This window comes from Pistacia vera, unplaced genomic scaffold (assembly GCF_008641045.1).
Source record: "Pistacia vera cultivar Batoury unplaced genomic scaffold, PisVer_v2 Contig31, whole genome shotgun sequence".
NCBI lineage: Eukaryota > Viridiplantae > Streptophyta > Magnoliopsida > Sapindales > Anacardiaceae > Pistacia > Pistacia vera.
In genome coordinates, this window is record NW_022196124.1 from 1305638 (window position 1) to 1377726 (window position 72089).

Here is a 72089-nt window from a genome sequence, read left to right on the forward strand (position 1 = left end):
CTCCAAGTGAAGGAAGTTGATTCTGAAACATTTGTAGGATGAAAGTGATTTTCAAGGTGGAGAAAAGTAATGTTCTTGAGATGATATTGTATCTAACAAAAATGAAGGAAGTGGATGAAATGTGGATCGTCTTAAGTTCTCTGACCAAGGACTGTTTCTGCTCAATTTTGTAACTCAACAGAATTTTTCAACATAAGTGAGCAAAGTGTTTCCACATTGTTATTATATCTTCCCAATGGAAGGTTAATCAGATAGGCTCCAAAGTGTGACTACTGTAATGTGAGTCAAGAAAACTATAATCTTGCACTAAAAATTTGGAACCAGTTTCTTTCCCAATTTGATTAGCTTTATGTTCTCTTTGCAATGTATTCCTTCTAAACTGTTGTGAGAAACCTTATATATTCATGCTCTTTTTTTATTTTTAGATATATATCAGATTTTTCATTGATTTGTAGTTTTATATGTGCAGATCGTGGTTACTATCAGTAGAGAACTGTCAGCCTCTAGTCGCTTGAAAGTTCGTTATAGAGATAGAATAACAATCCTAAGGGAAATCATGGAGATCGTCAGATAACTCAAGTGTAAGAATATTTCTTCAACTTTTTCCATTGATTGCAATATAAGTTTCACTAAAAATTGGTAAATTTAATGACAAACTTGGGTGCCAGCAACTGCTCCTGTATGTATTTCATTTAGTTTACAGAGTAAGGGGCTGTTTGTAAAATGCAAGAGCATGATGTGGCTGCTGGCTTGTTTGGAAGGAGAAGGAGTTAAATTTGGAAGTGCATAATTATCTTTATTCGGGTAGACAGAATAAACATTAAGCCACATTTATTCCATGAGATACTGGGTTTTACAAATTAGTTTTTTTTGTTACATAAAAATTGAGGATATGATTCCCTTATTTTCTCTTTACCAAACAAGCCATTGAGTTGACGAGGTCTTCTCTCTCTCATGCAAGCATTATTATTCCTGCCCTGACTTGCTTAACAATGTGCTTCCAAAACACACTATGTCCGAGGGAATTTTATTTATTTTTATTTTTTATTTTTTTTAGTTCTAATGCCATTTTATTTTCATTACATGATGGTCTCTTGAGATTTGCTTTACGATAATATTACTATAAAAAAGATGAACAAGAATTGGATACTCTCTCTCTCTCTCTACATGTATGTGTGTATATGCATACTTGCCCACACAAGAGAAACATTAGAGTTAAGATGAGATATGTAGCAAAGCTATACCCTAATTTGCGGATGGAAACATGTATCCTAAAATCAATTAATCACACAATTTAGTGTTGATACCTTTTTTATCACATAAGTAAAAGAGGAATTTGATTATTTCTCCCTTTTCAGTGTTAAGATGGAGGGTTAAGTATTGCTGGTATTTTGGTGTCGTGCATTCAGTTATATCAAAAGCCAATCAAGTGATATTGAAGTAACTTAATGGTTTTTCTTTCAGGTATGGATTTTATGATGAATGCTTGAGAAAATATGGAAATGCTAATGTCTGGAAGCATTTCACCGACCTTTTTGATTATTTGCCACTTACAGCTCTAATTGAGAGTCAGGTTTGAACTCATGGTGCAGTCTTGCTCAATTCATTTCCTTCTATTGTGGCTGAGCATACAATACCTTGCAGGTTTTCTGCTTGCATGTGGCCTTGTACAGTTTGTGGAGTTGTCTTAGAATCCTCTTAGACTAGGCTGTTAGATAATATCGTGCTCTGGACGTATACAGGAGGTACGCATACACTGCTCTTGTAAATTGTTGCAAAATTAGCGGAATATTTACCAACAGCATGTTCTTTATACTTGATTTGTACATTTGTAGTCTTTAGCTGGAACAGAATTACCTGCTGTTATGTGATTCTTGTCATGATATGCATTACCTTTTAAAATATTAAATTAAGCCCTTTACAGAATACATAATGTACAGGTTATGTATTTTGTTGTTGGAAAATATTACTAAAGTTATAGGTTAGTTTGTTGTTGGGAAATACTACTAAAGTTAATAGTTATTAAACCAGAAATCTTCTGTGTCTCTAGTGCTTTTCATCTGGGAGTACATATCGATGAGTTGATTTAAGTACAAATTACTTTATCATGCATTTATTAGTTAATAGTTTTGAGCATCTAAATTTTGCAATTTATGAGATACCACTTCGTGTTTAAGTTTAAGCTATGTTGCATAACCGTAATTCAATTACTGCAGATTGTGATTATCAAACAAAAAAAAAAAAAAAGTACAAAAAGGGATGGTTAAGTTGGAACTGTTGAATTTTGCAATTTAGAGAGTACCAAATCGTGTTTAAATTTGAAGCCATGTTGCATAACTGTAAATACCACAAATTGCATTATTAAAAAAAAAAAAAAAAAAAAAAAGAGTACGAAAAGGATGGTTAAAGTTGGAAATGTGATACTATTTAATAAAGTGACATTACAGAAGCAGCTTAGATGTATTGACATGATATTTTCATCGTCAGTGGATGCTAGAAAAGATTGGTTCATCCTCATCTCATCAAATGTTTCTTCCAGCATCATTATGTTTCTTACTTTTCTTCCAATGTTTATGCTGGGAGTAGGTTCCTCATGAGGGCCCAATGTGTGATCTCTTGTGGTCTGATCGGATGACCGGTGTGGATGGGGAATATCTCCTCGTGGTGCTGGATACACCTTTGGACAGGATATTGCTGACAGTTTAAACCATACTAATGGGCTCAGTCTTATTTTAGAGCTCACCAGCTTGTATGGAAGGATACAATTGGTGTCAGGTATGAGAACTCTGAATGAAATTATAATCATCTTTGAATTTGTTGTTACGGAGTGAGTTTTCTAATGGTTTGTTTCTACAAATCATTGTAGGAGAAGAATGTGGTGACAGTGTTCAGTGCACCAAATTACTGCTACCGGTGTGGAAATATGGCTGCAATTCTTGAAATTGGGAGAATATGGAGCGAACTTTCTTCAATTTGACCCAGCTCCTCGTCAGATTGAACGGATAATACACGCAGGACCCCAGACTATTTTTGTGATGGCATAAGTTACATTCCACTGGAAAGTACTGATATTTCCGTGTGTGTTTTTAGATGTCATGCAAATTGAGTTGTGTTTTTTAGTTGAGGGAGAGTCAAAAGAAACCATTGTTGTCGTCATTCTTTTGGATGGAGTTACTCTGTGAGTTTATAGGTTTGATATGTAGAAGGTTCTTTGTATTCTAAAATGGGAGGAAAATAGAAATAACAAGCTGGTGTTGCCCTGTGAATTTACACCCTTAGGTGAAAATTCACTGATTCCAATTTTGCTTTTTATATATGAGAGCTGATTTATGTAGCATTTCTTCTTGAATTATATTGTAATGTTGCTGTGAACAGTGTTTTAATAACCAACCCAGGTGAAACTTGGCAATGGCAAGTGGTCGGGTCCTGGGTTGAATGGTTTGATTGGTGGGTCAAATCGGTGTTCAAAGGTTTGAAATTTAACAAAAATACTCTCGAAAATTCCTTTAAGTCCTATAGGCTTGAAATCTTGTAAAAACCCTCAAACACCATAACTATGTCGACAACTCAAGGTAAATAGGGCCTGTTTTTTATGATGACAACACCCTTATCACCCCGAACACTCTCCTCAATCTTCTAACCCAAACTCATCTCACCTCTCTCTTTTGCTTCGCCAATCGTTGGCAACAACTGTGTGTCACGATTTATTTTTCAATTTTCGATCGATTCACTCACTGGTCACCTCCGTCACCAGCTTTTCACTCAACAACCCTTCCTTTTTAAACTCCCAACATCACAGTCTTTATGTTCGTCAATTGTGTCTTGATTTTTAGGTTTTTGATAAATAGTAAAATTGGTAACTGGTTTGATGAAAGCCTCGGTCCGGTACCGTCCAATTGGCTGTCGGGCTGGGTTTTAAACATCTGGAAATGTTGGAAATTTAAAGCTAAATCAACTAATTGACATAGCCTTGAGTAATTCACTCAAAGGAAAGTGACAGATGAAGCCACTCAATTGTCTCCTAGTGCTACTGATATCTTTATAATTAAGATAAGGCACATATTGACTTGGACTAGTAACTTGTGAAAGAAGTGGACACGGTGTTATCTTGTTTAACAGAAATAAAAAGAGGAAAGGGATGGCTTCCAATTGAAGAAAGCGAGTGGAATTGGAAAATGTTAATAGGTGGGGAGATGATGGGGTGGGGCTTCTCACTACTTGGAGAGCACGGTTCTGTACGTTACTGTAGTGTCACTATTCTACCCTCATAAGTTGGCATACAAGTATTGGAGATTTAATTGAATAAAGGACTTCAGAAAAGAGGCCAATCAATTCAAATAAATTGTATAAATACACGGTAATAATATAATTAAATATTACATCAATAATATTCTGTAAAAAAATAACATTCATATAGTCATAAAAAAATTTTGGTCCTAACTTAGATCATTATCAATAAGAATAAAAATATGTAATAAATTGTAATTTTTCTAAATCTCAAGTGTCTTAAGATTCTTCCTCCACGTAATAATAATTATCTATAATTATAAAAAATATATATTAGTTACACTAAAAGTTAAGATGAAATAAAATAATTATCTAAAATTGTTGAAATAATGATTTATTTTTAAAGTTGTTACTATGTTTTGAACTGTCAACATGGACACTATAATGTATTTATAGAATATACTAGGATTTGACATGCTCATTAATATTTATCTTTTTCATATCTATCTCCTTATCAGACATACTAAATTGACATACTCCATTAATTAATTTATTAAGTAATATATATTTATTTTATACATTACAATAAATATCAATTACAATAAAGATAATAAGTTAAAAAAATAATTTTTGTAATTACTAAGTTAAAATAGATAATGAAATACTGAAAAGAAAATTCTCTTGGATTTTATCATTTTTTTAAAGAAAACATTATGAACAGTGTTATAATTAACTTCGTTGAAAGATTCTGAGGCTGGCGCTGTTATGAACTCACTCAATAGTAGCGTTTGTGTATATATAGTAAGCTCAGCAAACACAATTCGTAAGGCCAAATTCTTTCTTCAAGCCATACACCTTGCTTCTGCTCTAACTCTTTCTCTGCATTGAATCAGAAATGGGTCCTCTTATAGGATTCATGTACCGTCTCCTGCACATAGAGATCATCCGTCTTCTCAAGAAGAAAGGCTTGACCCTTCTGACTGTTTCCCGGCATCAATGAAGTTGATATCTACAGCTCGATCCCTCTGAGTTGCTGGTAATTAGTGGATTCAGCTTCACTTAATTATACTTCAACTTAATTGTTTGTTTTGTTATGTTGTAGTGAATGTGTATTGCAGGACTTTCAGAGACCAAGTCCGATGAACAAGTGTGGAACTTTTTCTGTGAACCGTATTATAAGTATGCAAATAGCAAACGTGCCAACCGAAAAACCAGGACAGGATACTGGAAAATACAGGTAAAGGATGTGTCGTCAAGGATAAAAGTGACAAAATCATCGGAAGCAAAAAGACTTTGGTTTTCTACAAACGTGGTGGTGCTTCTAAGGAGGCCAAAAAATGATGGGTCATGCATGATTCTCTGTTAAGGACAACCCTCTTTATAAGGTATATGCTTTGTTCGCTTCTCTTCTATCTTCTTGCTTTTCTTTTTTACCATTAGTTCTACCTAACCCTGTTGCTTTTTTCAGAGGGATTTAGCTTTCGTTACATCGAAAAGAATCCAAAAAGCAAGGCGATTATCTCAATCCGATGATGGTGAATCATATCACAATTTGGCTTCTGATTCTGAAAATACAGAGAGTCTTTCTACAGAGGTGAGATTTAGAGTATGTTTTCATGGCCATTTTTCTGTATCAAGTTAATCTGTTTGTCCAAGAAAGCAGAAATTATGTGTACCAAATACTTGCAGTTCAATAGTGAGGTTACTTAAATACATAGTATATTGATTTCAGGTAGAACTTCAACTAATAGAGCAGCACAGTTCGGCTTCTGATCCTGGAAATCAAGTTTCAGCAGATACTTCTCCAATGGTGAGGATTTTAGTAGTTTTTAGTGTTGAGTTCTACCACTGATGCATGTAAAACATATTCACACATGCAGCTAATTCTTGTCGTGCTTTGAATGTTCCTGCTAGGAGGATGCTCAACAAATTGAAGAATTACTTGAAGAATTCAATGCACTCCTCGCCACCAGTCGCAATTAATCCAGAACAGGGATCCAATTCCTCCCATACTCAAACGGCTTTAGTAGTAGACAGACTTCCTGCTGACACAGAACTAGACATCGATACATTTGTCAATGAGATGTTTGTGGACTATCCTCCAGCAGCATGTGTTAATCACAATTAAAAGTTGCAGGGGAATACTGTTATTATTATTGACATTGTAAGAGTGCTTTACTATATTCCCAGTTCTGTAATAGTTTGAGAATAATGTTTGAACAAACAAGTTATCCACACCTGTTTAATACACCGGAAAAACTTATATGAGATAATGTAATCATTTTGCTTGATTGACGTGATGAGACCGTTTAAAGAATAAAGACACACATATCACTAATTTTTAAAATCACCTCTTACGATGGTGGTTATTGGTCAGTTATAATAGATAGATATTCATAAATCACAATAATGGGTGAATGATAAGAAATTTGACAAATATGTGATTGACATATATCACTATATTATTGAACGGTTTCACCATATTAACCAAGTGAGACGGTGAAATAGTCTCACATAAATATTTTTCTACATACTGGGCAATTAAAGTATATTATTGATGTATGAGTTAGAGCTATAAGTTCTTGAAGATAGTTATAGTATCTTATTAAAATAAATTACGTTTAAGGGATTAAAGGCAACACTATATTGGGATTCAATCAAGCATATAGTCAAGAGTCAATTTCTACTCAAAATGCCCAAACTAATTAGCAAGATCTTTTATTAGGATTGAATATGTTTAATTTAACCAAATTATGGTTTATATAGTTTCTCAAGTATATTATCACAAATAAAGATTCATTTTGTTATGTAACTATAAAACTCTTATAATTTTAATTATTTAAGAAAAAATCATTAGAATGATAAAAAAAATTTAAAATCTAACTTCAATTTTGAAACACAATTATCCAAGCAAAAATATTCTAGAAAATTATTTAAGAATTCAGTTTGGTTATTTGCAGTTCCTGTTTTTTGCGCGTTTGGTGGTTTTGGCTTGCGCTGCTGTGGTGCCTTTGGTGTTGGTGGCTGTTTCTTCCTTCGGCTCTGTTTCTTGGTTCTCCAATGCTAATTCTAGTTGTGAAGACTCTGATTTTGGCCTCGTTTTTGGTCTGCAGCTTCTGTGTCAGGCACTGTTTTGGTGGTGGCTGCTGGTCCTTTATGGCCTTTCAAAGGGCATTGTGTAGTCACCCTGGCTGGTGTTTTTTTTTTAATTGTTCTTGGGGTGTAGGTGGGTGTGTCAAAGGGTTGTATCTTAGGTGCTTTTTGCTCCTTTGTGCTGCGTTGTCCCTTGCTCATGCATAGGGTTGTGCTGTCACGGATCCTTCGGTTTAGGTGTATTTCTTTCATCCTTAATAAAATTATTAGTTACCCAAAAGAATTCTAGAAAATAAGAGTAGCACCAAGACAGCTTGTGATATAAGGGGACTCTATTGTAATAATGAAATCTGAAGAGAGAAGGAGAAGAAAATTCTAGAAAGAAAGTGAAGGGAGGAAAATTAGTTAAGAAAAGAGAAGGTGGGGTAGCACGAATATAGACTATTGTGTTATTTTTCCACGTTCACACTTGAAATTAATATAATTTTTATTTTTTTATTTTTCTCTTTTTGACTACCGTTATTTAACAGTCCCCGGCATAGATAATAAAATAACACTTTAGATTTTAGAAATTATAGAAAGAAAGGAATCTTTACGGGGCTTCAAAAATAATAAAAATATTTTATAGTTAAAGTTTTGGTATTTATATAAACAGTAAAAAGATAATTTGATAATATTTACTAGCTCATAACAGTTCTATAATGATTTATTAACGACGGGAGGATTTTTGTTATTTCCAAAATCTCAAAAAAAAATTTTTATTATTACATCACACGTGATGGGGTCTATGTCTTTTAACTCTTTATTATAATTTTTGAAAAAATTATCATAGTTTTTTTATGCTGTCATTAAACATTATGAAAGGGTTTATAAGTATAACACAATTCTTTTTTACATTAACAAGACTTGATTATTATGATAAAAGTGAAAAAAAATGATTTTAATAAATCAATTATGATTCTGATAATATTAGACTTGTTCAAAATTTTTAATATAAGCTGTTTAAACTAATCAATTTAATTCCACGTCCTTTAAACTTTAATAGTATGTCCAAAATAACTTCGGTTAGTAATTGGTTTATGCATGATATTACTTTATGTAATAAAATAAATTTTAATAATTTGAAATTTGTGTTGGAGAAGAAGTCTGTCTAGAAAAACAATACTTGCTTCAATGAACACTATAAAGTCATTTTCGATAAATATTATTTATCCTCACTAATTAAGTGATAGACTAGATCTATAAATACGTATTTAGAATACAATGAAATACTTCTTTATATTGATGCAAGGACGACTCAAATAAGAGAAATAGAAAAGTGGGTTTGCATTTTACAATGATTTGTTATAGTAGATTTAAATTTTCTATAATGAAGCACTTTCGTATTAGCGAGTTATTTTTTCTATTCATTCCATATTCAAATGCTTTATAGCAAATTCAACTTCATTGTAGCAAACGTATTTTNTATTATTACATCACACGTGATGGGGTCTATGTCTTTTAACTCTTTATTATAATTTCTGAAAAAATTATCATAGGTTTTTTATGCTGTCATTAAACATTATGAAAGGGTTTGTAAGTATAACACAATTCTTGTTTACATTAACAAGACTTGATTACTATGATAAAAGTGAAAAAAAATGATTTTAATAAATCAATTATGATTATGATAATATTAGACTTGTTCAAAATTTTTAATATAAGCTGTTTAAACTAATCAATTTAATTCCACGTCCTTTAAACTTTAATAGTATGTCCAAAATAACTTCGGTTAGTAATTGGTTTATGCATGATATTACTTTATGTAATAAAATAAATTTTAATAATTTGAAATTTGTGTTGGAGAAGAAGTCTGTCTAGAAAAACAATACTTGCTTCAATGAACACTATAAAGTCATTTTCGATAAATATTATTTATCCTCACTAATTAAGTGATAGACTAGATCTATAAATACGTATTTAGAATACAATGAAATACTTCTTTATATTGATGCAAGGACGACTCAAATAAGAGAAATAGAAAAGTGGGTTAGCATTTTACAACGATTTGTTATAGTAGATTTAAATTTTCTATAATGAAGCACTTTCGTATTAGCGAGTTATTTTTTCTATTCATTCCATATTCAAATGCTTTATAGCAAATTCAACTTCATTGTAGCAAACGTATTTTCATAATAATGTGTTTTTAACCTAGGATGAGTGGTATTTTACCTAAACACAAGAGAGAAATATTTTAAGGTTGAAAAATTAAGACCTAAATATGAGAAAACTAAATCATTGTATTATTGTTTGTTTTCGTATCTAATGAAATCCTGCCTCCCAACTCCCAACTAACCACATAAGTCGCTTGTGTATTTATTTATTTATTTTTTTAAAAATTGTTGTTTGCTTAGGTTATTGTTTTTATTTTTGTCTTTTATTATATTTTCTATTTTATTTACTTTTGCAATTAAAATTCATTATAAACAAAATTCTCAAGCGAGCACAATAAATGCTATCTCGAGCATACTGTCGTCTGTGAACAAAAATGTTTGGTTATGTTGCATTTGACAAAAACAAAACATAAAGATTAATATTAATATTACGTTGATAAACGAATTTCATAAATTTTCTCTTATATACCCAACATGATGCTCTCATCACATCCCTAGGCAACGTCAGCAAGCGAGAAAATTTATTAAAAATCAAATCATCAATGTAACGTTAAAGTTATAAGAAAAAGTTTGTGAGATTCGTTTGTTACTCTATCGTTATTGAGCTGCAGCAAACTTGTCAAAATTAAAATCCGTGTTTTTTAAACTGCATTAAAATAGAGGTAAAGAAAATAAGAATTTATTTGGAGAATAGAAGATAAAGAGAGATTTTTACAATTTCTTAAACGTGTGTAAAATAGCTACACAAAAACCCTTTGCATTTGGGTTTTAGCATTTCACCCACGCCACTGCATGTATTGTCTACCACATGCTTAATATATAAATATGATCATCAATGGATATTATCACCATTTAAATTAATAAATATTTACTTTTGGATGAGTGTGGAACAGGCAAATAGTCTTACTAGTCATATGCTTTCCTAAACAATAACTGGATGAGTGTGTTGTAGACTTGTAGTCAACGTCGTTCCAAGATTCTCTCGCTGTTATAACCACATTCAACAGTACCCATTTTGTTTTTTGTAAAGATAGTAAGCTCAGCTTGTCGTCAATCAGATTCCTCCCATCAAACCAGTGCCAGAGATTAGCTTGCTTTAATCTTTCACTCTTTCTCACTACTTCTGCTGAATCACCTCAGATACATGGCCCTTCTTGTAGGATTCATGTACCATCTGCTGCATATAGAGATCATCCGTCTCCTCAAGAAGAAGCGGCTTGACCCTCACTTTTCTGTACCCGAGATTAATGAGCTTAATATCTACAAGCTCGATCCCTCTGAATTACCAGGTTAGTGGGTTGTTCATGCCATCAGTTAGTCAGATATCACCCTCTGAACAACACAGAACAATTTTTTTTTGTTTTTGTTCTTATGTGAATTGAATTGTGATGCAGGGCTTTCAGAAATTAAGTCCGATGAACAAGTGTGGAGCTTTTTCTGTGAACCAGATTACAAGTACGCAAACAGTAAACGTGCCAACCGAAAAACTGGTAGTGGAAACTGGAAAATAACCGGTAAACCCCTTAAAGTCAAGGATAAAACTGGGAAAGTGATCGGTAGCAAAAAGAATTTGGTTTACCATAAACGTGTTGCTTCGAAGATGGTCAAGACTGACTGGCTCATGTACGAGTTCTCTGTTAAGGACAGCTCACGTTATAAGGTGTATTGGTTTCTTTTTCTCATTTCTCATTTTTGGAGTTTACTGAACTACTGTTTATGGGTTTTCTTAATTTATGCTTTAGTGATGAATTTATCTATTGAACATAAATCTTCTTCTGCTAGTTTTCATCTGTATATACTCTGTTTTTGTATTAATGGTTGAAGATTGAAAAGATGGATGAGCGAGATAGAAACTAGATTTCGGTTTTGATGAAATTTACTGCGGTTAGCTTGAAAATATTTTATACTAAGCATTCTAGACGATCCAACACATTTTATTTTTCTTTTTTTGGTTTTGCAGAAGGATTTTGTTTTCTGCGACATTAAAAAAAATCCGGATGCCAAGTCTAATATTTCAACTTCCGATGATGATCAACATCAACCAAGTCAGAGTTTGGCTTCTGATGCTGAAACCTATGCTACAGAAAAAGCTTCTACAGAGGTGAGATGGAGGATGTCTCGGCCACTTGTCAATATCAAGTTGTACATAATGCGGCAGAAAAGTATCCAAATCTAATACTTGTTTATCTATTGCCTCAGGTAGTAGAATCTCAGCAACCTTCGACTCACGGTTTGAGAAATAACTCTTTGGAAGTGAGAAAATTCATCTTATTTATGGGCAGTTTTCATTACCAATACATATCTTATAATCATACAATTAATGCTTGTTTCTCTATGATTCTTATTTCAGGTGGAATCCGAGGTACAATCAAATCGCAACTTGTTTCCTGATACAGGAAATAATTTTGTGCCAAATACTTCTTCTATGGTGAGGGATGATTCCTTGTGCAAGTGTTTAGTACCGATTTTTGTACACATTCTCTATAATTAATACTTATTCATCTATAATTATTACTTCAGGAAGAACCTCAACTACTATCAAATCAAAATTTGGGTTTTGGTCCGAGAAATAATTTTGCAGATAATTATACTTCTCCTGTGGTGAGTGTGCACATGCCTTTATGGTAGTTTTTAATTACTATTAATTTATGCATATGGTACCTGAGCAAAAATATTCTCACAATTAATGCATTGTTTATGATTTTCACTTCAGGAAGTAGAACCTGGACTAATATCAAATCCCAATTTGGTTTCTGATCAAAAAAATCCTTTTATACCAATTGCATCTTCAATGGTAAAGATGCGCGCATGACTTATTGTTGCTTTTACTTATGTATACTGTTCATGAAAAACTGTATTCACACAGTCAATACTTGTTTGTCTATGATTCTTACTTTAGGTACAAACTCAATCACTATCAGTTCCCAATTTAGAATCTGATTCAAAAAATCAATTTGTCCCAAATACTTCTTCAATGGTAACTATGTATAAACATATTTTAGGCTAGTTTTTAGTATAAAATATACATTTATGGTGCATGAGACTATTGTCACATTACAAATGATTGCTTGTCTATGACTTCAACTTCAGCTACAGTCAAGTTAGAATTTCAATTCTGATCCAGGAAATCATTCTCCACCATGTACTAATTCTTCAATAGTGAGGATGAACATGCATGCTGGTTTATTTAATTTTAGTGAGAAAAAAAGCATCTTATGGGTAGTTCTCATTACAAATAGATATCTTCTGTTCACACAATTAATTGTTGCTTCTCTATAATTCTTATTTCAGGTGGAATCTGAGTTACAATCAAATCACAGTTTGGTTTCTGATACAGGAAATTATTTTGCAACGAATACTTCTACCATGGTAAGGAAGATCACGTGCCTTATGTAGTTTTTAGTATTAACTTATACATATGGTGCATGATAAACTTATTTGTTGTCTCTGATTCTTACTACAGGAAGAACCTCAACTACTATCAAATCAAAATTTGGGCTTTGATACGAGAAATTATTTATTTGCAGATAATACTTCTTCAATGGTGAGGGTGCATGCATACCCTTATAGTACGATGAACAAGTGTGGAACTTTTTCTGAACCGTATTATAAGTATGCAAATAGCAAACGTGCCAACCGAAAAACCAGGACAGGATACTGGAAAATAACAGGTAAAGGAGTGTCGTCAAGGATAAAGTGACAAAATCATCGGAAGCAAAAAGACTTTGGTTTTCTACAAACGTGGTGGTGCTTCTAAGGAGGCAAAACTGACTGGGTCTGCATGATTTCTATGTTAAGGACAAACCCTCTTTTAAGGTATATGCTTTGTCGCTTTTCTCTTATCTTCTGCTTTTCTTTTTTACCATTAGTTCTACCTTAACCTTGTGCTTTTTTCAGAGGGATTAGCTTTTGTTACATCGAAAAGAATCCAAAAAGCAAGGCGATTATCTAAATCCCGATGATGGTGAATCATATCACAATTTGGCTTCTGATTCTGAAAATACAGAGAGTCTTTTACAGAGGTGAGATTTAGAGTATTGTTTCATGGCCATTTTTCTGTATCAAGTTAATCTTGTTTGTCCAAGAAAGCAGAAATTATGTTGTACCAAATACTTGCAGTTCAATGTGAGGTTACTTAAATACATATGTATATTGATTTCAGGTAGAACTTCAACTACTAGAGCAGCACAGTTCGGCTTCTGATCCTGGAAATCAAGTTTCAGCAGATACTTCTCCAATGGTGAGGATTTTTAGTAGTTTTTAGTGTTGAGTTCTACCACTGATGCATGTAAAACATATTCACACATGCAGCTAATTCTTGTCTGTCTTTGAATGTTCCTGTCAGGAGGATGCTCAAAAAATTGAAGAATTACTTGAAGAATTCAATGGACTCCTCGCACACAGTCGCCAATTAATCCAGAACAGGGATCAATTCCTCCCATACTCAAACGGCTTTAGTAGTGAGACAGACTCTTCTGCTGACACAGACACTCATGACATCGATACATTTGTCAATGAGATGTTTGTGGACTATCCTCCAGCAGCATGTGTTAATCACAATTAAAAGTTGCAGGGGAATACTGTTATTATTATTGACATTGTAAGAGTGCTTTACTATATCCCAGTTCTGTAATAGTTTGAGAATAATGTTTGAACAAACAAGTTATCCACACCTGTTAATACACCGGAAAAACTTATATGAGTAATGTAATCATTTGCTTGATTGACGTGATGAGACCGTTTAAAGAATAAAGACACACAATATCACTAATTTTTAAAATCACCTCTTACTCTACGGTGGTGTTTATGATAAATAGAATAGACAGTTATTCATAAATCATAATGATGGGTGAATGACAAGAAATTGTAAATATGTGAATAACATTATTGATAGGCTCACCATATTAACCAGTTAGATGGTGAAACAGTCTCACATAATATTTCTCTACAACAGGACAGTATATTATTGAGCTATAAGTTCTTGAAGATAGTTATAGTATTTATTAAAATAAATTATGTTAAGGGATTAAAGCAACACTATATGGGGTCAATCAGCATATAGTCAAGAGTCAATTTTTACTCAAAAACCCAAAATAATGAGAAGCATTTTATTAGGATTGAATATGTTTAATTTAACCAAATTATGGTTTATATAGTTTCTCAAGTATATTATCACAAATAAAGATTCATTTTGTTATGTAACTATAAAACTCTTATAATTTTAATTATTTAAGAAAAACATTAGAATGAAAAAAGAATTTTAAAATCTAACTTCAATTTTGAAACACAATTATTCAAGAAAAAATATTTAAGATTATTTAAGAATTCAGTTTGGTTATTTGCAGTTCCTTTTTTTGCGCGTTTGTGGTTTGGCTTGCGCTGCTTTGGTGCCTTGGTGTTGGTGGCTGCTTCTTCATTCGGTCTGTTTCTTGGTTCTCCATGCTAATTCTAGTTGTGAAGACTTGTTTGGCCTCGTTTTGGTCTGCAGCTTCTGTGTCAGGCAGTGTTTTGCTGGTCCTTTCATGGCCTTTAAAAGGGCATTTTGTATAGTCACCTGGCTGGGTTTTTTTTTTAATGTTCTTGGGGTGTAGGGGTGTGTCAAAGGGTTGTATCTTAGGTGTTTTGCTCCTTGTGTGCGTTGTCCCTTGCTAATGCATATAGGGTTGTGCTGTCTCGGATCTTCGGCTTAGGTATTTTCTTCATCCTTTATAAAATTATAGTTACCAAAAAAAATTCTAGAAATTTAGAAAATAAGAGTAGCACCAGGACAGCGTGTGATATAAGGGGACTCTTTGTAATAATGAAATCTGAAGAGAAGGAGAAGAAAATTCTAGAAAGAAAGTGAAGGGAGGAAAATTAGTTTGAAAAAAGAGAAGGTGGGGTAGCACGAATATGGACTATTGTGTTATTTTTACGTTCACACTTGAAATTAAATAATTTTTATTTTTTATTTTTTCTTTTTGACTACCGTTATTTAACAGCCCCGGTATAGTAATCAAATAATACTTAGATTTTAGAAATTATAGAAAGAAAGATCTTTACGGGGCTTCAAAAATAATAAAAATATTTTATAGTAAAGTTTTGGTATTTATAAAACAGTAAAAGATAATTTGATAATATTTACTAGCTCATAACAGTTCTATAATGATTATTAACGACGGGAGGATTTTTGTTATTTCCAAAATCCAAAAAAAATTTTTTTTATTACATCACACGTGATGGGGTCTTGTCTTTTAACTCTTTATTATATTTTGAAAAAATTATATAGTTTTTTATGCTGTCATTAAACATTATGAAAGGGTTTATAAGTATAACACAATTCTTTTTTACATTAACAAGACTTGATTATTGTGATAAAAGTGAAAAAAAAAAATGATTTTAATAAATCAATTATGATTCGATAATATTAGACTTGTTCAAAATTTTTAATATAAGCGTTTAAACTAATCAATTTAATTCCACATCTTTAAACTTTAATAGTAGTCCAAAATAACTTCGGGTAGTATTTAGTTTATGCAAATATTACTATGTAATAAAATAAATTTAATAATTTGAAATTTGTGTTGGCGAAGACGCCTGGAAAAACAATACTTGCTTCAATGAACATTATAAAGTCATTTTTGATAAATATTATTTATCCTCGCCTAATTAAGTGATAGATTAGATCTATAAAAAGTATTTAGGATATATAAAATACTTCTTTATATTGATTAAGGACGACTCAAAAAGAGAAATAGAAAGTGGGTTTGCATTTTACAATGATTTGTTATAGTAGATTTAAATTTTTATAACGAAGCACTTTCGCTATTAGCAAGTTATTTTTTATTATTGCATATTCAAATGCTTTATAGCACATTCAACTTCATTGTAGCAACGATCTTCATAACATGTGTTTTTAATAGAAGAGTGACTTTTACCTAATTAGTTTATCAGTTAAAAAAGTGAACTATAAGCAATATAAAAAGATGTTAAACCCTAGAGAAATTTGGGAAAAAACACATCTAACAGAGAGTTAGCAAACCAAACACAAGAGAGAAATATTTAAGGTTGAAAAATTAAGACCTAAATATGAGAAACTAAATCATTGTATTATTTTGTTTTCGTATCTAATGAAATCCTGCCTCCCAACTCCCAACTAACCACATAAGTCGCTTGTGTATTATTTATTTTTTTTTAAAAATTGTGTTTGCTTAGGTTATTGTTTTATTTTGTCTTTATTTTATATTTTCTATTTTATTTGCTTTTGCAATTAAAATTCATTATAAACAAAATTCTCAAGCGAGCACAATAAATGCTATCTGAGCATACTGTCTCTGTGAACAAAATGTTGGTTATGTTGCATTTGACAAAAACAAAACATAAAGATTAATTAATTACGTTGATAAACGTTCATAAATTTTTCTCTTATACCCAAATGATGCTCTATCACATCCCTAGGCAACGTCAGCAAGAGAGAAAATTTATTAAAAATCAAATATCAATGTAAGTTAAAGTTATAAGAAAAAGTTTGTGAGATTGTTTGTTACTTATCGTTATTGAGCTGCAGCAAATTTGTCAAAATTAAAATCGGTGTTTTTTAAACTGCATTAAAATAGAGGTAAAGAAATAAGAATTTATTGGAGAATAGAAGATAAAGAGAGATTTTTACAATTTCTAAACGTGTGAAAATAGCTACACAAAAAACCTTTGCATTTGGGTTTTAGCATTTCACCACGCCACTGCAGTATTGTCTACCACATGCTAAATATAAATATGACATCAATGGATATTATACCCATTTAAATAATAAATATTTACTTTCGGATGAGTGTGGAACAGGGAAATAGTCTTACTAGTCATATGTTTCCTAAACAATACTGGATGAGTGTGTGTAGACTTGTAGCAACGTCGTTAAGAATCTCTCGCTGTTAACCACATTCAACAGTACATTTGTTTTTTTTGTAAAGATAGTAAGCTCAGCTTGTCGTAATCAGATTCCTCCCATCAAACAGGCAGAGATTAGCTGTTTAATCCTTAACGAGAATATGGAGCAGAACTTTCTTCAATTTGACCCAGCTCCTCGTCAGATTGAACCGGATACTACACGCAGGACCCCAGACTATTTTTTGTGATGGCCATAAGTTACATTCCACTGGAAAGTACTGATATTTCCTGTTGTGTTTTTGTAGATGTCATGCAAATTTGAGTTGTGTTTTTTAGTTGAGGGAGAGTCAAAAGAAACCATTGTTGTCGTCATTCTTTTGGATGGAGTTACTCTGTGAGTTTATAGGTTTGATATGTAGAAGGTTCTTTTGTATTCTAAAATGGGAAGAAAATAGAAATAACAAGCTGGTGTTTTGCCTTGTGAATTTACATCCTTAGGTGAAACATTCACTGATTCCAATTTTGCTTTTTATATATGTGAGAGCTGATTTATGTAGCATTTCTTCTTGAATTATATTGCTTAATGTTGCTGTGACCAGTGTTTTAATAACCAACCCAGGTGAAACTTGGCAATGGCAAGTGGTCGGGTCCTGGGTTGACTGGTTTGATTGGTGGGTCAAATCGGTGTTCAAAGGTTTGAAATTTAACAAAAATACTCTCGAAAATTCCTTTAAGTCCCTATAGGCTTGAAATCTTGTAAAAACCCTCAAACACCATCAACTATGTCGACAACTCAAGGTAAATAGGGCCTGTTTTTTATGATGACAACACTCCTTATCACCACGAACACTCTCCTCAATCTTCTAACCCAAACTCATCTCACCTCTCTCTTTTGCTTCGCCAATCGTTGGCAACAACTTGTTGTCACGATTTATTTTTACAATTTTCGATCGATTCACTCACTGGATCACCTCCGTCACCAGCTTTTCACTCACCAACCCTTCCTTTTTAAAACTCCCAACATCACAGTCTTTAATTGTTCGTCAATTGTCGTCTTGATTTTTAAGGTTTTTTGATAAATAGTAAAATTGGTAACTTGGTTTGATGAAAGCCTCGGTCCGGTACCGTCCAATTGGCTGTCCGGGCTGGGTTTTAAACATCTGGAAATGTTGGAAATTTAAAGCTAAATCAACTAATTGACATAGCCTTGAGTAATTCACCCAAAGGAAAGTGACAGATGAAGTCACTGACTGGTCTCCTAGTGCTACTGATATCTTTATAATTAAGATAAGGCACATGTTTGACTTGGACCCAATAACTTGTGAAAGAAGTGGACACGTTGTTATCTTGTTTAACAGAAATAAAAAGAAGAAAGGGAATGGCTTCCAATTGAAGAAAGCGAGTGGAATTGGAAAATGTATAATAGGTGGGGACCTGATGGGGTGGGGCCTTACACTACTTGGGGCGCACGGTTGTGTACTGTAGTGTCACTATTCCACCCTCATTAGTTGGCATACAAGTATTGGAGATTTAATTGAATAAAGGACTTCAGAAAAGAGGCCAATCAATTCAAAATAAGTTGTATAAATACACGGTTAATAATTATTAATTAAATATTACATCAATAATATTCTGTATAAAAATAACATTCATATAGTCATAAAAAAATTTTGGTCCTAACTTAGATCAATTATCAATAAGAATAAATTTTATATTGTAATAAATTGTAATTTTTCTAAATCTCAAGTGTCTTAAGATTCTTACCTCCACGTAATAATAATTATCTATATATTATAAAAAATATATATTATGTTACACTAAAAGTTTAAGATGAAATAAAATATTTATCTAAAATTGTTTGAAATAATGATTTATTTTTAAAGTTGTTACTATGTCTTTTGAACTTGTCAACATGGACACTATAATGTATTTATAGAATATACTAGGATTTGACATGCTCCATTAATATTTATCTTTTTTTACCAATATCTATCTCCTTTATCAATGACTATACTTAAATTTGACATACTCCATTAATTAATTATTAATGTAATATATATTTTATTTTTATATCAATTACAATAAAGATTATCAATTACAATAAAGATAATTAAGTTAAAACAATAATTTTTGTAATTACTAAGTTAAAATAGATAATGAAATACTGAAAAGAAAATTCTCTTGGATTTTATCATTTTTATTAAAGAAAACTTTATGAACAGTGTTATAATTAACTTCGCTTGAAAGATTCTGAGGCTGACGCTGTTATGAACTCACTCAATAGTAGCGTTTGTGTATATATAGTAAGCTCAGCAGCACCAATTCGTAAAGCCAAATTCTTCTCTTCAAACCATACACCTTGCTCTTGCTCTTGCTCTAACTCTTTCTCTGCACTGAATCAGAAATGGGTCCTCTTATAGGATTCATGTACCGTCTCCTGCACATAGAGATCATCCGTCTTCTCAAGAAGAAAAGGCTTGACCCTTGTGACTGTTTCCCCGGCATCAATGAAGTTGATATCTACAAGCTCGATCCCTCTGAGTTGCCTGGTAATTAGTGGATTCAAGCTTTCACTTAATCATACTTCAACTTTAATTGTTTGTTTTGTTAATGTTGTAGTGAATTGTTATGCAGGACTTTCAGAGACCAAGTCCGATGAACAAGTGTGGAACTTTTTCTGTGAACCGTATTATAAGTATGCAAACAGCAAATGTGCCAACCGAAAAACGAGGACAGGATACTGGAAAATAACAGGTAAAGGATGTGTCGTCAAGGATAAAAGTGACAAAATCATCGGAAGCAAAAAGACTTTGGTTTTCTACAAACGTGGTGGTGCTTCTAAGGAGGCCAAAACTGACTGGGTCATGCATGAATTCTATGTTAAGGAGAACCCTCTTTATAAGGTATATGCTTTGTTCGCTTCTCTTCTATCTTCTTGCTTTTCTTTTTTTACCATTAGTTCTACCTTAACCTTGTTGCTTTTTTCAGAGGGATTTAGCTTTCTGTTACATCGAAAAGAATCCAAAAAGCAAGTCGATTATCTCAACTCCCGATGATGGTGAATCATATCACAATTTGGCTTCTGATTCTGAAAATACAGAGAGTCTTTCTACAGAGGTGAGATTTAGAGTATTTTTTCATGGCTATTTTTCAGTATCAAGTTAATCTTGTTTGTCCAAGAAAACAGAAGTCATTTTGTACCAAATACTTGCAGTTCAATAGTGATGTTACTTAAATACATATGTATATTGATTTCAGGTAGAACTTCAACTACTAGAGCAGCACAGTTCGGCTTCTGATCCTGGAAATCAAGTTTCAGCAGATACTTCTCCAATGGTGAGGATTTTTAATAGTTTTTAGTGTTGAGTTCTACCACTGATGCATGTAAAACATATTCACACATGCAGCTAATTCTTGTCTGTCTTTGAATGTTCCTGCTCAGGAGGATGCTCAACAAATTGAAGAATTACTTGAAGAATTCAATGCACTCCTCGCACCACAGTCGCCAATAATCCAGAACAGGGATCCATTCCTCCCCATACTCAAACGGCTTTAGTAGTAGACAGACTCTTCCTGCTGACACGACACTCATGACATCGATACATTTGTCAATGAGATGTTTGGGGACTATCCTCCAGCAGCTGTGTTAATCACAATTAAAAGTTGCAGGGGAATACTGTATTATTATTGACATTGTAAGAGGTGTTCTATATTCCAGTTCTGTAATAGTTTGAGAATAATGTTTGAACAAAACAAGTATCCACATGTTTAATCACCGGAAAAACTATATGAGATTAAGTCATCTTTGCTTGATGACGTGATGAGACCGTTTAAGAATAAAGACACACATATCACTATTTTAAAATACCTCTTACCTTACGGTGGGGTTTATGATAAATTAGAATAGACAGTATCTAAAATATAATGATGGGGAATGACAAAAATTTGATAAATAGTGAATAACATTATGAAAGTCTCACATATTAACCAGTTAGGGTGAAACAGTCTCACATAAAATTTTCTCTACATACAGGACAGTATATTATTGAGCTATAAGTTCTTGAAGATAGTTATAGTATTTATTAAAATAAATTATGTTTAAGGGATTAAAGCAACACTATTGGGATTCAATCAAGCATAAGTCAAGAGTCAATTTCTACTCAAAAGCCCAAACTAATGAGCAAGATCTTTTAAGGATGATATGTTTAATTTAACCAAATTATGGTTTATATAGGTCTCAAGTATATTATCACAATAAAGATTCATTTTGTTATGTAACTATAAAACTCTATAATTTTAATTATTTAAGAAAAAATCATTAGAATGAAAAAGAATTTTAAAATCTAACTCAATTTTGAAACACAATATTTCAAGAAAAAATATTTAAGAATTTAAGAATCAGTTTGGTTATGCAGTTCCTTTTTTTGCGCGTTTTGTGGTTTGGCTTGCGCTGCTTTGGTGCCTTTGGGGTTGGTGGTGCTTCTCATTCGGCTCTGTTTCTTGGTTCTCCAAGCTAATTCTGTAGTTGTGAAGACTCTGATTTTGGCCGTTTTTGGTCTGCAGCTTCTGTGTCAGGCAGTGTTTTTGCTGGGCCTTTCATGGCCTTTAAAAGGGCATTTGTATAGTCACCTGGCGTGGTTTTTTTTTAATTGTTCTGGGGTGTGGTGGGTGTGTCAAAGGGTTGTATCTTAGGTGCTTTTTGCTCCTTTGTGTGCGTTGTCCTTGCTAATGCATATAGGGTTGTGCTGTCTCGGATCCTTCGGCTTAGGTATATTTCTTCATCCTTTATAAAATTAAGTTACCAAAAAATTCTAGAAAATTCTAGAAAATAAGAGTAGCACCAGGACAGCGTGTGATATAAGGGGACTCTTTTTAATAATGAATCTGAAGAGAAGGAGAAGAAAATTCTAGAAAGAAAGTGAAGGGAGGAAAATTAGTTTGAAAAAAGAGAAGGTGGGGTAGCACGATATGGACTATTGTGTTATTTCTACGTTCACACTGAAATTAATATAATTTTTTATTTTTTATTTTCTCTTTTGATACCGTTATTTAACGTCGGATAGATAATCAAATAAACTTTAGATTTTAGAAATTATAGAAAGAAAGGAATCTTTACGGGGCTTCAAAAATAATAAAAATATTTTATAGTTAAAGTTTTGGTATTTATATAAACAGTAAAAAGATAATTTGATAATATTTACTAGCTCAAAAACGTTCTATAATGATTTATACGACGGGAGGATTTTTGTTATTTCCAAAATCTCAAAAAAAATTTTTATTATACAATCACACTGTGGGGTCTATGTCTTTTAACTCTTATTATAATTTTTGAAAAAAAAATCATAGTTTTTTAGCTGTCATTAAACATTATGAAAGGGTTTATAAGTATAACACAATTCTTTTTTACATTAACAAGACTTGATTATTGTGATAAAAGTGAAAAAAAAAAAATGATTTTAATAAATCAATTATGATTCTGATAATATTAGACTTGTTCAAATTAATATAAGCTGTTTAAACTAATCAATTTAATTCCACATCCTTTAAACTTTAATAGTATGTCCAAAATAACTTCGGTTAGTATTTAGTTATGCCTAATATTACTTTATGTAATAAAATAATTTAATAATTGAAATTTGTGTTGGCGAAGACGCCTGTCTGGAAAAACAATACTTGCTTCAATGACATTATAAATCATTTTTGATAAATATTATTTATCCCGCTAATTAAGTGAAGATTAGATCTATAAATACGTATTTAGGATACTATAAAAATAATTCTTTATATTGATGTAAGGACGACTCAAATAAGAGAAATAGAAAAGTGGGTTTGCATTTTACAATGATTTGTTATAGTGATTTAAATTTTCTATAACGAAGCACTTTCGCTTATAGCAAGTTATTTTTTCTATTCATTGCATATTCAAATGCTTTATAGCACATTCAACTCATTGTAGCAAACGTATCTTCATAACATGTGTTTTACATAGAGTGACATACCAATAAAGTATATCAGTTAAAAAAGTGAACTATAAGCAATAAAAGATGTTAAACCTAGAGAAATTGGAAAAACACATCTAAACAGAGAGTTAGAAACCTAAACACAAGAGAGAAATATTTTAAGTTGAAAATAGACCTAAATATGAGAAAACTAAATCATGTATTATGTTTGTTTTCGTATCTAATGAAATCCTGCCTCCAACTCCCCACAACCACATAAGTCGCTGTGTTGTATTTATTTTTTTTTTAAAAATTGTTGTTTGCTTAGGGGATTGTTTTTATTTTTGTCTTTATTTATTTTCTATTTATTGCTTTGCAATAAAAATCATTATAAACAAAATTCTCAAGCGAGCACAATAAATGCTATCTCGGCATAGTCGTCTGGAACAAAAATGTTTGGTTATGTGCATTGACAAAAACAAAACATAAAGATTAATATAATTACGTTGATAAACGAATTTCTAAATTCTCTTCATATACCCAACATGATGCTCTCATCACATCCCTAAGCAAGCGCAAGCGAAAAATTTATTAAAAATCAAATCATCAATGTAACGGTAAAGTATAAGAAAAAGTTTGTGAGATTCGTTGTTATCTATCGTTATTGAGCTGCAGCAAATTGTCAAAATTAAAATCGGTGTTTTTTAAACGCATAAAGAGGTAAAGAAAATAAGATTTATTTGGAGAATAGAAGATAAAGAGAGATTTTTACAATTTCTTAAACGTGTGTAAAATAGCTACACAAAAACCTTTGCATTTGGGTTTTAGCATTTCACCCACGCCACTGCATGTATTGTCTACCACATGCTAATATAATAGATGATCATCAGGATATTATCACCATTTAAATTAATAAATATTTACTTTCGGATGGATGTGGAACAGGGAAATAGTCTTATAATCATATGCTTTCCTAAACATAAATGGATGAGGTGTGTTGTAGACTTGTAGTAACGTCGTTCAAGATTCTCTGCGTGTTATAACCACATTCAACAGTATCCATTGTTGTTTTTGTAAAGATAGTAAGCTCAGCTTGTGTCAATCAGATCTCTCCCATCAAACCAGGCCAGAGATTAGCTTGCTTTATCCTTCACTCTTTCTCACTACTTCTGCTGACACCTCAGATACATGGCCTTCTTGTAGGATTCATGACCATCTGGGATATAGAGTCATCACCGTTCCTCAAGAAGAAGCGGCTTGACCTCACTTTTCTGTACCCGAGATTAATGAGCTTAAATCTACAAGCTCGATCCCTCTGAATTACCAGGTTAGTGGGTTGTTCATGCCATCAGTTAGTCAGATATCCCCCTCTGAACAACACAGACAATTTTTTTTGGTTTTTTCTTATGTGAATTGAATTGTGATGCAGGGCTTTCAGAAATTAAGTCCGATGAAAAGTGTGGCTTTTCTGTGAACCAGATTACAAGTACGCAAACAGCAAACGTGCCAACGAAAAACTGGTAGTGGAAACTGGAAAATAACCGGTAAACCCCTTAAAGTCAAGGATAAAACTGGGAAAGTGATCGGTAGCAAAAAGAATTTGGTTTACCATAAACGTGTTGCTTCGAAGATGGTCAAGACTGACGGCTCATGTACGAGTTCCTGTTAAGGACAGTCACGTTATAAGGTGTATTGGTTTCTTTTTTCATTTCCATTTTGGAGTTTACTGAACTACTGTTTATGGGTTTTCTTAATTTATGCTTTAGTGATGAATTTATTATTGAACATAAATCTTCGTCTGCTAGTTTTCATCTGTATATACTCTGTTTTTGTATTACTGGTTCAAGATTGAAAAGAGGATGAGCGAGATAGAAACTAGATTTCGGTTTTGATGAAATTTGCTGCGGTTAGCTGGAATATTGATACTAAGCATTCTAGACGACGTCCAACACATTTTATTTTTCTTTTTGGGTTGCAGAAGGATTTCGTTTTCTGCGACATTAAAAAAATCCGGATGCCAAGTATATTTTCAATCCGATGATGATCAACATCAACCAAGTCAGAGTTTGGCTTCGATGCTGAAACCTATGCTACAGAAAAAGCTTCTACAGAGGTGAGATGGAGGATGTTCGGCCACTTGTCAATATCAAGTTGTACATAATGCGGCAGAAAAGTATCCAAATAATACTTGTTATCTATTGCCTCAGGTAGTAATCTCAGCAACCTTCGATTCGGTTTGAGAATATTTTTGGAGTGAGAAAATTCATCTTATTTATGGGTAGTTTTCATTACCAATACATATCTTATAATCATACAATTAATGCTTGTTTCTCTATGATTCTTATTTCAGGTGGAATCGAGGTACACAAATCGCAACTTGGTTCCGATACAGGAAATAATTTTGTGCCAATACTTCTTCTATGGTGAGGGATGATTCCTTATGGAAGTGTTTAGTACCGATTTTATACACATTCTCCATAATTAATGCTTATTCATCTATAATTATACTTCAGGAAGAACCTCAACTACTAAAATCAAATTTGGGTTTTGATACGAGAAATAATTTTGCAGATAATTATACTTCTCCTATGGTGAGTGGGCACATGCCTTTATGGTAGTTTTTAATTACTATTAATTATGCATATGTACCTGAGCAAAAATATTCTCACAATTAATGCTTTGTTTATGATTTTCACTCCAGGAAGTAGAACCTGGACTAATATCAAATCCCAATTTGGTTCTGATCAAAAAATCCTTTTTACCAATTGCATCTCAATGGTAAAGATGCGCGCATGACTTATTGTTGCTTTACTATGTATACTGTTCATGAAAAACTGTATTCACACAATCAATACTTGTTTGTCTTATGATTCTATTAGGTACAAACTCAATCACTATCAGTTCCCAATTTAGAATCTGATTCAAAAAATCAATTTGTCCCAATACTTCTTCAATGTAACTATGTATAAACTATTTTAGGCTAGTTTTTAGTATAAATTATACATTTAGGTGCATGAGAATATGTCACATTAAAAATGATTGCTTCTATGACTTCAACTTCAGCTACAGTCAAGTTAGAATTTCAATTCTGATCCAGGAAATCATTCTCCACCAGTACTAATTCTTCAATAATAGTGAGAGAACATGCTGGGTTTATTATTTTAGTGAGAAAAAAAGCATCTTATGGGTGTTCTCATTAAATAGATATCTTCTGTTCACAATTATTTTTCGTTTCTTTAATTCTTATTCAGGGGAATCGAGTTACAATCAAATCACTGTTTGGTTTCTGATACAGGAAATTATTTTGCAACGAATACTTCTACCATGGTAAGGAAGATCACGTGTCTTATGTGTTTGTATTAACTTATACATATGGTGCATGATAAACTATTTGTTGTCTCTGATTCTACACAGGAAGAAACTACACTACTATCAAATCAAAATTTGGGCTTTGATACGAGAAATTATTTATTTGCAGATAATACTTCTTCAATGGTGAGGGTGCATGCATACCCTTATTAATGCTTCATGAACCTATTGTCACATATAAATCTAATGCTTGTTTGTTTATGATTTTCCCTTAACCTCAGCTGCTACCACATCAAATTGGATTCTTAATGGTGAGGATGAATATGCTGGTTGTTTTTAGTATTACTTATAATTGTGCATGAAAAATATATTCACAAAACTAATGCTTGTTTGTTTATAATTTTTACTTCAATAGGTGGGACATCAACTATTATCAAATCACAATATGGTTTTTGATCCAATGAATTATTCTGCACCATGTACTTCTTCATGGTGAGGATGAACATGCTGGTTGCTTAGATAATACAAGTTAGTTAATATATATATATATAAATATTATTAATATGGGGTAAATGAAAAATATATTCGACACACTTCAGTTTGTCTTGTTTTAATTTTTCCTTCAGCAGGTGGGACCTCAACTACTATCAAATGATCAAAATGTGGTTTTTGGTCCAATAAATCATTCTGCATCAATGACCTCTTCAATGGTGAGTATGCACGACTCATAGTATTTTTTTAATCAACTTTTATATGGATGTAGTACATGAATAACAGATTCGCAGTGGACTAATGCTTGTTTGTGGATGTTTCTCATCTACAGCAGGTAGAATCTCCACTACTATCAAATCAGAATTTGGTTTTTGATCCAATGAATAATTCTGCACCATGTACTTCTTCAATGGTGAGGATGAACATGCTGGTTGTTTTTTAGTAATAACAAGTTATATATATTGTAAATGAAAAATATATTCACACAGTTCAAGTTTGTCTGTTTTCAATTTTTTCTTCGGCAGGTGGGACCTCAACTACTATCAAATCAAAATTTGGTTTTTGATCCAATAAATCATTATGCACCAATTGCGTCTTCAATGGTTAGTATGCACATGACTCATAGCAGCTTTTAAATCAACTTATATATGGATGTAGTGCATGAATAACAGATTCACAGTGGACTAAGGCTTGTTTGTTGACGATGTTTTTCATTTACAGCAGGTAGAATCTCAACCACTATCAAATCAGAATTTGGTTTCTGATTATTCAAGAAATTATTTAGTGCCAAATACTTCTTCCATGGTATGAGGATGAACATGCTCCCTTATGATAGTTTTTAGTATTAACTTAATAAATATTTTCCATGACAAATGTATTTACACAACTAAAGTACTTGTTCATCTATATTCTTATTCCAGGTAGGACATGATCAGCTGCTGTCAAATAACAATTTCTTTTCTGATCCAAGAAATCATTTTGCGCCAAATACTTGTTTAATGGTGAGGATAAGCATGCGTACGTTATGGTAGATTTAGTATCAAGCTACACATATATATGATGCATATATAAAAAACTTATTTATACAACTAATGCTTGCTTTGTCTCCTCTTCCGTATTTCAGGTACATCCTCAAGTTGCAGAATTATTTGCGCAATTCACTGCACTATTAGGGCGTTATTTGCTGAATCAGAGCTTAGTGTCCGCACCGCAGTGGCAAATTAATCCACAACAAGGATCCTATTCCTCCCTGTACTCAAACGGCGACTTTGGTAATAACTGTACTTCGTCAAGCTCTGAGTTTCATAGAGGGCTTGAAGATGCCTGGATTGCACAAGGGAGTTTCCAGGATAAACATCCTGAAGAAGCGACTGGGCAGGACTTTTCCTACTGATAACACCAACGCTTTCATGGATGGGCAATCTGTGGACAATCCTCTGGATCTAAATTAAATTCTGCGGGAGAATATTATTATAATATTGTTGACATTTGAAGAATGGTGTATTCATCTTTTACTTTATATCAGTGTTGTGTAATCGTTTGAGAATAATGGCTCCTATCTTTTTGGGCCTTCTTGTTTAAAAATATTGAAAACTATAGTTATAATCTATATCTATTCCGGATACTTCTGGAGCACGTTTAATGGGAATGAATGCTTGTTTAAATTAAAGAACTAACAAAATATTTCTCATTAACCGATCAACCTGCCAAGTGTAAATATCAATATCAACTAAAATTAAAATCCTAGTATCAATGCGTACGTGCTCCTAGTTCAAGAAGAGGGAAATGGTAACTGAGCCATGAAGGAAGAGGAGAGAGTTAAGAGTCATTGAATTGGGTGGGTTGCATAAATATGAAAGAAGAAGAGTTATAATTATTTAAAATGGGGAAAGAAAGAGAACTAAAGTGATTCTTTGCTAAAAAAGAGAGAAATCCCTTAATACCAGGCAGCAGAATGTGAGACCGATCATATCCCGTTTTGTTTTCACATCAATTTTTATTTTATTTTTATTTTTCACTTTGTTCCGTTTCTGTTGCTTTTGCTGCCACTGCCTTTGTTTTTCTTTCTTGCACTCCAACTTCATTTCCCTCTCTTATGTCAAATATATTTGTACATCACTCTTCTCTTTTAACATTTTATCCACACTCTCCTTTTGGAGCAAGTGTCAAATTTTATCCCAAAAATTATGATTTAATTTTTTTAAATTTAATTAAATAAATGATTTTGGTTTGAATAAAGAAGAGGGAGAATGGAGATGGGTGACGAGAGAGGACAAAATTATGAAAGTTAATGCATCCGGCCGGGGCCAGCCTCGATTTCTCATCTTACATCTTTATATTTATAAACTATAGTCATCATCATCTCTTCACATACCCAAATATTTTCTCAAATAAATTCAAAATTAAATTAAAATCCCAGCTGTGTTGAAGAAGAGAAGGTGGTGTATCGTATCAAGTAGGTTTGAAATTGGAATTAACTGTAATTAGCTACTTGTTGGGCAAAAAAAAGTCCTTGGCCTTAATAGGCCTAAGGGGAAGACACATTCAACAAAGCTCGAAGTCATGACCCAATTCCAATTGGGTTCATGACATGGTTCGCATATTAGGCTCGCTCATTACACCTACCATGTTGCTCACTACTTGAGTCCAATCAATAAAGGCCCCGATTCGTTTGGACCTCATCATCAGCTTGTCTGGGTCCGAGCCCAGTGATCCAAGACCACCTATTGGACTTAGTGTCTACTTGGACCTCAAGGTTGCCTAGTTACTCCGGCACTATCCGGATTCTATCGAAGACATCCATTACTATCCTAATTCATCTGAAGGAAGCCTATATGTGTAAAAGCTTCGGCTCTAGCCTCTCTAGGGCAGCCCTTTAGTGGTACACAAACCTTCCAAATGACTCAATTAGCTCATTCGCCCAGCTCACCGACACCTTCGTTGAGCAATTCGCCAGCAGCAAGAAACTCGAGAAGCTATCAGCCGACCTATACAGAGTCGACTAGAGAGGGGGAAGCCGTTGAGAGAGTACGTCAGTAGATTCAATAAAGAAAAAGTCTCCATCCTATCCTATAATCCAGAGACAGCGGTAGATGTTTTCAGAAAGGGTCTCCTTCCTAATGGAGAACTATACAAAGACCTAACTAAACTTGGTTGTACCTCAATGGAAGATGCTAGCCATAGTAGTGATCCAGATCAGATAGGAGGAAGACGAGGCGAACCGAATGAGGAATGCTAGATATGATGACCGTCACCAAAAGCAGAGTGAAAGAAGGCCAGAATCTAGATCATATGAGCCCCGACATCAACCATTGTCCCTCAGTTCGAGTAGAATCAAAAGGCCATATGATCGTCAGCTAGCCAAGGCCACAAATAGGCCATCCAGATCAAACCAATTCAAGATTCCAGAGTACAACTTCAACATTGAACTAGCTCAGGTCGTGACTATCATGAAGGGGATGGGACCCACCGTGAAGCGGCCAGCCAAGCTCAATCCCAATGCAAAGAGGGACATAACCAAGTGGTGCGAATTTCACGATGACCATGGTCACAACACTGCCGATTGTATTGCCCTAAGACTGGAAGTAGCAGCACTATTGAAGAGGGGACATCTTCGGGACCTGTTGACAGATAAAGGGTAGAATACGATCAGCCAGAGAAACTCGAAAGAAACATCTACCCCTCCTCGAGAACCAACTCCGAAAGGGTTTTGCTCCATTATCTCTAGAGGGTCGAAAATTAGCGGGGTTAGTTATTCCTCGGCCAAACAGCAAGCTCGAGCCAGCCATCACCTAGAAGTCCCGTCTATCCACCCATCTCCTCGGGTACATACCAACCAGATCATTTAGTTTGAAGATGACGAGCCAGCCACCTTAGCCGCGCCTCATCACGATGCTCTAGTCATCTCCCTCCAAATCGCCAACATCTTGATCAAGAGAATATTCGTAAATGGGGGATCCTCAGCAAACATCCTCTTTCTTGAAGTAGCAAAAGTCATGAGACTAGATGAGTCAAATATCAACAAACGCCCAACCATTCTGGTTGGGTTCAGCTTTGAGCAGAAGTACACCATCGGAGAAATTTCCCTGCCTATCTATACCAATGGAGTCAACAAGCAAACTGCTTTCTTGGTGCTTGACTGCCCCTCACCCTACAATGTCATCTTAGGTCGACCCTGGATCCATGACATGTGAGCTGTTCCATCAATCTTCCATTAGACTATCAGGTTTCCAACAAAGAGAGGAGTAAGAGAAATCAAGGGTGACCCTAAGGCTTTGAGAGACTACTACAAGAACGCCTTCAAAGGCAAGAATCATGCTTCATAACAACTACAGAACCATCCAACTCTTCCGATCGAGCCAGATCAACCATTAATAGAAGAGTTGGATGAAGGGCAGATACACTTACACCAACCTGACTGAAAGACCCAGATAGGCGCTCGCCTCAAGCCCGAGATAAAATTGTAACTTATAGACTTCTTCAAGTAGAATCAGGATTGCTTCGCCTAGTCCCACACATACATGATAGGCGTCAGCCCCGAGGCGATCGTCCACCACCTTCACGTAAATCCAAACCACCTTTTAGTGAAGCAGAAATGAAGGAAATTCGCTCCAGAACGCAATTGGGTCATCAATGAGGAAGTTGACAAGCTACTGAGTAACAGATTGATTAGAGAAGTCCATTATCCAGATTGGCCAGCAAATGTGGTGGTCTTGAAGGAAAAGAGCAAAAAATAGAGGGTTTGCATAGACTTTACAGATCTGAACAGGGCATGCCCCAAGGATTCCTTCCCATTCCCATACATTGACATGATGGTGTTAGAGTAGATGCCCTAGAGCTAATCAATTATTGTAGAATTAACTCTTTGTAATAATGTTTATTAATCAATAAAAGACATTTTATTCTATATCGCGTAAATCATTATTATTGTAATATGTATTGATATATGTCCTTAGAATGGTAGAACCGTGATGAGGGTATCAAGTGTTTCAAATCTTGATAGTGAGAACCCTATGAGCACATACGGTAGCCATTCTAGAAACGTCCGTAGCCCCAGTGTTATTCTAAAGTAAGGGCACAAATAATATGGTAAGGCTATAATAGTGTTGAACGACCCTGTCGAAAGGCAGTGACTGATCTCACTTGTCAAGATTGTTTGGTGACAACCTGGTGCAACACATGGGTGCTTGCTGTAGGCGGATATACCGCAGCAAGTTCACTAGAATGACCCACCAGAGGATTCCATATGGATGGTAACCCCAGTGCCTATGGAACAAATCCTCTAACGAATGGTGGTGCATGTGATCCTTAGACTTGAGATTACCGGAGCGCTTGTGCACCGATTGATGTAGTTTGACAATAGTCTAACGCAATTCTTTTCAGAGCTGTCAATACAGTGGTGATTGACTGCATCAAGGAGTGTATCAAGACTATGATGGATTGACAGAGGATTCATCACTCTTGGGTACGGGAGAAAGTTATCTCATTGCGCAATTCAGTATATGGCAATGACACTAAAACTGTGGCCACAGTAGGATTGAGTTGTTGCTCTATCCAGTTTATAATACGGGTCAATGGTCCAGAAATTGAATACATAATATCGAGAGTAACTGAAGGTTGACACTATTTCTATGCCTTCGTTTCGTCGAGATAACGGATAATGAAAGGATGAATTGTACAGTAACCATACGTTGACAGGTAGCTACTTTGCTGAATCTGAATCTATCAGGTGGCCATTATGCCTTGATAGGGGCCAATCTTGGTCTGTGTATTAGTGAGATGATTAATTGGTGTTAATCTCGACACTATACACTGCTGATATGATGAGGAGCCTATGGGTCTCACACATAGGAGATAATTTAAGATCCAAGAAGAAAAAAGGTGTTTTCGTCTTTTAAGGCGAAATTGTATTTTGGTAATTTCACAGTACAATTAAATTTGCTGAGGTCGTAGCCTTTATTTAATTTGTTAGAAAAATTAAATAAGTGAAATTATGTTTAAATATGTGTTCGCACATATTTAAATATATTATCATTATTGTTAAATGTTAATATATATATTAATTGATTTTAATTGAGATAATGATAGAAAATAAAATATTAAATTGGGAGTGTTTGGTAAAATGGGGTGTTTGGGTTGGAGCCCAAGCCTATTCCATATGGGAATATGGCAACTTGATTTACTATAAAAAGGAAAAGTGTGTGTTAATTGAATAAGAATTGATTTCTCTTAAAAAATAAAACACATAGCAGCCCCTCTCTTTCTCTCCCACGGCAGCAACACCTTTTGGCCTAAAAATCAATTCAATTGATTTGCTTTCTTCTTAATCTTGAAGCCAAAGAGGATCTAGCAAATCCCTCTTTGGTTCTTTTGAGATTGTCTTCGTGTGGACTACGTGGGTTCGATCCTACACTTGGATCGGTAGCAAAACATTTGTTGACAAATTTGGAGGAGCCTCCAACGTGCGTTTGTTTTCTTTAAACTCAGATTTATTTTTCTGCAGATTTTTTTTTAATATGAATTGTAAAATTATACCCTTGATCTTGGCTTATGTAAACGATCTCTATATTATTTTTGTTTTGTTTTCACTGCGTATATGGGACCGTTTACTAACAGATGGTCGACGTGACTGCCGACCATGAACTCCTAAGTTTTATGGATGCCTTCTTGAGGTACAACCAGATTTTGATGCACCCGAACGACCAGGAAAAAATAGCTTTAATCATAGAGAGGGGAGTCTATTGCTACAAAGTAATGCCTTTTGGACTTAAGAACATGGGGACCATCTACCAGCAGCTAGTCAACAAAATGTTTGCTGAACACTTTAGGGACACCATGGAATTATACATTGATGACATGCTCGTCAAGTCTTTTATGGCCGAACAACACCTCGACCGCCTCAGTCAAGCATTCGCTATTTTCAGGAAATACAACATGAAGCTCAACCCAACCAAGTGTTCGTTCAGTGTCTCATCAGGTAAATTCTTGGGATACATGGTCACTCAGCGCGGGATAGAAGCCAATCTTGACCAGATTCAGGTATTCCTGAACATACCATCACCGACTTGCATCAAAGACATCCAACGCCTTGCAGGACGAGTGGCTGCCTTGAGCCATTTTGTCTCCAAATCTGTTGACAAGTGCAACTTTTTCTTCCTCGTGCTCAGGAAATCCAAGAAGTTTAAGTGGACCCCTGCCTGCGAAGAAGCCCTACAGCAACTGAAGAGGTACTTGACTTCTCCCCCACTTCTTTCCAAGCCTTTGGTTAGGGAAAAGCTCTACACCTATCTGGCAGTCTCGGAAACAGTTGTCTCACCAATGTTTGTCCGAGAAGACAATGCGAAGCAGCTACCAGTTTACTATATAAGTAAATCACCCATTGACTTCGAGACGCGATACAACCAGCTGGAAAAGTTAGCACTCACCCTTGTCCATGCATCAAGGAAGCTTAGACCATATTTTCAATGCCACTCTATAGTCGTCCTCACTTCCTTCTCGCTTAAAAAGATACTTCACAAGCCAGAGTTGTTAGATTGACTCACTCGATGGATAGTAGAGCTTAATGAGTTCGATGTATCCTTCCAACCATGCATCGCCATCAAATCCCAAGCGCTGATAGACTTTGTCATTGATTTCACCCCTAACATTGCCACCCAAGCGGAAAAGGAGCTATTGTACATGAATAGTGGGACCTCCTCAAGGTGGACTCTCTTAGTGGATGACTCAAGCAATGTGAATGGAAGTAGGACATCACCAGTAGTCCATATGGTCTGGGTTCAAATGCACGAACAACGAAGTTGAATACGAAGCCTTGATTGTCGGACTCTCTCTTGCCAAGGAGATTAGAGTAAGGAAGTTGGATGTAAAATCCGATTCCCAACTCGTAGTAAACCAGCTGCAAGGGACTTACCAGGCATGAGATTCGAAGATGACAACTTACTTGAACTTGGTAAAAGAACTCCAGTCTGCCTTCTAGGAATTCTCTATCACCCAAGTCCCAAAAGCAGAGAATACCAATGCTGATGCACCTGCCAACCTAGGCTCAGCCTTTCAAGGCTCCTCCTAGTCATCCATCTTGCTACTGTTCCTTCAATGGCCAACTGACTGGAAAAAACATCCAACGAACGAGTCGCCCAACCAAAAGAGCCTAAAGAGATAATGGATGTTGAACCAGCCGACTCCTAGATGACCCCCATAATCAGATACTTGGAACATGATAAGCTTCCAATTGACAAGAATAAAACACACCACCCGAGAGCCAAAGTTGCAAGATTCGCCATCTACGAGGGCTAACTCCTTAAGAAGTCATTCTCCGGCCTCTACCTCAAATGTATAAGCCCTAAGGAGGCCAAATATGTCCTCTTCAAACTCTATGAAGGCGAATGCGGGAACCATGCAAGAGGACGCAACCTTGCCCACTAGAGTGATCACCGTTGGCTACTATTAGCCAACTATGTGCACTGACTCAACATCTTATGTGAACAAATGTGGTAGCTGCCAATGGTTTGCCCATGTCTCACACCTCCCACCTGAGCGAATCAACTCTACCTTGAACTGGGACCCATTGTCGGTGATTATTTCTTTTGGTATTCTGAATATGCAAATGACATGTTTCCAGATGAAGGCTTTAGAGACTTCTGCACATGTAGGGGATCAAGCTTAACTTCTCTAGCTCTCACAACTCCCAGTCGAATGGCCATATTGAATTATCAAATAAAACAATCATGCAGACTTTAAAGAAATGCCTCCAAAAAGCTAAGCGTGCATGGGTAGACGAACTTCCAAGGGTGCTCTGGTCTTATTGAACAACAACCTGCTCATCCACTAGCGAGACCCCATTCTCCTTCACATATGGCTTTGATGCAGTCATCCCAACTGAAGTATCGGTCCCCTTAACTAGACTCCAATGGTTAGAGAAGAAGCCAATAGCCAGAACCTTTGTCACAACTTGGACACAGTCAATGAACTACGTGAGCGAGCAAATATCTGCAATACTATCTACCACCAGCAGGCCGTTCGACATTACAACCGTAGTGTTAGAGTAAGAACTTTCAAAGAAGGTGATTATCGTAAGGTCTTTCAAAACACTAAGAAGATCAACTCTTTCAAGCTTGGTCCTACCTAGGAAGGACCGTACAAGATCACCAAGGAAGTAGGAAATGGCACTTACAAACTTCAAACCTTCGAGGGCAAGGACATCAGCAATAGTTGGAATGCAATCCACCTCAAACGCTACTATTTTTAGTAAGATTTACCTCGGTGTTAATTCTTCATTTTTGTTTTTGTTTTAAAAAGGATGGATGGGCTTGTCCACCTCATTTATCTTTGATCAGCCTCGCGACCAAGATCCAATAAAAGAACTATTCAGTGACATAGTTGCATTCACCTTCAATTTACATCGATTCGGCCACGCTGCCACCTAATTCACCATCAATCAGCCTTGTGGCCTAGATTCAATGAAAAACATGACTCACATTCGCTTGGCCTCATGGCCTTAACAAATAAATTAAGATCAGCAAAATTATACCATCGGTCAGTTCAAACCGACACAGTTATTCATTGGCTTACACCTTCAGTGGGATCATACCGACTCACTAGCCTACACCTTAAGTCGGCTCGATACTCACTAGCTTACACCTTCAGTTGGCTCAGACTGACTCATCAGTTTACACCTTTAGTCTGCTTAGACTGACTTATTGGCTTAAATCGTCAGCCGGTTGATATCGACACATCAATTCATTGACTTACACATTCGGTCGGCCCAGACCAACTTAATAATTCATGCATATATACACATTAGGTTAGCTCAGACTGACTCAACAATTCGATGGCTTGCAACTCCAGTCGGCTCATAACGACCCTAAAAAATCACCTTTAAACGGCACTAGCGACTTAGGCACTTGGCTTTGTCTGCATCACAAATACAATCAATTGGCTACCTAGGAAAGATGGTTTAGCCCCTACATATCTACAATCAATCAATCCAACCATCCACGAAGAAAGCAATAAACAAGAAACACAAGCAGAATCATAAAAGCCCAAAAAACGGCTAAGTGTCTGATACAAAAAAAGGCACATACACCATGAAAAGGCAACTCAAGCCCCAGAAATACGTAAAGAAAAATAAACATAAGTCTAAGAGGCATCATGCCCCACACCATCAGTAAGTCGTCTCACCCATCTCCGACTCGGTCACCCTATCTCCAGCCCTAGTAGTCGTCCCCACAGCCTAGACACCGACGTCATCTGTAATCGACTACTCTAGCTGACTAGCAAGGTCGAGTATCTGATCATCGACTTACTCTTTTGTATAATCTACCAGACCCGCGACCTCCTCCTCCTCCTCCATATCCCTCTGGATGTCTTCATCCGGGTTCTAGTGGACAGTGTTTCCGACCTTGTAATCCAGCATCAGCTCTCCTTTAGCCTTGATGATGGCATCGTCTACAATGGTGAGACACTGCTCCTTCAACGACTCAACCTCCATGTTCTTCTCAGCCAGCTCCTTCTTTAATTGCTCCAATTCGGCCTTGACCTCCTTTACTCGCTGTTGGCTTTCTCGCTCGGCCTTCTAGGTCATCGCCTCTCTATGCCGCAGATTGGTGTTGGACTTATAGGTGTCTTGTATTTTCTTCTCTTGCGACATGATGGACTTCCAAGGTGCAGGCTACTTGTGAAAGCCTGCATAAAATCATTCAGTTAGTGTCAAATCACAACAAGTTCAGTAAGTTAAGAGCCCGGTTCATACTTGGAAAGCACGAAAAACCCCCCAATCAGTGGCTGCAATCACGCCCATTTGATTCAGTTAGCTCTCATCCACTGGAAACAGAAACGAATCGGCCAACTTGCTCATGGAAGCGGCGTCCAAATAAGTTGACGCAGAGGCTGGAATACTAAAAGTAAGCATCTCGTTCTCCTTATCCAAGACCATCGCCTTGGATGATCGAGTCTCGGTTGCAGTCAGCTGTCTAGGTGGAGTCACAACCACATCCTCCACCCTTATCTCCTCCCTCTTTCTCTTTTCGTGATGCCTCTTGATGGACTCATTCGTGCTCGAAATGGTTAACTTCTTCATAAGCCTCTCTGCAATCGTAAATTTCTCAACAGTTAGTGGGTTCAGGCGTGACTTACCAGACAAAATATGATTACAATAGCGAATGAGCAGCACATTCCAAGTTTGCTTCAGTAAAGGGAAGGGGATACCTCACTGAATCACACCAACTCTAGCCCACAAGTGACTCATCCTCAAATTTTCCTCCTCCAACACTACTCGCCAATCCCTTTACCCTTTGGGAATGGCAAGAACCTTTCTAGTTTGCACGTCCAAGCTGTCCATTCTTTGCCCAGCTTGATTGAAATCAAGATTTGCAAAGGAAAAACAAAATAAGAATTTAGTAATCAAAGCATGAATAAAAACTAAGTTCCTCACCAATCGCTCGCTAGGTATACTGGATCTCGCCTTGGCCTCTCTCTCCAAAGACCGCTTCACCCCTCATGAAGAAGAAGCGTTCCTTCTAGTTTTTGTCACTCAACCGGAGGTCGGTCACAAGATGAGCCTGGTTGTGCTTGAGTGTGATCGTGTATCGGCCTTTGTCCTTGTCACTCTTCTTTAGGAAATATGAGTATAACAACTCGTGCAACCCAAACATCACCTCACACGCAAAGGTCCTCCACAGCTATCAACAATCTCCACTCATTCGGTATAACCTGAGTCGGCACAATCATAAAATGGTTTAGGACCTCCCAGACGAGATAGGTTATCGGAAGCCTCAGCCTGTCACAGAACCACTTCTCGTAGGCACTCACCCAACCTTTTGCCTCCCAGTCGACCCTCTCGTATGACCTGGGCACCTTACTCTTGACTGACTACGAAATATGGTACATCGTCTTGATTCGCCACACATCACTCTTCTTTAGCAAGGGCGGATAGTCCTTATTCAGCATCCTACTATCGAGCCGACTCGACTCGTCCTCAGAGCCACTACTGGTGGAGGGCAAATTTCCAGAACTGTTGGCTTCATCTGAGTCTTTCCCACTCATCCCTTGCCCATCTGAATCATTGTCACTTAGCGTAGCATTACTCGGCAGCATCACTCGGCCTAGGAGCAGTCACATTCACCCCCTTTGGTATGCCGACCGGAACATCTCCACCCTCTAGTAACACTACCACCATTGGGGCTTTCTCGTATTCATTATGAACCTCTATCTCCACCCTACTTGAGTCGCCCGATTCTGACTGTGACATTCAACCCCTTATCCACTCGACCCGGGCGACCTATTGCCTCTCCAATGACACTTCAACTTTAGTTTTGAAAGTCCCACTCGCTCGGAGCGACTGATTGATTGACAGAGGCCCTAAAACCAATCTTTGACTCTTTGCCTCTATGAAGCTTCTCGTTCGGCCAGGACGATCGAGCGCCTACAACCTCAAGATTCCCCCGCCTAGATCCCTCTCCACTCGATTTAGGAGACTAAGGGCCTTATGTGACTTAACCCTTACTCAAAAAACCAACTTCCCCTCACTCGACTCGGTCAAGTAGACCGAGACAAGTTGAGTGGAAATCCCACATAAACCAACTTCATCTTTTGTCCTCCTTAAACCCAGAAAACCCAGAACCTTCCAAACGCCAAACCAAAGAATCAAATAGCCATCGAATCTACCCCGTTCAAAACAAATGAACATGACACCTTTGATTTTTCAAACCCTTCTAACAAATAGAAAAATCTCTACCAAACTCCACTCAAATCTCTCCAAAAATACCGTAAAAACAAAGAAAAGATGAAAGGAAACGGAAAGCAACATAAAGAACTAGTATTTACTGTGAAAATGGTCGAAATCCCCGAAAGTCTCTCCATCGCCACTGAAAAAAGTTGAAAAGAGGAAGAAAATGTGAAGAAAGAGAATGGAAGGCAAGACGAAATGAAGATGAACAGTCGCCCCATCGATTTTATGGACAAAAGCTGGCAAATGATACACATGGCGGTCTTCGATTGGTTATGGGACAAAACAACTTTTTGTTTTCCTGCCTAAACAGAGAAGTGATCCCCGCCGCACACATGTTGTTAACTCACATGCATCCAGAGACGTCTAGTACAATCGTTCGGCCCACCCGACCAAGTAGGCATTCCTTACATACAAACTATTCATCTCTCATGGTCAAGCAAACACTTCTATAACACTTCACACCTAATCAGTCGATCCAACCGACCAAACAGAATGACCATCAGATGTATTATTTAACCTCGGCTCTTTAGCCTCGTGACAAATTCCGCTAAGAAGGGATAGAGCTCCTAACTACTCGGTCAGCTCGACCGAGTGAACCAACCACTTGCTCAAAAGTGCGCATGCACCTACTCATTTGGATTCAACCAATCAGCGAAAGGAACCAACACCAGAATGACCCTAACGTATTCCACTTGTTTCGATACATCGAGTGAGGACATCTTCATGGAATGGTTCGCACATTCTATCACTCGGTTCGATGCACCGAGTAAGAACACCTTCACGGGATGGTTTGCACATCATCTCTCTCGGTTCAATGCACCAAGTGAGGACACCTTTACGGGATGGCCTGCACATCCTCTTACTAGGTTTGATGTACCGAGTGAGGACACCTTCACGGGATGGCTCGCACATCCTCTCACTCGGTTCGATGCACCGAGTGAGGACACCTTCACGGGATGGCTGGCACATCCTCTCACTCAGTTTGACACACCGAGTAAGGACACCTTTAAGAGATTTCTTCATACTCTCCCTTGGTTCGAAGCACCGAGCAGGACCTATGCTTATTGCGTCTCTTCACTCGACTCAGTACGCTGAGCGAAAATAAATTCAACCTACACCTCATACTCAGCACCTGTTCTGACACATCGAGTGAGTCATTTACGATGGACTCCATTTGGTATTCGGCCCCATGAACCAAAGAACTAGCGTCTATATTAATATTCACCAGGCCTGACGGGAAGGTCGACTACGAACACCTTCACGCGGTAGTAACTACTCTCTAAGCCAAGTACTCCTTAACTTAAAGAGTAGAGGGCAAACTCTTAGGGCCAAAAAATGTCCTTGGCCTCAATAGGTCTAAGGAGAAGACATCTTCAACAAAGCTTGGAGTCATGGCCCAATTCCAATTCGGCCCATGACAAGGTTCACATATTAGGCCTGCTCATTACACCTACCATGTTGCTCACTGCTTGAGCCCAATCAATAAAGGCCCCGATTCATTTGGACCTCATCATCAGCTTGTCTGGGTCTGGGCCCAGTGATCCAAGACCACCTCCCAGACTTAGGGTCTACTTGAACCCCAAGGTTGCTTACTTACTCTAACACTATCCGGATTCTACCGAAGAGATCCATTACTATCCTAATTCATCTAAGATCCGTATCTTAGACCCGTTGGGACTCCATCCCCTACTAAGGTAAAGGAGTCAAAGGCTCTCCCTTTCACTAAACCTTAACTTCCAAGGACTTATAGTCCTACTAGGACTCGAAGATCCTACAATTGCTATTTAAATAAGAGGCCAATCCTCTCACTGGCACGGAAGACTATGCCTCTTAGCCCCATAGTTTCACTCTTGAGAGCCTTGTATCACTGCCGTAGTCTTAATCTCTGGCTGGTCTCCTAGTAACCTTCTATTTCCTTTACCCTCTCTAAATTAGCCTCACCTAACCTTGCTGACTTGAGCATCGGAGTGCCTACGACAAACACCACCCAGGTGCTTTCTGTAAGCTTCACGCTTGTTTTCTTGTGTGCGCAGATGCAACGGATTGCTGGTGGCCTCAATCTCATGGGATCAAACCCTATTTCCGTAATAGTAGATTTTTTGCATCTACACTACCTCAATCTTATAGTCAAGAAGACTGTGTTATTATACACAACTTAATTCTCCAAATTAATTACAATATATATTAAATAATTATCAAGATTGTTGATGTGTGATTTTGACACCAACAACTCGTACGTGCAAAGTGCTAAGCTATTCTTAGAAATTACACGTGATATGATTGTGAGATTTGTGAATGGTGTTGAGATGATATATATTTGAATAAACATAAATAAAAAATTAATAAGAGAGATTTTTATAGTGGTTCGGATGCTTAAAGAGAATCCTGCATCCACTGTTATTTTATTATTCTCTGACTATTTTTTCTAGTATTGCCTACACGGCATATAAAAATGGAGAAATACTTTGTTTATAGAGAAAAATAATGAAACTCAAATTTGTGCCCAACTCTCATGTGCCCAACCCTTTTTTTTCTTCATGAAGAGAGCTGCCTATTTATACCTTTGAGGTCAATGTAATGAGTGCTTTTGCAAGTTGTCTTGACATGTGGGAACCATTCCTTAATCCTTATCCTTTATTTTGATAAAGTTGGGAGATGATTGATATAAAATATCTCTTTAAGGCGGTTTGGGTTTTGAAAGCTAATATCACTTTGTCTTTGAGTACTTGTTAAGCTCTAATTGGTGGTGCTGACATTAGTGTGTATTTTTGGCACAACAAAACCCCCCCAGTTTTTGGATTGTGTAATTGCACCTCAAAAACTCTTGTCTTAGATCTGAATGGCTATTGCACTATAGGCTGCAGTCTCAATTGAAGAGCTCAAACTATGCCAGGAGTGATCGGATGCTGAGAGTTAGGACTGCGATATGAGAGCTTGGAGTGATTCAAAATTGATCATGATCTGATCACTGACATAAAATGTCGAATAGATGAATTCCTGAAGAGAGCAGACGTCAGAAGCCCAAACGCACGACCTATAGCCCTAAACGGACAAGCCAACTTAAAATAGTTACAAGTTTTGATTCGGGAGGAGTTTTGGAGCTTGTAAGATATCCATGGAAAGCTTGTTTCGATCTCTATATTGTGATTAGGCCATTTTCCGGGCCAAAATCCATCGTTTTGTCATGTTTTGGGTATGTTTTGAGTTTTCTACACATTTTTTCTTATGCTGGCAGTTGGTCACAATCTGAGAACTGAGAACTGATCGCGATCTAAGCACTAAGAACATGACCTGAGGCTGTTCGCAATCTCAAAGCTGAGAGTTGATTGCGATTTGAGAGCCAGGAGCTGATCGCGATCTGATAAGGGCTCGACCTGAGAGCTTGAGGCGTGTGATTTGAACGATCTACAACGTGTGATCTCAAGCAAATGAGTGAGCTTATGAGCTTGATTAGAAAGCATAAGGAGCTCAATCATAGAGCATAAGAAGCTTGATTAGAGAGTATAAGGAGCTTGATATGAAGCATAAGGAGCTTTGATATGAGAACTCGAAAGCTCTTTACGATCTGAGAGCTTGAGAGCTCTTTGTGATTTGAGACCACAAGGAGTTCGATCAGAAAGCACGAAGCTTGATCTGAGAATTAAGATTAGCAATCTGAGCACTCAGAAGCATGATCTGAGATGATCTAAACATGTGATCTCAACAATCTTGAACGTGCAATCTGGATGAACTGAACGCGTGATCTCAATGATCTTGAACGCACGATTTGGCTGATTTGAACACGTGCTCTTAATGATCTTGAACGCACGATCTGGATGATCTGAACGTGTGATCTTAACGATCTTGAATGCACGATCTAGATGATCTGAACGCACGATCTAGATGATCTAAACGCATGATCTGGGTGATCTAAACCGTGATCTCAACAACCTTCAATGCGCAATCTGAAGTTGAAGATCAAAGCAATTTGGCCAAGCGATCTAAGAGCTCTGATGTGCGCAATCTAAACGATCTAAGTGCGCAATGTGAAGCTGAAGATCACAACGATCTAAGCGATCTGAGAGCTCTAATGCACGCGATCTAAAGCTGAAGATCAGAGCGATCTGGCCACGCGATTTGAGAGCTCCAATGCATGCAATCTGAGCGATCTAAGAGCTCTAATGCGCGTGATCTAAGAGATCTAAGCACACAATCTGAAGCTGAAGATCAGAACGATCTAAGCATGCGATCTAAGCGATCTGGCCACACGATCTGAGGGCATTGATGCGTGTGATCAGAGCGATTTGAGTCACATGATCTAAGAGCTCTGATAGGCGTGATCTGAAACTAAAAATCAGGGCGATCTGAGTGATTTGGCCATGCAATTTGAGAGCTCTGATGCCTACAATATGAGTGATCTAGCCACGCGATCTGAGAGCTCTAATGTACATGATCTAAATAATCTGAGTGCGTGGTCTGAAGTTGAAGATCAAAGAGACATGTGTGATCTGGCCACACGATCTAAGAGCTCTGATGAGTGCAATCTAAGCTATCTAAGCCACACGATCTGAGAGCTTTGATGCGTGTGATCTAAGAGATCTAAGTGCATGATCTGAAGCTGAAGATCAAAGCGATTTGAGCAATCTGGCCAGTGATCTAAGAGCTCTGATACATGCGATTTAAGCGTTCTGAGTCACGGGATCTAAAAGATATGAGCATGTGATATGAGAGCTCTGATTCACGCGATCTAAGAGATCTGAGCATGCGATCTGAGAGCTCTGATGTGCGCAATATGAGAGCTTTGTTGCGCACGATATGAGAGCTTTGATTTGTAATAGGCTTCAGTATTTTGATGATAACTTGAGCTATAGACCTCGAATTTGGATGATTCTTGGACCATCGGAAAGCTAACTCGAAAGGCTACCTTGTGTTTATCACATCGCCTAATTTAGACTTTATCATGCTCAAATTTTCACATCTGGTATCGCGATTAGTTGAGAATTGCTGGATAAACATGGAAAGTTGATCTAAAATGAGGCACTCTTTCTAGCGCCAAACTGTTGATGCGTGATTTTGACACCAACGACTCGCACGTGCAAAGTGCTAAGCTGTTTTTAGAAATTACACGTGATATGATAATGAGATTTGTTTATGATGCCGAGATGATATATGTTTGAAGAAACATAAATAAAAAATTGACAAGAGGGATTTTTATAGTGGTTCGGATGTTTAAATCGAATCCTATATCCACTGTTGACTATTTTCTGATATTGCTTGTAAGACGTACAAAAATGAAGAAATACATTATTTACAGAGAAAAATAATGAAGCTCAAATTTTTGCCCAGCTCTCATATGCCCAACCAACCCCCCCTTTTTATGAAGAGAGCTGTCCATTTATACCTTTGAGGTCAATGTAATAAGTGCTTTTGTAAATTGTCATGACACGTGAGGACCACTTCTTAATCCTTATCCTTTATTTTGATAAATTTGGGACAAGATTGATATAAAATTTCTCTTTAAGGCGGTTTGGGTTTTGACAGCTAATACCACTTTGTCTTTGAGTGCTTGTTGTTAGTATATATTAGTGTATACCCTAGAAACCATTCGTGTTATTGGTTTCAGAGCATTTTGTCTTGTATCAATATATCATAAATAATAGAAGAAAGAGTTCTTCAATTCATATATATAAATTGCTTCTTTTATTCAGTCATGCATTTAAAATAAATAATGTATATGAATTGTCTAGATGATTCATTTAATCGGTAAATGAATTATCAAAAGGGTTCCCAACGGAAGCAATATAATTTGGGCAACTATATTGCATAGTAGGCATACTGAATGCTTCCAACAGATATCATAAGTTGATATAAGTACGGATAATGATGATAGTCATGTCACTAGAGCATTGGTATGGATTAGCGGTTGGTGAATTGTTTTTTGAACGTGACCGAATAACGACAAATCATTTGGAAAAGCATATAGTCAACGATTTATCGTTTGGTTATATCAGTGCAAGATGTAGTCCTTTGACCTGAGATATTATGGTCAGATCTGATATGGATGCGTATGGTTCATACGGTGTATAATTACGAGACTAGTCATGTTTTGTATGATAAAGCCTATTTGGTTATACGTTGTTCATATGCGGAAGCGAACGATGGTCAAGAAGGGATCCATTGACTCGAAAATATAGGATCACAAGTACCACTGACTCCATCCCGATTCAAGTTCCTGGACGAACGTCGATAAATGTCAGAAATCAGAATCTTTGGTCAGAGTCTATTATTAGTCATACGAAAGCAAGTTCGTGATGACGAGTTCCAGACATATTGATCGATGATTCGGTAGAAGATCGAGTTTAGGATTTTGACGTTCCACGAATCCATACTCGATCAGGATATATCAATGGAGGGACTTCACTTGCATGGTACATATGATCTAAAATGGGTTCGATGAAGTATTTCTTCATCGTGGTTTAGGGACTATGGCATATTGCTAGATGTTTACCATAATTGTTGGGCCTCCGGATAGGTTTTCGGATTTATCCAAAACCGGCTCATGGCTAATCCACGATGGACCTACATGGTCACACCAATAGCCTTGAGAAGTTAGAGGAGAATAAGAGAGAGAAATGATTATCCGAAGAGGGCTAGCACCTTCCGAGGGTAATGACAGGATTTCTATGGTAATAGTTACATAGAAAATTATTTGTGACATTTTAAGGGTTAAAATGGTCAAGCAATAATTAATTGTATTTAATTATTATATCTTAAAGCGTTAAGATAAATGAGATGAACTAAAATAACATTTTAATAGTTAAAGGGCAAAAGGGTAAACTTGTGGGTTGTTAATGTAAACTAGTTTAGTTTACATGGGCCCTTGAATAATATTGATTGTTCAAAGGGTAAAATAATAAATACTTAGGCTCCTTTTAAAATAAGGTTTTATTAGGGCATAGAAGTGAAAAACAACTAATTACAAAATAGCCCATGTATAGATAAATGCAAATGGCTGCATTTAAAAAAAAAAGGATTCATTTTTTTCACTCAAAAAGAAAATCAATCTCTCTCTTAGGGTTTGGCCACTCTCTCACTCTCTCAAGGTGGTGTTAAAGTGTGGAGGATTCATCCCTTGAATCTTGGCTTCATCAACCTTAAGCAAAGGAGAAGGAATAATGTTTTCAAGCTTTATTTGAATTTTTTTTTTTTTGAATCCCATTAATCGAACCCTTTCATGCTTTCAATCTACATTTTCCACCACCTCTTCATGTTATTCTTTTCACTTGTTAAGCTCTAATTGGAGTTGACATCAGTGTGTATTTTCGGCACAAAAAAAATAAACATTAAATTCATATTTGCTGAATTAGACAAAGTAATAGCAGGTAGTCAATGCCATTAAACATACACAAAAAATATGCTTTAAAACTTTGTTTAGTATGAGCATATACATATATATGGTTCATGAACATACTGTCACATATAAATCTAATGCTTGTTTGTATATGATTTTTACTTCGACCTCAGCTACTACCACATCAAAATTTGTATTCTTTAATGGAAAGGATGAATATGCTGGTTTTTTTTCACTTTCAGTATTAACTTGTAGTTGTGCATGAAAAATATATTCAAGCTACTAATGCTTGTTTGTTTACAATTTTTACTTCAACAGGTGGGACCTCAATTACTATCAAATCACAATATGGTTTTTGATCTATTGAATCATTCTGCACTATGTACTTCTTCATTAATGGTGAGGATGAACATGCTGACTATTCTTAGTAATTCAAGTATATATATATATATATATAGCAATTCATGTTTGTCTGTTTTCAATTTTTATTTTGGCAGGTGGGACCTCAACTACTATTCAAATCAAAGTATGGTTTTTGATCCGATAAATCATACTGCATCAATTACCTCTTCAATGGTGAGTATTCACGACTCATAGTATTTTTTAAATCAACTTATGTATGGATGTAGTACATGAATAACAGATTTGTAGTGGACTAATGCTTGTTTGTTGATATTTCTCATTCATAGCAGGTAGAATCTCAACTACTATCAAATTAGAATTTGGTTTCTAATTATTCAAGAAATCATTTGTGCCAAACACTTCTTCCATGGTATGAGGATGAACATGCTCCCTTATGATAGTTTTTAGCATTAACTTTGTTGAAGATCAAGAAGGTAGCGTGAAGAGAAAACATATTTGGGGAAAAACATTCTTGGTTATTATTCATTGAACCAAGTTTATATACATTTGACCAAATTACTCTAGTTAACAACTAACTAGATTTATTATTACAACCACTAACCAACTAACAAAACTAACCAGCTTAATAATTACAAAATTGTACGTCAATTATCTTTACATTGCTAATACCCCCCTCCCCCCTTTTCAAGTTGGAGGGTGATAAAGATTAAGCAGACCCAACTTGTGTAACAAGTGATAGTGAAGAGGCTTCTCAAGAGCTTTAGTGAGTAAATCAGCAAGTTGCTCTAATGAAGGAATATAAGCGGTGCGAATGAGACCAATTTTAAGCCACTTTCGGACAATATGGCAGTCAATGTCAACGTCCTTAGTCCTCTCATGGAACATGGGATTGAAATTAGTGTGATTGGCTGCTTGGTTATCACAATGAAGAGTAACAGGTAACAACTTGGAGAAACCAAGATCTTTGAGAAGTTGCACTAACCTAATAACCTCATAGATTGTTAAAGCCATAGTTCGGTATTCTGCCTCAGAAGAGGACTCTTAGATTTCCTGGAAATAAAAAAAGAACCAAGGAAAATATAGTAACCAGTAACTAACTTCCTTGTCATGAGACAAAAAGCCCAATCAGAATCACTGTAAGCTAATAAAGACACAAAATTGGCAGTAGAGAAATATAAACCCAAACCTTGAGTAGACTTTACATACTTCACCACTCTAAGGGTAGTAGCCATATGAGATTGCTTAGGCGTATGCATAAACTAACTCAAGAGATTGACTGAGTAACTCAGGTTAGGTTGAGTCATGCATAGATATAATAGTTTGCCCACCAATCTTTGATAAACACTAGGTTCAGGAATAAGAGAATCATGGCCAGTAGGGAAAAGCTCATCATAAGCAGCAGAAGTTAACTTCAAATTGGAGTCCACAGGTACAATAGAAGGCTTGGAACCAAAGAGGCCTAATTCTGAAATGAGCTCCAAAGCATACTTCCTTTGACAAACGCTGAACCCTTTAGATGATCTAGCCATCTCAAACCCCAAAAAATATTCCAACAACCCTTGGTCTTTTAGCCAAAAATGAGAGTGTATCAGCTGCTTTGTGTGATGAATCATGGCAAGATTATTTCCAATGATGACAATATCATCCACATAAACCAATAACATGACAATATGAGACTGATCTTTTCTAATAAACAGAGTAATTAGACTTAGATTGTTGGAAACCTCCATCCAAAAGAGCTATGGTAAGTTTATGATTCTAGGCTCTAGAAGCCTGTTTCAAACCATATAGAGACTTATGAAGTTTGCAAACAATATCTTGCTCCCCCTTGCTACCCCTACTTATTAAACCCCTGAGGTAAGGTCATATAGATCTCTTTCTACAAATCACCATGTAAGAATGCATTATCTACATCCATTTGATAAAGGGGCAAACTGTGCATAGAGGCTAAAGTCAAAATGGTTCTAACAGTGACCATTTTGATGACAGGGGAGAATGTCTCGGTATAGTCAATTCTTGCTTGCCGGGTATATCCTTTGGCAACTTAACGTGCCTTGTATCTGTCCAAAGAACCATCAGCTTTGTATTTGAGTTTATAAACCCATTTACAACCTATGGGAATATTTCCAAGAGGCAATGACACTAAGGACCAAGTGTGATTTAGCTCTAAAGCTTGTATTTCCTTTTGGATGCTAGCCACCCAATGTTGGTCCTTAGAGGCTTGAGAAAAGCTAGTTGGTTCAAATGCGAGGTTAGACAGAAAAGCTTTATAGGAAGGTGAGACAGTATCATATGAAACAAAATTGGAAATGGGATATTGAATAAGGTTAGCTAAAGAAGAATGAGAAATTAAGGGACATGTAAAGTCTGAAGTCGAAACAAGGGGTTTAGTAGGTTTATTGGATCTCTTTAGAGAAAGAGTATAAACAATCGGATCAAGAAAAGAGGGTGCAAAAACAGGCTGAGTAGAAGAAGAAATATTGGGAGATATTGGTGGTATTGTAGAGACAGAAGAGTTTGGAGTCTGGACAACTTGTAAAACATCATCTGAAGTGGGAATAGAAGGTGGCTGATTTGAATCTAATTCAAGGAAATTAGAGTTAACAGGAAAAGGAACTTGTAAAGGTTTATGCCAAGTGAAAGGGAATATGTTTTCATAAAAAATAACATCCCTTGTGATTGTCACAAAATGAGAAGAAAGGTTATAAAGTATAACTCTTTTTAGGTTAAAGAATAACCCCAAAAAACAGAAGGGACAGATCTAGGGGACAACTTATCCTTAGAAGGTAAAAAGGTTGCACATGCCAAGGAGCGAAATACCTTTAAATGATCCAATGAAGAAGGTTTTGCAAAAAAAATTTCAAAAGGTGATAAACCTTTGAGAACTGATGTGGGAAATCTATTAATAAGATAAACAACAATTTGCACACAATAACCCCAAAAATGAGTAGGAATATGAGACTGAAATTTTAAGGCCCTAGCAATTTCTAAGATGTGCATATGTTTCCTCTCAATAATGCCATTTTGTTGAGGAGAATAAGTACAAGAACTTTGGTGAATGATACCCTTGCTACATAGCATATCATGACAATTCTTATTAAAAAACTCTAGACCATTATCGGTCCTAATGCACTTTGGAGTTAATTGATATTGTGTGTTGACCATTTGAAGAAACTATTTGATGGTGTGAAAAGTATCAGATTTAAACTGCATGAGGAATAACCAAGTGACCCTAGAATGATCATATACTATGGTAAGGAAGTACCTAGCATTACCATGAGTTGGTGTCTTATATGGACCCCAAACATCCACGTGCAACAAATGAAAAATATGTTGAGATTGTGAAATATTATGAGGAAAAAGGAGTCTAGTCTATTTTGCTAAAGGACAAACAGTACAATGAGGAGGATGAGACATATTCAATTTATGTGCATAAGTTGCAACACAGAATATGGGACATGACCTAATCTTTGATGCCACAATTCAAGACTAGTATATGTAGATGCTATCATAATAGAAACATGAACTTTTTTCAATTTTAAAACATAATTTACATTGTTTTGATAGTATGAAAAATTGCAAACAACCTTATTTAACATTCCAAAATGTGACAATGCTGATGAAATTTTCAAAGTTGAAATTGGATCAAAAAAGTATAGGCCTTGACTATGCTTACCAATCCCCTTCAACTTGCTATTGCAAAGATCCTGAATTAAGCAAAAATGAGGATAAGAAACAATAGAACAATGATTAGAGGCAGTAAATTTAGAAACAGAAAGCAAATTGTGTTTGAAATCTGGGACATGTAAGACCTTAGATAGATGAATACCATTGCCTAGATCAATAAATCCAACATGCCTAATGTAAGTTTTAGTACCATTTGGTAAGCTTACAAGGTATTTAGAAGACTGTTCTATGGCAATAAGGGATGTTAGGACATAATAATTTGATGTCATATGATCAGTTGCCCTTATGTTTATAATCCAGCTATCACTGTCAAAGTAAGAGAACAAAGTAGTAAATGTACCTGCAAGATTAGTAGTTGGTGGAGTCGCATTTTCCTTTCCTAATAATTGGAGGATCTGGTTGTTTTACTCAGTAGTTAACATTAGACCAACCAACGCAGCAAAATTTCCAACATCTGAAGCTTCATTCTTAGTAAGAACTTGATTAGCAGAAACTCTAGTTTTGCAATTGGACTTGCCGTTTGTGAGCTGATAATCGGCTAGATAGCTATTCAAATTATAGCAACTCTCTCATTTGTGGCCAAGTAAGTGACAGTAATCACATTCAATATAAGGCTTCTTGCCTTTATAGTTTTGCCCCTGATTCTGACCTTTTCCAGTGTTGTGAGCATAAAGTGTCGTAGTTGCGTCAGAATTGATGTTCATCCCAGTCAAGATTCTCTAACTCTCATCTTGATGAACCATAGAATATGCTTGTTTCATTGTTGGAAGAGGATTCATGAGCAAAATCTGGCTTCGAATCATGGAATATGATTTATTCAGTCCCATTAAAAATTGCATCAACTTTTGCTGGTTAAGATGTTCAAGATTTGCCTTCGCAGAAGCACTATCTAGAGCTGACAAGCTGATCAAAGAACCAAGTTCATCCCAAAACGATTTTAGCTTATTATAGTAGATTGCTACTGTGTTTGCACCTTGTGTAAGGTTAACAATTTCACGATGGATACCAAACACTTTGGTTCCATTAACTTTGTGAAATTGCTCTTTCAAGTCTTGCCACACCTGAGCAGCGCTAGTTGAGTAAACAATGCCACTGAATATCTCATTTGAGATAGAATTAAAAATCCACGCAAGAACCAACGAATTGCATCTTTCCCATTGTGGAATTAACTGACAATGAATTGATGATTTTGTGCATGTTCCATCAACAAACCCTAGCTTATTTTTTTTGCACATAAGGATATTGTCATTGCTTGGCTCTAGATGCCATAATTCTGAGTAACTATGAGTTGCTCAGAGACCAAAATAGAACCTGGTGTGTCAGACAAGTGAACAAAGAGCAGGGAATTGGAATCAATTGAAGGAACGATTGATTCTTTAGTTGAATTAGTCATGGCGACTGAACTAAAAATTCTAAATTTCGAGCTGAGAATGAAGAAATTGAAGAATTTTGAGCTTCTTTGAGCTTGACCAAAATGAAATTGAAGATTGTAACTGAGCAGAAAATTGATCAAGGAACGAAAATTTGCTGCTCTGATACCATGTTGAAGATCATGAAGGCACCATGAAGAGAAAAAATATTTGGGGAAAAACAATCTTGTTTATTATTTCATTGAACCGAGTTTATATACATTTGACCAAATTACTCTAATTAACAACTAACTATAGTTATAGTTACAACCACTAACCAACTAACAAAACTAACCAGCTTAATATTTACAAAATTACAAATGTACCCCAATTATCTTTATACTTCTAATGAACTTAATAAATATTTTCCATGACAAATGTGTTTACACAACTAAAATGCTTGTTCGTCTATATTCTTATTCCAGGTAAGCACATGATCAGCTACTATCAAATCACGATTTCTTTTCTGATCCAAGAAATCATTTTGCACCAAATACTACTTGTTTAATGGTGAGGATAAGCTTGCGTTATGGTAGATTTAGTAACAAGCTACACATATATATGGTGCATAAATAAAAAGCTTATTTACACAACTAATGCTTGCTTTGTCTCCTCTTTCGTATTTCAGGTACATCCTCAACAAGTTGCAGAATTATTTGCGCAATTCACTGCACTATTTGGGCGTTATTTGCTGAATCACAACTCAGTGTCCGCACCACCGTGGCCAACTAATCCACAACAAGGATCGTATTCCTCCTTGTACTCAAACGGCGCCTTTGGTAATAACTGTACTTCGTCGAGCTCTCAGTTTCATGGAGGGCTTGAAGATGCCTGGATTGCACAAAGGAATTTCCAGGATAAACATCCTGAAGATGCAACTGGGCAAGACTCTTCCTACTGATACAGACGCTGAAAACACCAAGGCTTTCATGGATGAGCAATCTGTGGACATTCCACTTGATCACAAATAAATTCTACGGGAGAATATTATTGTATTATTATTATTGACATTTGAAGAATGGTTAACTCAGTGTTGTGTAATCGTTTGAGAATAATGGCTCCTATGTTTTGGGCCTTCTTGCTTAAAAATAGCTGCGATTGTTTTAATTTATTTATTTATTTTTTTCTATCCTATCATATTATTCTATACAATCTAGTGAAGTTATTACTTTTTTATTCAATTTAAAATCCAATCTTATTATATTTAACTCAAAACATTTAATAATTATTTTTCTTAATAAAAGTTTATAAATTAACAAAAACACTTTCATCCAGCTAAGTCACTATCACCCGCTAGCAATCATCATTGTCGTCGGCCACCGCCGAATGCTGATGTCGTAATGACACATGATTGGCTAAATCTAGCTAGTCGTTCATCGATGTAGCTGGAAAAAGCCAGATCAGCATACGATCAGTCAGATCCAGTCGTTAATGCACCATTTCGATGACTTCTGGCCATTGTGTGACGGTGGTGGCCGATTGTCAGCAATAGTTGGGTGGGTGGGGGTGTTTTTTGTTAATTTATAAAGTTTTATTTTGGAAGGTGTTCAGTTAAATTAACAAATATAAGGGTTAAAAATAATCTAAATATTTTCAAAAAATATTTTCCAAAACACATTCTTATAATCCTATCATATTTCATTAAATGCTATTCTAAAAAGTAAAACACACACTCTTGAATTTCTATATTTAATAAATTAATAGAATGGGTACATGAGTTCCAAATAGTTGGAGCATGCTTAATGGAAATGAATGCTGGTTTAAATTAAAGAAGTGTAAAGATGAATATCAACTAAATTTAAATCCTACAACTTTATTACGTGTCTTAAAGAATCATTTGAAGCCTCAACGTATATTTACTGTAAGAATTCTATTATACAACTTATTAATCAACCTTAAACCCGAATAATAATCTCAAACTTATTAATCAACCTATACACCTTGCCAAGAAATTTTTATGAGCATCTTAATGTAAAAACATGATAATCGCATAACTTTAGCTCTCAATTCCACTTTGAAACATTAAATACATCAGTTTTAAGATCAGTATCAACTTGGAAACAAATATACAAAGGAAAAAAGACCAGTAAAAACAGAGCAAAACTATAAAAAGCAGAAACTACTTCTCCGAGAAGGGGAGCTGGATAAATTAATGAATGGTTTGAAATTTTATACTACTTGCCACGGAAGTAGGCAGAAGGAAGTGGGAATGACAAATGGTGGGGTCACTTTACTCATTTAGTAAGCTGTTACTTTTCCCGATTTATTAAAATACATCAGTTTTAAGATCAGTATCAACTTGGAAAACAAATATACAAAGGAGAGGATCAGTAAAAACAGAGCGAAACTACAAAAAGCAGAAACTACTTCTCTGAGAAGGGGAGCCAGATACATTAATGAATGGTTTGAAATTTTAGACTACTTGCCATGGAAGTAGACAGAAGGAAGTGGGAATGACAGATGGTGGGAGTCACTTTACTCTTTTAGTTAGCTGTTACTTTTCATGATTTATCTTTATTAAATAACAATGTTAATTACCTTGCCAACCATCACAAAAGGACAGAGAATAATTCATTTTCACACGTGTTATGTATATCAAAAAGTGACGCCTTTTCCCTTTGCAGAGCAAATTCTTTCCTACAATTCCCACAAACCTAATTCTTACTGTGTTTCTAGAGTTTTCACATATATATCTGCAAGTGTAAAGCCCTAGATTTACTAGGTAAGTAGATACATATATCAATGTCGATTCAAATTCCAATACATTATGTTGTTAGAAATACCAGGTAATGTTAGGTGATAAACCTTTTTTTTTTTTTTTTTTTTGGTGTTATACAGGGTTTTTCACATTTCATTTGCATGATTTTTTCTGGACCTCAACTACTGCGAATGTTGTATGTTATAACTTCAAGCAGAGCCTAACTACTACAGATATGGTGAGGAGAAGCATTTACTGATTTTCTTGCTTCTGTATTTGCAATTCTTACTCCAGATGAAATCGGTCTTTGATATCAAGTCACATGAAGGCTAATATTTGAAATCATTGTTGCTTTAGGAACATATTTCGAACTAATGCTTAATGCTTCTTCACGAGTGATTCCTCAGGTGGAACCTCTGCCATTATCAAAATTTGATGCAATCAATGACTGTAATTGGCTATAGTCCGCAACTCTTTCTTTGCATGGCAGTCAGTCGCCAATGGATCCACATAGATATCCTCTCAGCAACCGTCGATTCACTGCTTGGGCAATGAGTTCTTGGAAGTGAGGAAAAAAGCATCTTATGGGTAGTTCTCATTACAAATAGATATCTTCTGTTCAAACAATTAATTCTTGTTTCTCTATAATTCTTATTTCAGGTGGAATCTGAGTAACAATCAAATCACAGTTTGGTTTCTGATACAGGAAATTATTTTGCAACAAATACTTCTACCTTGGTAAGGAAGATCACGTGTCTTATGTAGTTTTTAGTATCAACTTATACATATGGTGCATGATAAACTTATTCTCGCTATTAATGCTTGTTGTCCATGATTCTTACTACAGGAAGAACCTCAACTACTATCAAATCAAAATTTCTTTGATACGAGAAATTATGAATTTGCAGATAATACTTCTTCAATGGTGGGGATGCATGCATACCCTTATTCATGCTTCATGAACAAATTATATATTCTCACAATTAATATTAACGCTTGTTTGTCTATTCTTAATTCAGGAAGTAGAACCTCCACTACTATCAAATCACAATCTGTTTCATGATCCTTTTGCACCAATTACATCTTCAATGGTAAGGTTGTGCATGGCTTATGGTTGCTTTTAGTATCAACTTATGCATTCTGTCATCAAAAACCATATTCACACAAGTAATACTTGTTGGTCTATATATGATTCTTTACATTAGGTACAACCTCAACTACTATCAAATCACAATATGGAATTTGATCTAAGAAATCATTTTGTGCCAAATACTTCTTTAATGGTAAGGATAATTTTGTTTAGTATGAGCATATACATATATATGGTACATGAACATATTGTCACATATAAATCTAATGCTTGTTTGTATATGATTTTTACTTCAACCTCAGTTACTACCACATCAAAATTTGGATTCTTTAATGGTAAGGAAGAATATGCTGGTTGTTTTTAGTATTAATTTATAATTGTGCATGAAAAATATATTCACACAATTAATGCTTGTTTGTTTATATTTTTTACTTCAACAGGTGGGACATCAACTACTATCAAATCACAATATGGTTTTTGATCTAATGAATCATTATGCATTGTGTACTTCTTCAACGGTGAGGATGAACATGCTGGTTGTTCTTAGTAATTACAAGTTATATTTATGTATATAGGGTAAATGAAAAATATATTCACACAATTCATGTTAGTCTGGTTTTAATTTTTTCTTCGGCAAGTGGGACCTCAACTACTATCAAATGATCAAAATATGGTTTTTTATCCAATAAATCATTCTGCATCAATTACCTCTTTAACGGTGAGTATGCACGACTCGTAGTATTTTTTAAATCAACTTATATATGGATGTAGGTAGAATCTCAACTACTATCAAATCAGAATTTGGTTTTTGATCCAATGAATAATTCTGTACCATGTACTTCTTCAATGGTGAGTATGAACATGCTGGTTGTTTTTAGTAATAACAAGTTATATCTATTGTAAATGAAAAATATATTCACACAGTTCAAGTTTGTCCGTTTTCAAATTTTTTTTTTTCGGCAGGTGGGACCTCAACTACTATCAAATCAAAATATGGTTTTTGATCCAATAAATCATTATGCGCCAATTACCTCTTCAATGGTTAGTATGCACATGACTCATAGTAGCTTTTAAATCAACTTATATATGGATGTAGTGCATGAATGATAGATTCGCAATGGACTAATGCTTGTTTGTCAACGATGTTTTTCATTTACAGCAGGTAGAATCTCAACTACTGTCAAATCAGAATTTGGTTTCTGATTATTCAAGAAATTATTTATTGCCAAATACTTCTTCCATGGTATGAGGATGAACATGCTCCCTTATGATAGTTTTTAGTATTAACTTAATAAATATTTTCCATGACAAATGTATTTACACAACTAATATACTTGTTCATCTATATTCTTATTCCAGGTAGCACATGATCAGCTACTATCAAATCACAATTTCTTTTTTGATCCAAGAAATCATTTTGCACCAAATACGTGTTTAATGGTGAGGATAAGCATGTTGAGAAGGGAAGGTCAATGATATCTGACCATTCATTGACAAATATATTGTATTAGTTGTATATTTGTTTAATTACCTTTTATACTTAGACTAACTAGAATATATTAGCATGATTGTAGGAAATCTCTTGTATAAAGGTACGTCTCCTAATTCAATAAAATTATTGAAAGGCAAATATTTTTTTTTTGTTCTTTACATGGTATCACAGCAGAGAACAATACCATAACTCTTTGCCTTTGCCCCCTTTCTTTTGCCTTCTTTTTATCGCTGTTTCTCTTTTTCATGATAGAACAACAACCTTCAAATGGAGGCAAGCTTGATGCTGCCAATCCATATTCTCTTCACCATTCCGATCATCCAGGAATGGTGCTTGTTTCCAAGCCCCTCAATGAGGATAATTATTCGACATGGTGTAGAGCCATGGCAATTTCTTTGAATGCCAAATCCAAGTTAGGTTTCATAGACGGGACCACCACAATGCCGTCTGCCACATCCAAACCAGATGACTATGCTTCGTGGAAAAAATGCAACGATATGATCCTCTCTTGGATTCTCAATTCACTCACGCAAGACCTTGTAGACAGTGTTATATTTTCGACCATCGCCCAAGAGGTATGGGAAGACCTTCTGGATCGTTTTTCTCAAAGCAATGCCCCTCGTATTTTTCAGATTGAGAGAGACATTGCTTGTCTTGCTCAAGATCAGATGACTGTTGTAGCTTATTACACAAGACTAAAAAAATTATAGGATGAACTAGGATCCTATAATGACACCGTTTGCTCTTGTGGGGCAGACCATAAGAGACGCAGATTGATGCAATTTCTCATGGGACTCAATGAGTCATATAGTGCAATCCGAGAGAAAATTTTGTTGATGAATCCACTACCTGATTGTAATGACTGCTTAATACTAGGATACTCATAGAAATACATCAGTAAAATACATGTATTGTGCTAAAAGTAGTTGGAACCGAAAATTTTCTTTTATTACATATAAACATTCTTTATACAAACTAGAACATCATTTACAAAATGCCATTAAAACAGTGGATAGTGTAGCTATTGCTCCTCGCTTGCCGGTGCCCATCCAACTACGTTCTCACCTAGATCCTGCAACCACAAAGAAAAACAACGAGGTGAGCACAAAATAATGCTCAGTAACTAAATCCTCTACTCGACTGTCCCCGTAACTCTTTCTCTTAATTCTTTCCTTACACTTTTTCTCATCTCATTTATTTTCTCTTTCACACAGCTCTCTTTACTTAACTTCTGCTATATGTCACGGCCTCATCTTACCGGAGGCACGGCTGGGTGGAGTTCACAAAGCACCATCCCACTCTTCGTGACTGTCAGGTGGAGATCACAAAGCACCAACCCGCTTTTCGTAACTATAGGGTGGAGATCACAAAGCACCAACCCGTTTTTCGTAACTATCGGATGGAGATCACAAAGCACCAACCCGTTTTTAGTGTTTTTCTCATTCTCTTTACTCTTAGAGTAGTTCATACACAAAGTTCTCTACTCTTTCTCAAGCCACTTCTCAATGCACAATTAATGCATATGGATAGTTCTTCTCCACTAATGCACTCATGAAATGCCAACATGCAATGTTTCAAGAATTAAGGTTTACTACTCATGCTCATGATTCTCTTAGGTATTTCATCAAACAACTAATGTGCATACAAAAACTCTACTTTATCTATGGTTCTACTCCTCTCTTGAACCATCCAAAATGGGAGGAAACTCCCTCACAAAGCTATAATTCCTATCATAAAATAACACTTGCAAAAAGATTTATCAATCTCCTCCAATTTTATCTCAAACTATATCCTCAACACACATCACACTTCTCATAAATGAAGTGCATTTAACCACCACAAAGCAATTATTCATCTCCATCTCAATTCTCAATAACATAACATATAACATGCATACATAATTTCTATTCAATCTCTACTCAAGAGTGTTCTCAAATCTCAACTTGGGTTGAGATTTACTTACCTTGTAATGGAGAGATCTCACTAGCACTTTCCTTTCCTTTAGATTGTTTGTCTCTTCTCTACCCTTTAAACAATAACACCATCAGACTTCAATATACAAATATATGCAAAACTTCACATCTAAAGCAAGAATCCTTACCTTAGGATGCCTTAGATTAATTTTCTACCCCAAACTACTCAAAAAGCCTTTTAAAATTCTTGAAAGGTTGAAGGGAAAGTTGAGAGGAAATGGAGAATGGAAGAGGCGGTGGAAGATGAAGAATGAAGGGTTTACTAAGCTTAACCCCTTTTTAGCTCAAAATATCTTCATTCATTCCCATATTGCCCTTGCTCTTTCTTGAAAATTCTATCCTTGTCCTTTGATTCATTACAATCACACCCCCACTCTAACATATTCTCCATAAAATTTCTTTACAATTCACTCCCCACTTTTCCTGCTAATTAGGGTAGAATGGTCATTTTGCCCCTATGAAAAAATATCTAGAAACTTCATTAAACTTTTCAGTCGGCCTATCGCCGCGGTGAAGAACTTTCCGTCGGCTCGGGCGAAGAATTACAGAACCGACACCGCAAATTACAAAGCCAACGTCGCCGCGGCGAAGACCGAAATTCCACAATTCGCCAAAACTCAACCAAAATCAAGGCAAACACTCAACCAAGCGCCAACCAACCAAAATAACAACATGCAAGCTCAAAAGAGAACACATCAACAAACATTCAAGCATACAACATAATTTACTATGTACCTCAAGTGGGGCGTTACACTGATGTTGCCAAGTCTTACTCTTCCATTGTACAAGAGGAGAAGCAGCAAAGCCTGGGGGCTGCACGTGAGACAATAGAGAACTCAACCATGGTTGTTCGAAGGGCTGAACCGGTGGCTCTGGCTGTTCGACATAGACAAGGTTCTTCTTATCATTCCAACCCATCTAATCAAAAATCTTTGCATTGCTTTCTTATTGTGACTGTGACCATCATGTATGAGAAACATGTTGGAAGCTGAATGGGTACCCACCAGAACACCCTAAACATGCATCAAACATGTCTAATAAAGGAAACACTCATTTCAAGCGCAACCATAGCCATCAGTCTTCAGTCAACAATGTCAAGGAAAGTCCAACAATGCAAGAAGTGCTGTCGGTGACAAATGGGCTCTCTGATTTGCAAATCCAGCAAATCTTATCTATCATGTAGGGTAAAGGAACAACACAATTCGCCAATCCTAAAGCTAATGTTGCTTCCTCAGGTTTGTTACAAACATGGTTGTGCCTCCATCAATTAATTATCGATAGTGGTGCCATAGACCACATTACTTCTTCTCCAACTTTGCTTGTTAACAGCACTAAGAACACCTTTTTGCCACTAGTTGCTACGCCAAGTGGAGAACAAGCTCCGATTACATCCATTGGGAATTTAACTTTGAATTCTGTCATTACTTTAAAAAATGTGCTTGGTGTGCCATCTTTTAAGGTGGATTTAATGTCTGTGAGTCGAGTTACTAGAGATCTCTATTGTTCAGTAACCTTTTTCCCTCATTGGTGTATTTTGTAGGACTTGACAATGAGGACGACGATTAGTTTGGGTGAACAACGAGACGGACTTTATTACTTGGTTGCGTTAGTGTCAGAGAAGCCAAAACCTCAAACTCCATCCACAGCAGCCAGTTCTTACCGTTCACCTAGTTCTCCAGTCACCTCCTCCACCTCTTTGTGGCATCGTCGATTGAGGCATTTGTCTTCCTCTAGATTAGATTTTATGGCAAAACATTTGTTAAATTTCCCTTTTCAGTCTAACAATGCTTGTGATGTTTGTGCAATTGCAAAACAAAGTCAACTTCCATTCTCTGTTAGTTCAATTTCGTCTGTTAGACTTTTGAATTAATTCATTGTGACATTTGAGGCCCTTATAAAATTGCCTCTCTTTCTAGTGCGAAATATTTTTTAACTATTGTGGATGATTATTCTAGATTCGCATGGGCATTTTTTATGCACCACAAAAGTGAAACACAACATTTACTTGTCAATTTTTTCTCATTTGTCCAAACACAATTTTGTGTTTCTATAGCCAACATTCGGGTTGATAATGGTGGAGAATTCTTCTCTATGTGGGAATTTTTTAAACAAAAAGGGACCACTTACAAACATTCTTGTGTCTATACTCCTCAACAAATGGGGTTGTAGAGCACAAGCACTACCATATACTTGAGTCCGCTAGAGCTTTTCGTTTTCAAGCCTAACTTCCTTTACATTTTTGGGCAAAATATGTTTCTGCTGCTGTTCATATAATCAATCGTTTGCCCACACCACTCCTTTCTCGCTAAACACCTTTTGAACGACTTTATGGTAAACTTTTTTCTTATTCACATATTCGAGTTTTGGGTGCCTTGCCTATGGTACTGATATGCATGTCCCCCATAAATTCGCTCCTCGAGCCAAACGATGTATTTTTCTTGGCTCTCCAGTTGGTTAGAAAGCTTACAAGCTCCATGACCTTGCCACCCACAAAATGTTCACTAGCTGTGATGTTGTTTTTCATGAAACTATTTTTCCTTATGAGTTCATTCCATCCACTTCCTCAAATTCAGCCCATGTGATTCCTCTTTCTGTATCCGATCCTTCCCCACCAGTCCAACAACCCTCACCACCGGAACCAATTTCTCCCGCCTAACAACCCTCATCGCCAAATGCACCTGCTAGTCCTCCTCCCGAACCCATTTTACGCCGCTCTCAAAGACCTCATCACCCTCCGACGGCTTTACGTTATTATGTCTGCAACCAAGTAACGTCTCCCAACCATTTGCCGCCTTTGTCATCAAGTCCACAAAAAGGTACGTGATATCCCATTTGTAATTTTGTCTCTTATCATCGTTACTTACCACAGCATTGCTCTTTTACTACTACTGTCAATCAAGATATTGAGCCTACATCTTATACCGAAGCAGCTTCTCATTCACATTGGCAAGAAGCAATGCAATCTGAATTGGTAGCTTTAGAAGCTAACCACACTTGGTCTCTCACTTCTTTTCCTCCTGGTAAAAAGCCTATTGGTTGTCGTTGGGTTCATAAAATCAAACAACACTTGGATGGTACTATTGAGCATTTCAAAACTCGTTTGGTTGCAAAAGGTTACAAACAACTAGAAGGTATAGATTACCATGACGCTTTCTCTCCCACTGCTAAAATGATTACTGTTCATTGTTTATTGTCTTTAGCAGCTACCCAGAATTGGTCTCTTCACCAACTTGATGTCAACAACACTTTTTCTTCATGGCGATCTCCATGAAGAAATATATGTCTCCACCTCTTGGTCTTCGGCGACAGGGGGAGAATCTAGTGTGTCACCTTCACAAGTCATTATATGGCTTAAAGCAAGCTTCCCAACAATGGTTTGCCAAGTTCTCTACAGCTATCCAAGCTGTTGGCTTTGTTCAATCCAAAGCAGATTACTCATTATTCACATGTTGGAAAGGCAAATCTTTTACAGCTTTGTTGATATATGTTTACGACATTCTTATTATGGGTAATGATGTCAATGCCATATTAGCTCTCAAGCAATTTCTACATAGTCATTTTCGGATTAAAGATTTGGGTGATTTGAAATATTTTCTGGGCATCGAAGTTTCTCGGTCAAAGAAAGGTATTTCCATCTCGCAACGAAAATATACTTTGAAAATTTTAAAAGATGGAGGATTTTTGGGTGCTAAACCTGTGAACTTTCCCATGGAACAAAACATAAAGCTTTCGGATTCAGGTGAATTGCTTAAAGATCCGTCTCAGTATAGGCGACTTGTTGGACACCTAATTTATTTGACTATTACCTGGTAGGATATCACCTATTCAGTCCATGTGTTAAGTAGATTCATACATGCATCCCGGAGACCACACATGGAAGCCACCTTACGTGTATTGCGTTATTTGAAAAGTAGTCCAGGATAAGGTTTGTTTTTCCCTTCTCAAAATGATTTATCTTTGTGAGCTTTTTCTGATTCGGATTGGGCTGGTTGTCCAATATCTCGTAGATCCACTACAGGTTATTGTATTTTTCTAGGGTCTTCTATTATTTCCTAGCAGACAAAGAGGCAGAAAACCATATCTCTCTCCTCAGTAGAAGCCGAATATAGAGCCATGACAGGTACATGCTGTGAATTATCCTGGCCACGCTCATTATTGAAGGATTTGAGAATATTGCATTCGAAGCTAGCATTGTTATATTGTGATAACACATCCGCCTTACATATAACTGCCAATCCCATTTTCCATGAAAGAACCAGACATATAGAGATGGATTGCCCTTTTATTCGTGACAAAATACAAGATGGTTTAGTTGTAACCAAACATATTGCCTCAACAAATCAACTTGCGGATGTGTTCACCAAGCCATTGGAAAATGAAGCTTTCTCAACTATGATACACAAGTTGGGAGTTCTTGACATTCACTCTCCAACTTGAGGGGGAGTGTTGAGAAGGGAAGGTCAATGATATCTGGCCATTCATTGACAAATATATTGTATTAGTTGTATATTTGTTTAATTGCCTTTTATACTTTTACTACCTAGAATAGATTAGCATGATTGTAGGATATATTTATTTAGTTGCCTTTTATTCTTAGACTACCTAGAATAGATTAGCATGATTGTAGGAAATCTCTTGTATAAAGCTATGTCTCCTAATTCAATAAAATTATTCAAAGGCAAATACTTTTTATCTTCTTTACAAAGCATGCGTATGTTATGGTAGATTTAGTATCAAGCTACACATATATATGGTGCATATATAAAAAACTTATTTATACAACTAATGCTTGCTTTGTCCCCTGTTCCGTATTTCAGGCACATCCTCAAGTTGCAGAATTATTTGCACAATTCACTGCACTATTAGGGCATTATTTGCTGAATGAGAGCTTAGTGTTTGCACCGTAATGGCAAATTAATCCACAACAAGGATCTTATTCCTCCTTGTACTCAAACGGCACCTTTGGAAATAACTGTACTTCGTTGAGCTCTGAGTTTCATGGAGGGCTTGAAGATGCCTGGATTGCAGAAGGGAGTTTCCAGGATAAACATCCTGAAGAAGCAACTAGGCAGGACTCTTCCAACTGATACAAACACTGATAACACCAACGCTTTCATGGATGAGCATTAATCTGTGGACATTCCTCTTGATCTCAATTAAATTCTGCGGGAAAATATTATTATATTATTGTTGACATTTCAAGAATGGTGTACTCCTCTTTTACTTTTATATTAGTTGTGACGCTTGATTTTGGACGCCAATGACTAGCACGTGCAAAGTGCTAAGAGAGTCTTAGAAATTACACGTGATGGATCCATGAGATTTGAATTTGGAGCTGAGATTATATATGTTGCAGAAAACATAAATAATAGGTTAACAAGAGAGGATTTTATAGTGGTTCGGATGCTTAAAAAGCGACTCCTACATCCACTGTTATTTCATTGATCTCTGGCTATTTCTATGATATTGCCTATAAGGCATACAAAGATGAAGAAATACAGTGTTTACAGAGAGAAAGAATTGAGCTCAAATCTATGTCTAGCTCTCATATGTCCAGCCTCCCTTTTCGGGAAAAGAAGTGCCAATTTATACACCTTTGAGGTCAATGTAATGAGTGTTTTGCAAGTTGCCTTGACACATGGAAGGTTCTCGTCCATTCATCTCTTGAAATGAGATAGGGTTGGTATGAATATTTTGAGGAGATATGGGCTTGGCAGCTAGTACAAAAAGACATTTATTGGGTTGACATAAGCGTGACTTTTTAGGCATAACATTAGTGTTCTGTAATCGCTTGAGAATAACGACTCCTATCTTTTTGGGCCTGTTTTTTCAAAATATTGAAAACTCTACTTGTCATAATCCTGTTGTAATCTGTTTCTATTCCAGATACTTCTGGAGCACGTTTGATGGGAATGAATGCTTGTTTAAATTAAAGAACTAACAATGAAATATTTCTCATTAACTGATCAACCTGTAAAGATCAATATCAACTAAAATTTAAATCCTGGTATCAACACATACGTGCTCCTAAAGAATCATTTGAATGTTAAAATATATTTATATATTCTTATACTATGGTATGAATACATTAAACATATAAGTATAATATTATATATATGTATTATATAATATGGGTATTGGTTTAATAATAATAAAGCGTCAAGGGCAACATGGTCTTTTGAGGGAGATACCTTGATGGAAGGCGTATTGCAGTTAAATTCTGTGATTAGAAATGAGTCCTTTCTCTATTCTATATACACGGCAGATTATAGTTTTCTATTCCATCAAGAACCACTATCTTCATTGAAGGAATTCAAGGACATAAATATCGTTTAAAGGAGATTCAAGTGCAAATCACGACAAGTTTAAGAATATTCATGGATCAAGGTATGTATTAATTATCCTATTACATCATTATTGTGGAAATCATTAAGTTCAAGTTCCTAAGATTTATATTTATGCACAATTAGAGTATAGAATGAATTGATTTGTTGATGTGAATATAAGAGTATGAAATTAAATTGATATGTATATGTAATTTACTATTTATATATTGCATAATTAAAGTTACATATCAAATTAGGGTTAGTATCAAATTTAGAGTTTTTATAATTTTGATTTGATTCTATGCAATTAAGATGTGCTTTATGGTTCAATTAAGTTTACATTTGGTATAAGAGCACAAGTAGAACTAATGGTTTTTTTATTAAAATAATAGGATTGTATTGATTGAATGTATGAATGTCCGTGACACTGTGCACTTGTCTCACTAAAACAGTTATAACTTGAGTTTTGCAACTCGGATTGACCTGATTCTAATGGCATTTGAAATCTAAGAGATAGGGCTATAATTTTCATGTGTGGTTGTGACCCAATTCGTCTTGGAAGATGGTATAAAATTGACTAGAAGTTACGGGCAATGCATAGAAAACAAGCATACCTTTTATTATGATGTTTAAAGGTCCATATATATAATATATCATTATATATAATACATATATATGTAATAAATGTGGGTCGTGTAATTTAATGTAATTATGCACTGATTTTTGATAATTACATAATGTAATGTGTAAATCACATAATGTAAAAGTTAAGAATGTCGCGGCATACAGTATTCTGGAAATAAATTAAATTTTATTTCTATTTAGTTTGATGTTTATATAATTGAATAATTTGTCAATCACCAAAGTGGCCAAATTAGAAAGTTTCCAATAGATTCAACTTAAGTAATATTCAATTACTCATGCTCGTTTGATGCGATTAATGTATATGACATGATGATTTAGACGTGAGTAATTTGAAGCAGTGTTTTAAAACCCTGGGCCAACCCATTGAATCGGGACCCGGGGCTTTAACCAAGTTGGGTTACCAATTTTACTATTCATCAAAAACCCTAGAAATTATGATGACAATCGACGAACAATTGAAGGCTAGGATGTTAGTGGTTTTGAAGAGGAAGGGTTAGTGAGTGCAGTGGCGGAGCCAAGATTTTTGCCCAAGGGGGGCCTCCATGGCTCCGCCATTGTATGCCAAACAACTAGTAAAAACTTTTAAAAAACCACCAAACCTTAAGCAAAAGAGTTTACAGCAACCGCAATCCACCAAAAATATTCCACACAAATTTAGAGGTCAATCACAACTCTAACACAAGTAAATACATAAAAGTTTACAAAGAGATAGATTAAAATCACCAGAGAAGTAGTTAAAATTCATGTTGATAACTCCAAATCCAGATGTTAATATCAAAACTCAATCGTCTAGATTAAAGATCCACAAATCCTCTACATATTGACCAAAAAATCAAGTTAGAATGGTATACCTGAAGATTTGAATATATGAATATTGATTGTTTAGATATAAAAGCAAGTTAGAATGGTATACCTGAAGATCTTCAATTTAACACGATTTTCTGCTTCGATATATTCTGAAAGTGTTCAATGATATCTTCATTTTCAATTGTAGAAAAAACTTCCTTTTTAATGTAAACCACCAAGCAATTGTTCATCCAGTCATCTCCCATTAGATTACGCAAACTATTTTTCACAAGATTCATTGCAGAGAACACCCTTTCAACTGTTGCAGTAGCCACATGCAAAACCAATGCTAATTTAATAAGCAAGAAAACTTTGTTGTAAGCAACATCCTTCTTACACTCAACTATTTTTTTAGCAAGGTCGGCAATCCCTTCGACATGAGTGAAATTGGCATTGGTGCTAACTTCCTCATAATAGTTTTCAAGTTGATCATCGAGCAACCAAATATCGTGTTGAGGAAAATCGGTAGGATGGAACTTTGCAAATTCAAGTAATCTATCTTTGTTAAATGCAACAAAAGAGTTACTTGGATCAAGAGACGACATACATTGAAGCAACCTCATATTTACTTCATCAAAACGATTATTGAGTTCTTCTTGAATGTTATCCAAAACTGTATACATCAATTCCACTTAAAATGATGTTTATTTGTAATTGGCGCAATCCCCCGTTTTGTCCTCCCAAAGTTATCTTCCATATTCTCCAAGATTGGTATGTCATTATCTTTGCACATATCAGAAGCTTCTTTTAACAATATCTCGAAGCAAGTGTCTTCATTTCTCATTTTATGCAATTGACGCTTCGAAATTTGTACAAATTTTATGGCATTAAAAGAATCTTGATATTTTCTTTGTAATGCTTGTGACAGTTCATTTGTGATTCCCAATACTCTTTTCATTAAGAATAACAAAAAGACGAATTCAAAATTCTCCATGATTCGTAATAAAATCATTACTTGACTTTTGTTTTGCCAATCGTCTCCTTCAATCTCAATCACCCAAAGCACATCAACAAAAAAAGAAAATAAATTTATGACACTATGAATTGTCCCTATGTGTGAACCCCAATGTGTATCTCCTGGTCGTTTAATAATGCATTCTTGATTCAAACCTCGTCCCATTGAAGATCACCATTAGAAATAAAAAATATCACATTTTCATATTGTTTATCACGTAGAAGATCTCTGTGCTTACAAGATGCCACTATAGTGTTTGATAACATAGAAAGAGATTGAAAAAATTCACCCAATGCCGAATGGTTACTTACAACTTTGACTAGCGCCAGTTGGAGTTGATGAGAGAAACAATGAATGTAGAAAGTTGATTTATTTTCTCTCAATATCAAAGTCCTCAAACCATTGAACTCACCTCTCATATTGCTTGCTCCATCGTAACCTTGGCCCCGTAAACTTGTCAAACTCAATCAATGCTTTATAAAAAAAGCATCTATTGCAATTTTCAAAGACTTTGCAGAAGTATTCTTAACATGCACAACCCCGATAAAATGTTCAATAACACAACCTATTTTGTCCACATAGCGAAAAACAATAGCCATTAATTTGTTCTTTCACTGCCACATCACAAGATTTATCAACTAGTAAAGAGAATGGTTGTTTATCTCTCACAATTTCTGCAATAATTTTCTTGGTCGTCAAATGAGCACAAACACTAGTTAATTCCCTTTGGATGTTGGGGACTGTCATTTGATGGTTTTTCGGAGCATTTTCCAACACAACTTTTTTTATGTCGTCAATATGATTGGATAGAAACCTCAATAGTTCCATAAAGTTATCTTGATTTTCAGATTCGATCGACTCGTCATGACCACGAAATGCCAATCCTTGATGCAAAAGAAATATAATACAATAGTCCTATATGGCCTTTTTCGATACGCAAGCAAGATTTACATCGATGTGTTGCCTTTGGTTTATCAAATCAACACACTTGGCATGACATTGGTTATGAGTACTGGAATGATCTCCAACATGTTTTTTCACTTTCGCTTTATCTTTCCAATTATTAAATCCCTTACTCACAAAAACTTCACCACCTGCTTGGTCACTATAATCAATTTTGAAAAGATAACAATTTAAACAAAAAATGCAATCTTTTGCCACACTATATTTCATCCAACTTGGATTCTTTGTACCACTCTGGTGTAAACCTACGCTTTTTATCTCCGAAAAGAGTGGAAGGAAAGTTATGATCTTTAGGTTGGGAAGGACCTTTCAACAAATGTGCTCTTCGAACTTCCTCCTTTTGCTTGTCAGTACAACAAATCTCGTTAATTGATATCCTCAATCCTGGATCAGTTTCAAGCTCATCTAAATTGAACATCTCGACCGAAGGTTGAGCTTCTTTTACTTGGTGTTGTTGTTGCTGATGTGGGGCTTCTTCTTCTAATGGGATTTTATTAACCTCAATATCAATAGAGTCTCCATTAACAATTTCTGCTGGAATTTTCTTTAATCTCTTGAAATAATTGGATATCATAGCTATCAAATAAAAAAAAGATAATATGATACATGTAAAGAAAGACTGATGAAACTTTAATTAATAAAATTAAAAAGAAAAACTTATCACGTTTTTAGATGTAACAATTAGATCTAATTAAAATATTATTTTAGCAATTAATTAATCATTTTATTGTGTTAATTTTCTTATATTTAAAATCATTTTAGTGAAATTTAAAAACTTATATAATTTGCTAATCAATTTTTTGACTTATTTAAATTATTGGCATAGATCAACTAGATTTAATTTAATTACTATTAGAGCATACTTAGTCAACTAATCACATTATAAAATAATAAAAAAAATCATTATTAATATATTAATGATTGGTGCAAATCAAGTTGTCCTCTAATTATAAAAAAAAATTAATTTTATAAATGTATTTGTGATATCTAAAGTCACAAATTAATAATAATGTTTTCAACCAATTACAAAATCAAACAAATACAAAACAAAGTCACAAGATTTATACTTTTTTTCATCAAAATAAAAAACCTCCATAAAAACAAATATGATTTAACCCTAAAATAAACTAAACTAAAATAAGTAATATACATACCTAAAACTGATAAAGTAGAAAATAGTCTTCAAAAGTTGTAACTTCAACCGAGCCAGTAAGACAAAGAGAAAGAGAGGCGCACTCACTAAATAAAATTAGGGATACAAAAGTTGTGGTCCTATAGAGATTAGCCGCATATGACATATATATAATATATTTATACTAATGAAACTAGTGGGCCAGCGCATAGCCGCAATATTTATGATGGGTGAGCCTGCTGCATTAACATATTAAAGCATTTAGTTTGATTGTGGACCATATATATTTGTACCTTTTTGATATAAAAATCATTAATTATAAATATTTGCAATTTTTTTTTCAAAATCTGAGGCCTACCCTCAAGGATGCTGGATTCACCCCTGAGTGAGTAGAAAGGTGGCTACGGAGGTGATTTTTGGTGAGTGAAACAACCGAAAATTACAAAAATAAATCGGCAACAACAACGGACTGTTGCTGACGATTGGCGAGGCAAATAGGGATGGGGTGAGATAGGTTTTGGTTAGGAGGTTTAGGGGAGAGTTTTCGTGGTGATGGGGTGTGTTGTTAAAGATTGAAAAAAGCCCTATTAGGCCTGAGTTGTTGACGCCAACGGTGTAATTTAGGGTATTTTTGCAAGGTTTCAAACATGTAGGGACTTATGTGCAATTTTTAAGGGTATTTTTGCTAGATTTTATACTTTTTTACATGCTTATGTCACCAGTTTGACCCACAAGTCAAACCGGTTCAATTGGTCAACCTGTGACTTGGCCACTTTGCCAAGTTTCACCCTAGGCTGTGTTTTAAAACCTTGATTTGAAGTTCATGAATTATAGAATAGTTAAGGATTGCCCAAAAGTAGATTAGTTAATTCTATAATTATAAACATAATTGAAGTTAATTATTATACTTGGTTAGGTATGTTTAGTAGATCGAAAGATAACAAACATGTCAAGTTAAAGTATATATAGTTACCAATTAAGCAATACTATAAATATAGCATCAATTAGGATTAATTGTTAATGTATATTGTTGTATCACCCAGAAGGAGATCTCCAACATACATTTATACTATGAATAATTAACATTTGAATCTGTATTATGGCTTTTTTTTAGGATGTATCTCAAAGCGTTAATGTGTAAGCATATTTTTATTTGTAGCATTAGTTAACGTGTCCCTTGATTCCAAAGCATCTTATATAGTAAAGTTCAATGGGCATAATTATGCAGAATGGAGTGAACAAGTCGAGTTTCACTTAGGGGTACTCAATCTTGATCAAGCTCTCCTATTTGATAAGTCTGCTAAGCACTGAAGCAGAAAGATCTATCCATAAAGTTTGGGAAAGATCAAATCGATTGAGCTTAAAATTTATGCGTATGAC

At 35.7% G+C, this 72089-nt stretch overlaps 4 protein-coding genes and 3 long non-coding RNA genes across 10 annotated transcripts; all 7 read left to right on the forward strand.

Annotated features, from left to right (window-relative positions):
• The first annotated feature begins 504 nt into the window (after window positions 1–504).
• LOC116136185 lies at window positions 505–1671 on the forward strand. Its single transcript, XR_004128990.1, has 3 exons — window positions 505–581; window positions 1465–1573; window positions 1645–1671. It is a non-coding gene; the product is annotated as an uncharacterized LOC116136185 (long non-coding RNA).
• Window positions 1672–1708: 37 nt separating this feature from the next.
• Window positions 1709–3026, forward strand: LOC116136184. The gene is made up of 3 exons (XR_004128989.1): window positions 1709–1745; window positions 2587–2775; window positions 2867–3026. It is a non-coding gene; the product is annotated as an uncharacterized LOC116136184 (long non-coding RNA).
• A 7425-nt stretch (window positions 3027–10451) lies between these two features.
• On the forward strand, window positions 10452–11770 carry LOC116136183 (protein FEZ-like). Its single transcript, XM_031421890.1, has 3 exons — window positions 10452–10762; window positions 10868–11574; window positions 11673–11770. Exons 1-2 carry the CDS (start codon window positions 10618–10620, stop codon window positions 11293–11295), a joined length of 573 nt encoding a protein of 190 aa, XP_031277750.1. The 5' UTR covers window positions 10452–10617; the 3' UTR covers window positions 11296–11574; window positions 11673–11770.
• Window positions 11580–26961, forward strand: LOC116136138. The gene is made up of 7 exons (XM_031421842.1): window positions 11580–11672; window positions 11824–11901; window positions 11994–12074; window positions 12187–12267; window positions 12765–12842; window positions 12937–13017; window positions 26866–26961. Exons 1-7 carry the CDS (start codon window positions 11580–11582, stop codon window positions 26944–26946), a joined length of 573 nt encoding a protein of 190 aa, XP_031277702.1. The 3' UTR covers window positions 26947–26961.
• On the forward strand, window positions 19707–21004 carry LOC116136181 (NAC domain-containing protein 16-like). Its single transcript, XM_031421883.1, has 5 exons — window positions 19707–19885; window positions 19971–20239; window positions 20325–20453; window positions 20595–20672; window positions 20779–21004. Exons 1-5 carry the CDS (start codon window positions 19741–19743, stop codon window positions 20890–20892), a joined length of 735 nt encoding a protein of 244 aa, XP_031277743.1. The 5' UTR covers window positions 19707–19740; the 3' UTR covers window positions 20893–21004.
• Window positions 26962–26967: 6 nt separating the features above from the next.
• Window positions 26968–28716, forward strand: LOC116136182. Of its 4 annotated transcripts, none has more exons than XM_031421888.1 (7): window positions 26968–27076; window positions 27211–27294; window positions 27408–27488; window positions 27601–27678; window positions 27800–27880; window positions 27997–28077; window positions 28200–28716. In XM_031421888.1, exons 1-7 carry the CDS (start codon window positions 27062–27064, stop codon window positions 28467–28469), a joined length of 690 nt encoding a protein of 229 aa, XP_031277748.1. In that variant the 5' UTR covers window positions 26968–27061; the 3' UTR covers window positions 28470–28716. The 4 variants fall into 4 exon arrangements, with proteins under 4 accessions (XP_031277748.1, XP_031277749.1, XP_031277746.1 ...); XM_031421886.1 differs by having other exon boundaries at window positions 26969–27076; window positions 27797–27880; XM_031421887.1 differs by having other exon boundaries at window positions 26982–27076; window positions 27214–27294; window positions 27797–27880.
• An 18975-nt stretch (window positions 28717–47691) lies between these two features.
• Window positions 47692–57395, forward strand: LOC116136186. The gene is made up of 4 exons (XR_004128991.1): window positions 47692–47706; window positions 47820–47822; window positions 57149–57226; window positions 57341–57395. It is a non-coding gene; the product is annotated as an uncharacterized LOC116136186 (long non-coding RNA).
• Window positions 57396–72089: the final 14694 nt, after the last annotated feature.

What these genes read in the sequence shown, in the direction of transcription:
- LOC116136182 (XM_031421886.1), top strand. An exon ending in CACCAATTGCGTCTTCAATG is followed by an intron (nt 27,679 to 27,796) that starts GTTAGTATGCAC and finishes TTTCATTTACAG; the next exon opens with CAGGTAGAATCTCAACCACT. An exon ending in TGCCAAATACTTCTTCCATG is followed by an intron (nt 27,881 to 27,996) that starts GTATGAGGATGA and finishes TTCTTATTCCAG; the next exon opens with GTAGGACATGATCAGCTGCT.
- LOC116136183 (XM_031421890.1), top strand. Translation starts at nt 10,618, where the DNA reads ATGGCCCTTCTTGTAGGATTCATGTACCATCTGCTGCATATAGAGATC. An exon ending in CGATCCCTCTGAATTACCAG is followed by an intron (nt 10,763 to 10,867) that starts GTTAGTGGGTTG and finishes ATTGTGATGCAG; the next exon opens with GGCTTTCAGAAATTAAGTCC.
- LOC116136181 (XM_031421883.1), top strand. Translation starts at nt 19,741, where the DNA reads ATGGGTCCTCTTATAGGATTCATGTACCGTCTCCTGCACATAGAGATC. An exon ending in AGGAGAACCCTCTTTATAAG is followed by an intron (nt 20,240 to 20,324) that starts GTATATGCTTTG and finishes TGCTTTTTTCAG; the next exon opens with AGGGATTTAGCTTTCTGTTA. An exon ending in CAGAGAGTCTTTCTACAGAG is followed by an intron (nt 20,454 to 20,594) that starts GTGAGATTTAGA and finishes TATTGATTTCAG; the next exon opens with GTAGAACTTCAACTACTAGA.
- LOC116136138 (XM_031421842.1), top strand. Translation starts at nt 11,580, where the DNA reads ATGGAGGATGTCTCGGCCACTTGTCAATATCAAGTTGTACATAATGCG. An exon ending in ATAATTATACTTCTCCTGTG is followed by an intron (nt 12,075 to 12,186) that starts GTGAGTGTGCAC and finishes TTTTCACTTCAG; the next exon opens with GAAGTAGAACCTGGACTAAT. An exon ending in CAGATAATACTTCTTCAATG is followed by an intron (nt 13,018 to 26,865) that starts GTGAGGGTGCAT and finishes CCTTAACCTCAG; the next exon opens with CTGCTACCACATCAAATTGG.